Below are 65,325 nucleotides of genomic sequence, written 5' to 3'. Positions count from 1 at the left end.
TTTTGTAAGAAATATGGAAGGTTTCCCAGTTATTTGACCTTTTTTGCTTTTGAGGTCGTCGAAAACTGAGTAAAGCAGCTGACTTGGCCCGGGAACAGCACTGTATATATCTACATTGAAAAATAAAAATTGTAGTTTGGAGGAAGCTATCAATTTTACCCTATTCCCGTAAAATTCACGTCTGCAACCACGAACTCATCTCCTATCAGCACCTATAGCTATAGGCAGGTGGACGTGGGCCTTGGACTCCGACGAAAGTTTTCGTGGCGTTTCAATTTTGCGGAAACTAGCATCCCCATATTAGGCGCAGACTTCCTGCGTCACTAAGGGCTGCTGGTTTACATGCAGAATAAGACCTTGATAGACCCTGCAAGCTCGTTGCGGACGTCAGGGAATAATTTTACCTTCCGAACTTCCGAACTCTCTCAATAATTTTCGAGGGTGTTGCCGATCATCGCATTCGTGCACCTCTCCGAAAGATTCGCAACATCACTACGAAAAGTAGTTTCTCTAAGCCGGTGAAGCACGATGTGTAGCACCATATCACTACCACCGGCTCTCCAATCTCCTCAAAGGTGCGTCCTCTATCACCCAAGAAGCTTGTTTTTGCGAAGAGGAAGTTTGAAAATTTGATGAAACAGGGTATCTGCAGAGCATCAAACAGTTGTTGTTCCTTTCTGCTTCATTTGGTCCCCAAGTAAAACGGCGAATGGCGGCCATGCGGAGATTATAGGCATCTGGACGCTCGGACAGTTCCAGACCGATATCCAATACCACTCATCCATGATTTCGCGCACTCACTAACGAATTGCCGTGTTTTTATCTAGCTTGGATCTAGCGTAGCACCTGTAGCTCCCGGAAACATTCCGAAAACGGCTATTTGCACACCTTTCGGACTCTTCGAGTTCACTAGGATGACTTTCGGCTTATGCAATGCTGCACAGACTTTCCAGAGTTTCATCCACTCTCTGTTAGGAAACTCAGACTTTTGTTTCGTCTATACGGATGATGTTTTTATCGCTCCCGCTTCCGAATCTGAGCATTTTGAGCATCTCGAGTGCGTCTTTCAACGTCTCCTTCAGGCCTAAACGTTGAAAAATGCAGATTCCTTCAAAAGCATGTGAAATTTCTTGGCTACTTGATAACCCCTCACGGTATACAACCTGATCCAGACAAGGTTGAGGCGATTAAGAGTTTTCCGCTACCAACCACGGTGGGGTGCTCAGAGGTGGCGGTGAGGAAGACCGGGCGGCAACCCTGTCGGCCAAACCAAAACCAAGTGGCCGAGGAAAACCTCCATAGTGGTGGCACCGGGAGACGCTGTACTCACTTTGGTTTGTTGGCCGTAATGCAGTAGATGAATGCTTCAAAGGCCTAATCAGAGCGATCAGACCCGAGTCTGCACGGGGACTCATCTGAACTGGCAAATTGGTCACGAAACCTTACCAGGTGTATACTGATACCATATGAACCGGGATAGCTCCTGGACTCTCATACTTCGGGTGAACTCCCGTTGTATGTGAGTACAACTCGATTATTTACGGTGGGCTCCCTAGTGGGAGTTTCATGGGGGTTGTGGTTATGCTCAAGCGAGAAAAGACCTTCGGGCCTCGGCGTGGTGTTGCGTTTCAACACGGGGGCCGTATTTCTTAGTTCGGTAGAGATTTAATTATGTCTTGCATCCACCAGTAAGAATGCTAAGCCATGCACTTGGTATAGACTAGTACCGCTGTTGTTTGTCTCAGCGGGGCTCTGATTGTAGTCACAAAATCAATCCGTGTCTTAAGAAGACCGTGGGATTAAGTCGCAAGACAGGTGCTCATGTTAAACCCTCAAAGACTTAACCAACCACGGTGAAGGATCTGCGAAGGTGCTTGGTCATGTTAACTTTCTATCGTCGTTTCTTGCCCAGGCCCGATCATCATCATGCGATCCTGAACGCCTCCTTGGCTGGACTTAAAACTAAAGACTCCTGCTAGGTTGCGTGGTCTGCTGGAGCCGTCCATGCGTTTGAGACAGTTAAAACACAAATTGTTGAGGCAACATTGCTGGCATTTCCTCAGCCAGATGCTCGTCGATGCTTGACATTCTGTGGTAAGCGCTGTTCTTCACCAACGGGTAAATCAAATCTGGCAAACCATTGAGCTTCTTTTCAAAACAGCTCAACCCAGCTCAATGCAACTACAGCGCATACGATCGTGAACCAATCCCCACATACCTCGCTACAAAATAGTTCTGTTTCTCCCTTGAGGGCAGGCCGTTCACTGTGTTCACTGACCACAAGCTCCTTACTTTCGTGCTTAAACAAAAGCCAGACAAAGCGTGGGGGGTTCACCTGCATTATTGATTGTTTGATTTAAATTATTTATGTCATCCTTTTATTATTTTATTTTATTTATTTATTTATTTGGTACTCGAGTCACAAGTTTTTGAGACTCCGCGCTTGCTCGAGCCGATATTTTTCTGTTTCTCCCATTTCGCGCCGGATTTGTTTTCGTAACTCCTACCAGACCTTCTCATTTGGTGTTGCAGGCATCGGATAAAGGACACTTTGGAAATACCATGCTAGGAACCATTGTGGAAAAAAAAGAAACAGTTTCGCTGATTGTCAGTTTTACCGTAGCGATGAAACTGGCAAATCATAGAGTTTGGATGATCCAGCAGTTCTTTTTGTCCATTCGATTATACTTCAGACTGTGCATTGTCATAAGATTTAACCCTTGCAAATTTCACCTTATCTTACACTTCCGTGAAACATTTCCAAACTCCTTTGAACCTATTTTCGGTCACAAAGATGGTAAGCTTGCAGTAACGGAACCAGCACAATGACGAACTGAGCCGTTTTGTGAATCCCAACATGTTCCAGAAGCTTAGTGAACTAAAAATGGTTATTGTTGACATAAACAGAGGAGTTAAAAACATTTATGGAACTTCAAGAACAGCCTAACTTTGGAAACATTATTCATATCTTTTAAGTAAAGGTAACGACATAAAAAATCAAAGTGTTCATTTATTTTTTCATTCATTCGGTCAAATTAATTAATGGAGGGATATTCACAGTTTATTTGATTTTACTGTATATTTGGCACAATATCCAATGGCATATTATTAAAATTTATATATTTATCATTTATATAACCATCAATCAATATACACAATACTTTTCTGTGAAACCTCAATTAAGTCCCATTCGATTTTCCCAACGAGCAGGACCAAATTAAACTTATTCTGAAGTACCATCGGATGCGGCCGAAGTCGAATATTTGTATTTTCTGTAATATAATATCTTCCAATAATATTGTACAATGTATTTACAATTACCAATAATGTGATACAAAAAGATCATCGAGAAAGGGTCTGGTCATTGCATTTTCATTATTCATGAAATATGGAAAATAAAAGGAATATAAACTATGGAAAATGAAATGTTTATCATGTGGTGAAAATTCTCAAACCGACAAAAAATAGGCTTGAGCATTGTTGAACGAGATACATATTTATAATAATGAATAAAGTAGTCATCCAAAAGTATATTAATTATAGGAGAATATCTATTCTATCTGGGAAATCTCCATCTTTTTCTCTGTGGTTGAATTTTAGAGTTTTTTCAGATTTTAACACTAGCTAACAGTTTGGAATCTGTTATGTTAAGATACATATTAGGAATTATCTAAAAGCATGAAGAATCCGTACGACTTAAAGTCGAGAGATGTCGAACGGCGTCATCAAGCGTGAATACATAGTTGCTACAACAGCAGAAAAGAAAAGATTTTTAGCGTCCTATCGTGTCCAGCAGCCAAAAATGGTATAATCATATCCCAATGAATGCAAAAGAGGGGTGTGCATTTTTGTTCATCGAATATATTGATTTGGAGTGTCAAATTAAAGGTCTCCTTTACTACTTTCCAAATCAAGTTTTAGTTTTAAAGCCTATTGAGAAGAAACGGAATAGTGAGATAGTCCCAAAAGGGTCACTTAAATTCAGGCTCTCAGAAAGTACCAACCAGAAAAATCTGAAAAAAATGAATCATGATGATGGTCCTACATGGCATCTGGGCTCCGAAATACCCTTCATGTCGATTTCTGCTAAAATAAAGTTAATAATAGTATGTTGATATATTTTTTAAATTTACTGCGAACTCCCATTAAGTTAATACTAATATATTAGTATACAGCTTTAGTATCGAGCAGCCCACTAGAAAGTTTGGTGAGGCTACAGTAGGTCAAATTTGCCTCATTTGCGTTAAATTGGTACCCGCTAAAAGATAAAATGTCAGTATTACATCACATGAATATCGGGTATGTTCAACGTATATGCACTACGAGCTATGTATAAATAAAATCATCGTGTACCCAGTTAGTTAGTTTAGTTAACTGGGGGGAGCCGCAGCTCCGAGCACTCAGGCCATTATTAGGCCCATTGTACTATCCCCGTAAGTTGCTTATTCAATGGCTTCCCGCCTACGGTGTTCCCAGGCTTTAGCGAATCTGAGAACATTCTCAAGAGGCAGAGAGTGTGCAGATTCTTCATTGAAGAAAACCTTGCCAAGGTGTCTTCGTCTGAGATCTGAGGATGCCGGGCAGCTGCATAAAAAGTGCAGGCCTGTCTCCTCCTCCTTCTCACATTGGCTGCACACAGCCGAAACCACTACCCCAATCTTTTCCATATGGTAGTTTAAGGGGCAGTGTCCCGTCAAAAGCCCTACTAGGGTTTTCATGTCCGACTTCTTAAGGGACAACAAAAATTCCGCTCTAGTGGCCTTAGGCTCTTCATAAGGATTTTCGCTTGCCGGCAAGAGTCCAAATTTCTCCACTCGGCTGCGTGAATCCTTGCAATTTCACCCTTCAGAGTAGACTTGACAGTAGATAGTCGGATTCCAAGAGCTGGTTCTGGCCCCACCATTGTGAATCCAGACCCTCGGCGAGCCAGTCTATCAGCCTCCTCATTACCGGCGATGTTAGAGTGCCCCGGCACCCACATCAGGAATGTTTCGTTCAGTCGGCCAAGTTTCAGCAGCACCTGATGACAACTCCACACCAACTGGCTTGATATGTTGTTGCCATTTAGTGCCGATAATGCCGCCCAACTGTCGGAACAGATCCGAATGGTGCGACCCCTCCATTTTTGTCGCAAACATTCTTCTGCTGCCAATGAAATGGCATATATCTCCGCCTGGAATATGGTCGTCATTTTTCCGAGTGGTCGGGCCAGTTCTATAATCGGATTCTCCGAGAACACACCTGCACCCGATCCATCCTCCGTGACTGACCCGTCGGTGAAGATTATTAGGTCTGTAATCTGAAAAGACTCATGGCCATTTGTCGACCATTCTTCTCTTTCGGTGATTACGACAGTGTATGTCTTTTCAAAGACGAATCTGGAAACCATATGATCGGTCGGCATCAGGGCTACCGGATGTTTTTCAAGGAATTTCCAGATAGACGCATGCCCGTTGGATTGGCCGCCTTTCCACGCCCCAATGGTATCGAGCCTATATGCGTCGTTGGCCGCTTTCCGTTTCACCCCCAAGTGAATGGGGGGTAAATTTAGGATAGCTTCAAGTGCTGCAGTCGGCGTAGTACTCATTGCTCCAGTAATACTTAGGCAACCAAATCTGTGAATCTGCGTTAGCAGCTTCCTGCTGTTAGCAAAGTTCAGTCTTGGCCACCAGACGATGCATGCATACATCAAAATGGGTTTTATTATGGATGTATACATCCAATATATCCGTTTAGGTGAAAGTCCCCAGGTCTTACGTATCGCATTCCTACAGCACCAGAGCAATCTGCAGGATTTCTGATATTGTTGCTAGATATGATGCTTCCACGTTAACTTGGAGTCGAAATGTACTCCTAAATACTTGACTGTTTGTGCCAGCTGGATTTCCGCCCCTGCTAAAGTGGGTAGCGTATAGCTGCCCCAACTGACCTTCCTAGTGAACATAACTAGTCCAGTCTTCCTAGCGTTCACCGTGAGTCCATTGTGGAGGCACCAGCTGTGGATTACATGCAGAGTTGCATTCAAGCGGTCACATACTGTGTCCGCAAACTTGCCGGTAATTATTACGGCTAGGTCGTCCGAAAATGCTTGCGCGAAGACTTTTTTGTCCTCCAGGAGCCACAGCAGGGTATCCATCACTAAGAGCCATAACAGTGGAGAGAGAACCCCTCCCTGAGGGCAGCCCCTGAGACATCCTGCTTCAATAGACTTCTGGCCGACCGATATGTGGATTTTTCTCCACTCCAGCATGTGAAGGATCCAACTGATTAGCAGCGATTCGATTCCATGCTGTCCCGCCGCATCACAAATTGCCGCAAATGAGGCATAGTTGAACGCACCTTCGATGTCCATGAATGCGCCTAAGGCGTATTCTTTATCGGACATCGCCTTTTCAATTTTTACCGTAAGTTCATGGAGTGCTGTCTCCGTGGATGGCCTTTTAGGAATGTGTGTATCCCTTATGAACCGATCTACTAATCTTTCTAGTCCTTTTAGCAGAAAGGATTTTAGGCTGATCGGTCGAAAGCTTTTGCGTCTGTGTAGGTGGGTTTTCCTGGTTTGGGAATGAACAACACCTTCACATCCCGCCATTTAATTGGAATATAAGCGTGTGCTAGGCATGCACGATATATATTCCTAATGTGCAGACCCAGGGCATCCATTCCTTCTATTACTAGCGCAGCGATGATGCCATCCGGACCTGCAGACTTGTATCTATGGAACGAGTTAAATGCCCATTTAACTCGCTCCAGTGATACTACTTTGCATGCCAGATTCCAGTCTCTCGGTTGAGGGCTGTATGCACCTGTTGGCCACGAGACTAGATTTTCGATGCTGCTTGGGAAGTGCACTTCAAGTAAATGGTTTGCCGTTTCTTCATCGCTTTCTGTGTACTTCCCATTCTGTAAACGTAAATAACTCAGTTTCTGGCTACGTTCTTTGACCAGAATCCGCTTCAGCTTTGAGGTTGCCTCAAGAGAGTTAGTCTCTTCGCAAAAGCGTCTCCAAGATGATCGTTTAACCGATCTTATGCTCTTCTTTAGAGCCTTCTGTTACTCTTTATAGCGATTCCAGCTAGTGCTTGATTCACCCTTCAGAGCACGATTAAGGAGGATCCTTGTCGTTCTCCTCTGTTTTGCCAAATCCGAGTTCCACCATGGTGTTTTACCCTTCTTTGGCATCTTGAGTGGACAGCTTCTTCGAAAGTTTCTCTCATGCTAGTTGTGATCATCTGGGTTGTCTTCTCAATTCCAGCAATGGATTTGATGCGCTTCCCAGGGATCGTGACTCGGGCGCTCAATTCTGTTTGATACATTACCCAATCTGTCTTCCTCGGATTCCGAAATGGAATGGGTGGAGGTAGATCCATGCCCATAACGAAATCAATGCGTCTGTGATCCGAGAGTGTGATATCGTTTGATACTCTCCACTCTCCGATCAGAGCCGCGATGTCAGGAGATGCCACCGTGATGTCGATGACCTCTCGCCTGACCACGTTGAAGAAAGTGGGTTCATTACCCACATTTAGGATCTGCAAATCGGTTTCTACTAAATACTCCAGTAGTCTCGATCCTCTTGCATTGATGTTCGAACTTCCCCAGCATATGTGGTGCGCGTTGACATCACATCCTGCTATTACCCCCATGCCTCTACTTTTGGCATATTGGATAGCTCTGATGAATGTTCCACTGGGAACGTCTTCTGCGTCGTAGGCGAAATATGCAGAGCACCATAGTATCTCTTTATCTCCCTGTTGACTTTTTATGGTTAGCTTAGCCGATGTGGTGTCGCCATCACATAGGTCGTTAACCAGGTTAGCCTGGAATTCTTTGGAGACTACCATGCAGGTGCGGGGTCGCTCGCTTCCATTGGCATACAATAGGTCAGCATGTTGGAAGTTTAGGCCCCTGACTGCCCCACCAACAACCCACGGTTCTTGTATGAGGTATATAAATGTCTTGCAGCTATTGATCCGACGACTGATAAGTGCAGTCGCCGCTTTACAATGCTGCAAATATATATTTGATAAGACTTAAGGAAAAATTTTAAGCCCAAGCAAGTTGTCAAGTAGATTGTTGGAAGCAGGGAAATTGTACGTTTGTTGGCCAGTTGCGGTTGTGACGCGATTGCATGCATGTGGACAAGTCGCAGTTCGCCGACCAGATTGTGGCAGCCGCAATCTCTCTACACACGTGCAATCTCGCGCCAACCTACAACTTGGTTGCTCGTCTGTGGTTAGTGCAACGCACTATTGATACGCAAAATTAAGGTAAATATTTATAGATGATTCTGCGGCTGCGGCAAATAGCAAGTGTCTGTTGTTATCATCACCATTCAAAAGTCGGCGCTAACCGAGGAACAATAGAACATCATACCAAGATTTGTTGGGGATGTTCTTTGCATAAGGAGACGGTGTCTCGATGAAGCGTCACAAAAACTCAATCATTCAAGTCAATTATCATAGATCAGGGATTCGATGAAGAAAATTGTAGTAGAATACTTTAAGAAGGCTTTAGATGATTAAATATATAAATATATATAGGTCTTAAAACAGTGGAACCATTTTGAATTCATCCCGGATTCCGGATTGGAAGAAATTCGATACACTGGCCAGGTGATGACCAGGTAGATGGCATATCAAGTATTTCTCCGACCTCAAAAGTAAACAAGTGGGAAACCGGAAGCTCAGCGCTTCATATATGAAAGGTTTTGTCGATTTGTAATTTGATATGGTACTGACATTTTATTGTTTAGGGAGTAGTAATTTGACGCGCCAGAGACTTCGTTAATAGTACTAGGATTCCCACCAAACTTGCCAGCATGCCGCTTCATATGAAAACATATATTACTGCTATTTATGGAACTACAATGAACTTAAGTTCCCAGTTCCAATTTTCTACCGAATTTCTTGTCAATAGGCGTAACCGTTTCTGAGAAAGGTGTGTGTGATAGCCGAAGAGGCAGACTCGAACATCGGTTTACTATTGTAATAAGGTTTTGTTTTCAACAAAAATAAACAAAAATAAAAATTAAAAACATCCGTACTAGGTTTTTCAAAATCTCCAAAGTAGAGTATAGCAGTTCTTGTTTGTTCACTGGTAACCACAGCTCTCGCAGTATTCCAGTTTTTCTTGCAACCCTTCACCTTCCTATTATCTTTTCTCCCGGATGGTGCACTTTCAAAATAGGCTGTATTGATTAAAATCTGGAGTTTGTGAAAGCACCATCGGATATTCTGAAAGATTCGGTTTTTGCAAACTCATCCGATTCATAGACTCTACATGGCATCTCTTCCAACTTCCATTTCCTCACAATATCTTATTAAACTTTCTCGTTTCGACTTTCTCACGAGCCTCTTATATTCATGCTGAAAGTTCATGGATTTTAACCAGTCTGGAAGTATTTATTGTTTTTATAAGCACGAATCATGAGGAAACCGATGTGCCGCGTTTGCCTCATATAATAGGATAATCCGTTTCAAAGTATTCTAAAAGTGTGCGATTCCCAATTGAACTTTATTCGTCTAAGGAGTCTTTAGCCTTCTAGAAAGCTACACTTTGCTACCAAGAAATTCATTCAAGTTCATTCAATTCTGCTTTTCTTGGATTCGGTCTTTATATTTTACTATGTTAACGTAATTTTCTAACGTATGGTCTGTTCTACCTACGCAGATCCACTGTGCCAAAACACTATTTGGTTTATGTCAAAGATCATAATCATTCTTCAATCTTCAAATAAAAATGACAGACTATAGTTTTCCAATATGGTTGAATTAGATTGAATCTTTCCAAGAAAAAGCTGAGCATCATATGCTGACGGTCTCTAAAAATGTTCAGACTCTCTTGGTCTAGTTCGAACCCCAACCTGAAATCCTTCACATCAGTGAATGTTGTCTGTGTATCCTTCTTGACTTTCATGAATCTTACCCTCCAGGGTTCGAAATGATGTTCCCTGCGAGTATCTAACTTCCGACATCTACTGTCCTGCTGACTTCGGTGGTTGCGATTGTGAACTTGGTCCAGAAGCTAGAAATAGTCGCTGGGATAGCATGCTGGAGCCACTTTAAGGTAACCCAATCAGTGCACCCCAATGGAAGAGCTCATCATGAGAACCATGGTTTTGGTCCATTCTCCAACATTTTTTCCACAAACACTCTCACAGGATGTAAAATTTTCTCTCTGATATTTTACTACGGTAAAAGGAAACTCGATTCAATTCCTCTTCTCCCCTGTTCGTGTCAGTGTTTCTATGGGATCCCTCTCACCGATTGGATCAATTCCAAACAAAAATGTCTTAGCCTCCGCGAAGATCACTGAAGTAAGGTGTACTGTAGTGGACATCAAAGCCTTCTCTGCTTTTCGCGGGCGGAAGATGGGCGTATTGAATCCTCTTGTGGGATGGCAGGATTCGCAGCATTTGAAATTTATTTCGAATGTTGCGAATGCGAACAAATAGATGGCGCGGAACTTTCCACTTTGTAGAGCTCGCCACGGGAGTGGAAGACTAGCGAGGAAAGTGTGCCATGAGTTAGGGGCAGAAAGAAACACATAAAACGAGATCATTCTCTTCTGCCTCTAACGTTTGGATAGTCGGTTATCACGCGGTGCAGTTTTTAATCAATTTAAACTCATTCATTAAAATTAATAAAGTCTAATTATTACATCTATCGAGTATTGATTGTAAAAACCTAGTCCACGCTCGCCGTCTCCAGCATCGACGCCGCCGCCGCCTCCACCATCGACTATGGTGCCATCTAAACATTAAATCCGAAAATATCTCCGAATATGGTTTACCACATGTTTTTGACTGGAGGAATTGAGAAAGATAATTCTGATTGAAAAACTTTCAGTGCTTTCTTATAATGCTCACTGTCCACACATGTGAACGAGGCTTTCCTGTTCGATTAAAATGTCATTAGGATCGAAAGTTCTAATAAAGTATCATCAAGTGTAATACAGCAATTATTTCCATCAACACACATGTTATGAACCCGAACTTCTAATAGAAAGGTCATAGGAAGATGCACAGGATACTAAATGAGCTCATATAATCACTCGAACAGGACATTGCTGGTCAATGCTCATTCGATGTCTTCCAAACACTTGAACTGTTTAACATTTATGGATCAGTTCAATAAAGTACCTACACTACGAATTCCTGCTCTTTACATTGCCCCCAATTAATAGAAGTCATTTGCAAGGACGACTCAAGTATTGTTTCAAGTATTTATGGGAATACCATGTCAATGGTAAATGTAAAAGATAAGAGAGTCTGGGACCTTTCGAAAATCTTGTCGGAGTTATAAACATTCTTTGGACTAGGATGTGTCCATGTGAGCAACATTATATTGCATTGTAGAGTGAACGAATGTCCAGGACCGGGTCCATGATAATGTTGACTTGAAGAATTATAGCTGCTGGGACTTGAATTTGGATGCAGTTGCAGATAACATGCTTCTGGAAAATCAGAGCTCAGTTGAATATGCCTTGAGAGGAAATAATTGCAGACAAGGAAGAATTATGAATCTAGTTTTCGGTAGTGGGTTGATTCCAACAGTTCTATGGAATGAAGAAGTATGTTAGTGGCAATTTATCGGTCTATATCCTTTAACCGAATCGATATTTTCGTTGTGCAGCAACTTCTATTTGCGGGAGCATAATTCTCTTAATTGGTAATCATTTCTGGAACGTAATCGCATTTGCAATGTCGAATGTACTACAAAATGGAGTTATTGCTCTTCTTGGATTTCCGCCAATAAATCGTACTAAGTCCGAATGAAGAAGAGCTTAGGACTGCCATGTTCAATGGAGTTCTTAATATCACATCATCGCCTTATTCCTGACTTATTGATACATATCTGAAAGAAGCCCAATGACCACATACTATACATGCAGCGCAATTAGAGCTCCTTTTCCCTTTGCCCTCATTTTCAAAAACAAATTGGAGTCATGCCAAATATTTCAACAGGATAGAAGATTACTATACCTTGGAGATTAAGAAGGTTTCGTTCGGAGAGCAGCTCAGAACATATAAGATTTTTCTTAACGCATCTAATGTCCATAGCGTTACATATCAGGCGATAAGGATATGAGTGGTATTACGGCGGTGTCGGTACACGGCGATTTGTAAGATTTGTTGAGAGCTTTGATGAGTATGTATTTAGAGAGGTGTATACTTTTGAAGGAGCACAAGCAGTGCTCCAATTTTATAGTAATTGAGGTGACCGACAGTTATACTTATGTACAACTGTTACAACTCCCTCTAGTAAAATGTTTGAAATAGGTCAGCTTTAGGGTAAAGACGTTGTATTTGAATTGGAACTGCTTAGTGCATCAGAAATATACGATTTCATTGTCATTTAAAGTAAGCCACTTCTTAGATAAATGTAATAGATAGGGCGTGGGTTCTTAAGAACAAGTGGCTTACGTTCGCCATCATTCATTGAAATTATATGGTTGTCATTTACCCCTTACTGGAGTAAAGTGCGTCAACCACACCTAAGCGTCATCGTTAGCGGTTTCCTCAAATACCCTTCAACTCCCCTACGATTACCCGAGATGACCGAATTCCTCCTTCGCTGATCCGCGCCAATTGCTCTTTGGGTGACCCACTCGTCGACCATTTTAGGAGAATGGATTCCACTGCATGGCGTAGACAGCAATACAATTGTTGCCTTTCTTTAATGTGTGACCGATCCACTATTATTTCCGCCTTCCAATCACATTGCGTAGGGTGCGTAGTTCTTCGTTTGTAATAGTATAAGGCAAGCATACCCTGATGATACAGACAGATGTTGATGAAGGCTTGGACCCTTCAAGTGACAATAGGGGTCACTTTCTATATGCTATTTCCTTATAGCAATACATGAAAATCATAAGCACGAAGCAGTCTCCCCTTAATCTAGTGTTGAGATAACTGTATTTCTAGATTTCAGGGAAGGCAGCGAAAACGGATCTAGCATTGTTCATTTGTCGGGCAACATCCAGTTCGGTGCCACCGAATAGAAACCAAGCTTCGTATAGATAAGAATTTACCGACACCTTCGATGTTCTGCCACTTAATTCAGATAGGGAGAATGCGATGACCCGTCAGATTGAAAGCCTTGGTTTCGTTGGTTTTAAATTCAATCTCTCAACTTTACTTGCCTCTTCTCCAAATCCAGAGTCATTTGACCAAAGACCATGATCCAGTAAGAAAGCAGATAGATGTCATCAGCGTAGTCGAGTTGTTTGAGGAAAGATGTCATAGTCCATTGAACTACTCCACGTCCTCCGACCACTGATAAAAATAAGAAATAATATTGGTGACAAGATGCAATCCTGACGGACTCCACTTTGGACCCTACAAACTTTACCTCGATGTAGCTCGTGACATTTTGTCAAATATGTCGCACTGAAAATAGTTATTAGTTTCCCAATTCCCAATGATCCGCAGGGTGTTAATATGGTTAATGCAGGAGGGTCCCGAGTGGGAAGCAGCCTCCTCTCTGTCGATCAAACGTTCAGAATGTTCTTTGGTGCGTTCCTGGATTATTTTATCTATTATCTTTCCAAACGCAGAAAGCACGTAGATATCTCTCCAATTGTCACACTCAAAACGGGTGCCCTTCTTTTGACTTTTAACCATCATCTTCTTCTTCCATTTTTTGAAAAAGTTTTGGGATCCGGCGATTTCCGTACAAATGGAAGAAGCAGGTCTCCATAAACCGCAGATGCACCGATAACTAACATGCCGGGAAGGCTTTCAAGGCTGGCGGCTTTACTCCATGGATCAGTTCAAATCCGCATGTTACGGTGACTAGTCATTTCAGGATCAGGATCCCTACTGGATGTGATGCGGTTGTGAACCGTAGTGAAGGGTTCTGTCCACCTTTTGAGTTGCTCGTGATTGTTAACGTCTTTCACAGGACCATTGAAAAATTTGCGACCACATACAAATTCTTTCGTAATGCAGTATACATTTCTCAAATCATATCGTTCTGCTGCATTTTCCGCTTCAGTGACCAGCGCAATAGCAAAGTTCCTTTTGTCGCGGCGTACACTGCGTTAAACTTCCCGGGATTTTGCTCGATATTGGAATTCGAACACGATCAATGGAGCCTTAAACCCCTTCTGTTCATCGATTTCGCTGTCTGTCAAATCTTATGACATCGGGACGTATTCGACTACATGCGAAGCAGCCCAATTCTCATCGATATTCTCAAGCGGGTTACTCAGTAACTCTGCCGTCCGAACAGCAAGAAAGCTCTTCCACAGTCGAATGCCAGCTGGACTAAGTGACTAACGCAATACGCAAGCGATCATGAAATTGTGACTCCTTTCGAGGCCAATGTCAGCGCCTCTCTTGTTACGCACATCCAGCAGACAGCTTCCAAATTTACTGCTGATCGCAAAGTGACCAATGTGGTTGTTCCTACAGTGCCGGTTAGCTGAAATCCAATTGACCTGCCAGCATTATCGTTACAGTAATTTCTATCTTTTTTAGTCATCTCCTACGACAAGCAGGAAGGACTTTGAGTGTATTTTTAAGCCCAAGTTACATCGTCATGGGAAGAGCTACCTCAAAAACCTAAAAAGGTTGCAAAATTGACCGTTTAATACCCCACGTTTCATTTTTAAGGTTTACTGTCTGTCTGTCCGTCCGTCTATCTGTCACACCTTATAGCTCAAAAACTGCTGGGGTCCGAAAAATGTGAGTTACTTCAAGGACCTATTCTCAGAAACTACCCAACCTAAATGTCTGAAAATAAATATAGTAGTCCATGAACATGGTAGGGGGGTTGCAAAAATAAACTCTGCAATCTTCGTCCCAACCTCCACTCTACCTGATTAAAGAATCAATTCTTCCTTTCGCTTATCATTCAACCAAAAACTCAACTTACTTATTTTCGCGATAAGCAAGGAAAGAAATCGCGACTTCAATAGCTGCAACATCTTCCAGCTCCCTAACACAACACAACGCCTCACCAGTACTTTCTGCAAGCCGTCCTACACACACACCCACAATCATTCTCCAAGCAATATTGGCTATCAACGACACACATAAAGTTTCACATTAGCCCGAGACAAACGCCAAAGATGCATTTGCTATTACACAGCAATTCACAGATGAGAATAATAATAAAAATTCACTGATTATCGCACACAAAGGACGTCAGTTCATACATTGCGGCCGAACATTATATTGAGGTAATAACTACAAAAATAATGATCAGTTTTAGAAATTTCTGTGTTATAATTTGAAAATATTCATGGTATTAAAATAGGTTTAAGGGTATTGGGAACCCTTTTAAAATAAGAGGAAAGTAAGGATTTGAAGGAAGGATTGTGGAAAGATTAAAAAAGGCTGGGGATAAACAGAGATTTATATGCTTCGACCTAGGAAAGGTGACATGACCTACCTGTTGCAAAGTACTTCTACCAAGGGGTATTACTGCTATTCAACAATGTCATTTTTAATTTTTCGACATGTTTGCAAACAACTTTTTTTCACCCTTGGGCTTTTCGATATTAAACTTGATAGTAGGGGTGGGCTCAATATTCCCACTATTTGCTACCTGACATATACATCGACTTCACTACCTCAGCGACTACTTTTTGCCCTACTCGAAAAGTGCTCTGAGGGCGCCTCTGCTAAACAGGGATAGTCCGTTCCAGATTCCAAATTTGTTCCCAATTTTTGGGTGGTTATCGTTGTAAACCCGATTCGTTTCGAGGTTTAGCTTGGGATCCCTTCATAATATGAGTTTCCCGGAGTACTAGCAGACTTTACTCGGTTTTCGGGCGCCATTCGTTCCCACTCGTTTGTTATTGCCAAAATGAAATTAATATTTTTCCAAATCAAATTTACAGATCATTATATAATCCAAAAAACTATATACGAAAGATATCATATACGTATATGGCAGTTTCTTTTTTAGATTACGTAACAATTAGATCGTGTAAATTTGATTCGAAAAAATGTTAATTTCATTTGGAAAGTTGTCAATTTGATTTGGAAAAATGTTAATGTAATTTGGTAAGCCGTGCATTCGATTCGGAAAGGCGTCAATTTGTGGTTTGAATTAGGATATGGTTTATTAGTCAAGGTGTAAATAAAATTAAACGGGATGAGAAGATTATTTCCTTGTTTGGTTAAAGATTTGGTTCAAAAAACCATATTTCAGAAACCGACTGTCCCCTTCTTCAGCGTTTTATGATTGTTAATTTGGTTTAGAAAATTCTTAATTTCTTCTGGAATGTCGTTAATTTGAAGTGAGCATGGTATATATGACAAGTCCCGGATCAAATTACCTAAAAATGCACGGCCCCGACATTTGATATATATAAAGGAAACTGGACTACCAATTGGGAACCTCGAAAGTCTTGAACAAATAGCTAAATAACCACGGGGGACAGGAACTTAATAGCAAAGCAAATGCCTCCACTAAAACCGATGTACCATGTATAGCTGAATATATTATTAGTCCCTTTGATATTAATGAACTAGATACAAATTAATTGATTTCCAATTTTCATCCGGAAAAAGTAAACAAATTTCGCCCAACAGCTGTTCAAACTGCAAAATTTCTCTCCATGCTGCCTCCCTCTAAAAATAACAAATTGAATGCCCTTTTGAAACGATAGTGCAATAATTACCATTGCTTTGACCTTTGTATACCTGTATGTAGGTTTTTATCCGTGCGGAATGGACCACCCTCAGGGAGCTTTCCATTTGCACCCAGACTGATTAATTGGTTGCCGAGATGAAAACTTAAAGCTAAGGGAATTGCTTTAATCTACTTTTGAATGTACTTTCTATGGCTCCTGTTTATTTAGAATAAGGTTGACAGTGTGCACTTTGAAAAAAGATTTTCAGTAGATGTTCAATAATTAAGAGGAAATGTGGTTACCGCCTGTGCTGAAGTCAACTGCATGTTACTCTTTTTTGGATCACTGGGCATCCAGTTTTTGGTGAAAAAAATTAACTCACGGGGTATAGGCAAACTCATTAGATGCTGTCTCACCTCTGCCCTGACCCCGTGACTGAAAGTGGTTCCAGATGTGCGGAGGTAGGGGTGAGGTGGCGGTTGATGAGTTGCCTTTACCCTGAACGAAGCCATCATACGTCTTTTCAAGGTTTTGTGTAAAACATAACCTTATTGAAATCGGTTTACTGTCTGTCTGTCTTTGTTTTTTTTCTAAGGCGGCGTAACTCTTCAAAAGACTCTGGCCTGGGCACGCCAGAGTGTGGAATTTTTACCCACAAAACCACCCCCGACTCCCCCCTACCCCGCGGAACCCCCCTTAGATATTACATTACGGGGCGGAGTTCCGCGCCTTTCTCACTTCTTTTGCTTTTCGCAGTTTATTCTGGATTACTGCGATCATGGAATTGATCACATCTCAATCCTCCTGGCAAGCTACCATTCTCCGGACAAACTTGTCCGGTGATTGCACTTCACCTAGAGTTTCCTCTAGGTTCCTCTTTTCTTCCACAAACATAGAACATTGGAAGAATACGTGCGCTGGCTCCCCGTCGCAGTTGGGACAATTAGGTGAGGTGTCCAATTTAAACCTGAACAGGTATTGACGGTATCCTCCATGGCCGGTGAGAAACTGGGTGAGATTATAATTGATCTCCCCACGCTTTCTCTCCAGCCACTCCCCAATCATCATCTTATAAGTCCAACCACCCTTTTCTGACGGGTCCCATCGCTATTGAGTTTTCCGTCTATCACCACCCCCAAGTATGATGGCCGGGTTGGAAGTGGTGATACGATTCCCGATTCTAATGCAGGCGTAATTCCTCTTGCGGCGCTTAGTGATGAGGACCGCGTCCGTCTTTTCATCCGCGAGTGGCAGTCCAGCACTCTCTAATCAACCCTTAACAACATTGATTGCTTCACTCGAGTACAATTCAGCATCCTCGAGATGCTTTGGGACCACAACCTTTATTATATCGTCGGTATAACCCACTACCCTGGCCTCCTCTGGCACCGGAAGGTTAAGTACATCATTGTACATGATGTTTCAAAGTAGTGGGTCCAGTAGAGAGCCCTGTGGGACACCTGCGGGGACAATGTACACCTTGGGTCCATCATCGGTATTATACCAGTATATCCGCTCTTGCAAGCAGCTATCAATAATAGCAGCGAGGTAGGTGGGCACACCAATCGTCGCCCGAGAGTTTCGTATAAGGTTCCAACTGGCCAAGTTGGATGCATTCCTCACATCCAGGGTCACCACCACACAATATTTGCTGACACAACCTCGCCGCGAATTGCATTTTCGGCCAAGCCAGTAACCATTTTAATGGCATCAATGATTGATCAGGTTTTACGGAACCCATATTGCCTATCTTGGCTCCCTTGGCTCTCGACGACTGGGAGTAATCTATTATAAATAACCCGCTCCAACATTTTCCCCATAGTTTCTAGAAGATATATGGTTCTATAGGAGGACGGTTCCCCTGGAGGTTTGCCAGCCTTAGGCAGTAGCACCAGCTTCTGCCGCTTCCATGGTGCAGGAAAGATACCCTCGGACCTACACGTTTCGAACAGCTCCGCGAACATACCCGGTCTACATTTGACGGCAAGTTTGAGTGCCTTATTTGGTATATCGTCCAGAGCTTGGCCTTGCTGGCGCCTATTCGACTGCAGATCTCCAGCAGCTCGTCCCTGGTGACTAGTGGAATCGGCGTTGAATGCAGGGGGCGCCGGAAGGTGTCAGTACCTCCCTCTTGCCGGGAGGAATAATGCCTGGATTATTTTCAACAAAAGCATAGGGCACCTGATCTGCGGAGATGATCGGACTCTGAATCGTCTTTCACGATTTCATAGGTGCTACCTTACGGATTTATGTCCGCTTCCAAACGGAGCTCCTTAGAGCTTTCCCTCTTACCCTGCCGGATGGCAAACTTGAGATTCTTGCGGGCTTTCTTACAGGCATGCTCCTTTTGCCCTTGATCGATCCTACCTATTGCCCTTTGAGCTGTTCGTCTGGCTCTGTGGCAAATCGGTCGAAGGCTGCCAAGTTCACTGTTCCACCAATAATTGGGTTGTCTATTGGGGAATAAGCATCTCCTAGGCATCGACGCGTCACATGCTTTAGAGATGCTTTGTGTAACATGGAGGGCTGTAACTGTAGAGGTGCCTGCTTTGCTAGGCAGGTCTAACCACACCTCCATGAATGTTTGCCCATCCATCGCTTTTTCAGACCATCCTGGTATTCTTTTTGATTTCAGCTTCCGAGGTACGGGTCTCCTGCCTTGTGGCTCCGTCCTTAGTCCAAAGGAGATTGGCTGGTGGTCGCTATTGGTGAAGTCCTTGCTAACTTGCCAGGACATGTCAGATCTATAATACAATTGAACCAGATCCCCCTTTCCGAAAAGTGTTTAGATCATCTTCGTTGACCAGAACTACATCCAACTGTTCGAATGCTTCTAGTAACACTGCTCCCTTGTGTTAGTTTTTTTGCTGTCCTACTCGATAGCCCACACCTTAAAGTCACCAGCTAGCACCTTTGGACCTCGTCCCATTGCATCGTGAAGAAGATCGTCTAACAGGTCTTCAAACTCAGACACTGACTCCCTCGTCTTCAATACGACAATTGGACAATTGGACAATGTGCTGTATCAACGCAGGATTTCACAGAAATTGAAAATTCAAGGGAGAGTCCACCAAGGTTGCATCTTGTTACCGATGTTATTTTTTCTTGATATCGTTGACGCTCTGCATACTGTCTTGCCCGGAGGACGTGGAGGAGGGTAAGGAACTACGGACTTCAACTACGTTGATGACATCTGTTTGCTCTCTGACCAAGCCATGCACCTTGATCCTTGCACCTTGCTTAGGATTTGAAAAGTGAGGTAAGTAAAGTCTGCCTGAATATAAACAATTTGTGAGCTAGGAAAGTTTGCAACTTCATTCCTACCGAAACGTCAACAACGCCTCGAATAGGGATTGACCTTACGCCGAGAACCTCTGGCTATCGAAAAGGGAATGATTGGTTTTTGGAATGTGCGGACGCTCCTCGACAACGGGAGCGAGGGTCCTCAGTGTCGGGTTATTTCTGATGGCTACTCCAAGGCGCGTTCTCTTGAATAGGGAGTCGGTTTCTGACAGGAATTTTACTGCAAGATGCCGGTCTAGGTTAAGGAACATCATAATGGTACAGTGCTATGCACCAACAAAGAGTTCTGATATAGTGGAAGGAGATGGTTTCTATGAGCCATTACACGCAGTTCAGGATAGGCTTCCTAAAGGTGATATTGTGATTGGGATGGGCGAACTGAATGCTGGTTCTGATGGAGAAGCACGGTCTTGGCGTTAACGGTAGAAGTTTGGGGGGGGGGGGGGTTTCTGCAGTTTCCACCGCCTCGGCATTGGTAGCAGATTGTTCAACCGACATCGCACGAGCAATCAGATCGACCACTTCGAAATCAACAGTAGATTTAGGAGTTGTTTCCAGGACGTACGTGACAAGGGAGAGGCAAATCTCTCTCCAAATGGGCCACCATCTGATGGTCGCATACTTTCGCTCGAGTCTTGCGTCCGCCACTTTTTGCAGGGTTGGAGAATTCAATATCGACCGCTTATATGATCGAGCTGTTGCTCGACAGTGGGAGAGCTAACTTGGACGGTACATACATTGTGTAACCCGTCTGAGAATATCGATGAGCATTGGATCAAAATGCTCTTTTCATAAGTGCTACACAGGTGGTCCTGAGGGGGTGTCATGAAATTTGGCTGATTGCGAAATCGTGGAAGCGGATTAATGAACGGAAACGAAACGGAAATTCCAAAAAGTTTAGTGCCACTGTATTCAAGAAGCGGAAAATGACATAGATCGTAATGATTTCAGAAGTGTATATCATCAGTTGCTTTTGGTCGCAACTCTTTCGATGGTCCTGTGAAGGACGTCAACGGTTGACTTTTCATCAATGATGACGAGCAACTGAGGTGGAAAGAATACACACCGTATCACATCCACTGAGATTCCCCGTCTAGTGGATGAAATTACCAGCCACCATTACATGCAGATGCAGACTGTTCCTTCAAGCAGAGGAGAAATCATTTCGGCATCCTTGCACACAAACGGAGTAAAGCCGCTGGAATTGACGGTGTCCCCGCTGAGTTATTTATTGCTGCAAGCGCAGTAACTGCTATTTCCACTCATAAGAAAATCTTGGGAATCTGAGACCTTTCCGAGAGAGTGGATGATCGCTGAAATTCCAAAGAAGGGGACCCGTTCTAAGTGTGACAATTGGTGGAGTTCCTGCGTATACCCTGTCGTTGCAAAGATACTATGATAATTAAGATAATCCTGAAATGCATCAAAGAAAATCTCGAAAGCTAGATTGACAGAAAACACCCTAGTTTCCGCTCCGGATCCGTGTGCGGAGTTTGGATCTTGCTTCGCCTGTTCTTCATCGATTTCTAGAAAGCTTTCGATAGTGTGAATTGGCTCTCTGACGTTCAAAGCGGAGTCGGTCAAAGTTGCATTTTGTCTCCGATATTATTTCTTCTTATTGTCGGTGACGTTCTTTATGCTGCCTTGTCCGCATCAAAGGATAACTGACGATTGGGTTTTTGTCCGAAAGTCGCGTTTAGTCGCCCAGCCATAATAATGGGAGTCCTAAAAATATACGGTGTTCACTTGAACACAATGACAAACCCCACCAGTCTCGTCTAGGCAGCTGGACCCTGTGCGCGCAGGTATCTTCTTTTTGATAATCCTTGTAATTTCTCTGGTATCATTCTCGGCATCTAATAACAGGGAAGAGTTTAGAGGAAGGCGGAAAATGTATTTGGGCGCCTATTTAGAGGCTGACAAATTTCTTTGCAGGCGAATTACAAAATACTGTTGCCCACTCATTAATATTTACATAATCTTGCGTCCGCTAAATGTCCTTTTGTACAAGTCCTCAGCTTTGGTAGTTCGTCTGTGAAAACTCTCAAAGGAAGAGCATGTGATTCCATTTAAGCATGAAACACATTTGATAAAGCTGTAATAAATATGGAGACATGTCCTTCGACTCTGAACTTCTAAGCGTCTGATTATATCAAACACTGTATTCTACGATGAGTGCCTGGGAATGATTTTACTTAGCTTTCTTTAATTCCCCTTTCACTTAAACACTTTACCTTTTTCTGTAGGTTCCTCCTATCTAGTGTGCTTCGCTATGTAGTTAGTTCCCTGCACTTAAACTAGCTGTAATAAATTTTAAAGTAAGTGAAAACAACTAAAAGGAAGTGCACTTGGACTCTTGGGAAAACTTCAGGAAAACCTGAACAAAGTAATGACTTAAACGGGAACCAACTGGAGGATTTAAAAAAAAAATAATTTCGTGCACAACACGACGCAAAAGGTCATGGATTCACAAACAATATAGACTTGGAGTTGATGTTTTTGTATTGTGATATTTTCATTGTACCGTGACTTTCTCTCTGGGAGTTGTAGATTAGTTTTCTCCTTTATATGGCTGCTTTTATGATAACATAGCGTTGTAAAGAGCCAGGAAGCTTATTTATCGAGTCTTCAGATGGGAATACTTGTATATATACAACCAAGAAAATATTTCATAACTTTTCCTCTTCCTTTTCAAAGTAAAATATTTTCATGCAATGAAGAGGAATTTCAATAGGATAAAGTGAATTTGAAAGAGGAATCTCAGTAGGTTAAAGCGATTTGGAACAGCAGATTGTCAGCGCAAAGTCTAGCTAAGCCGGTCAAGAACATAGTTAAGGGATCTGTGCATGAAAGAGGTAAGTATTTCACTGAAAATCCAGGTGTTTTGTTGTAGAAAGTAAAAAGGAGACAAGTAGAAAACTGGAAAGTGAGCACTTCAGGTATGAAATGGTGTCTGAATTCCTTATGCAAGGAAATTTCGATGTACGACTGTTACTTTTGAATGTAGCTGTCGATTTGAGTTTTTGTATTTTTGAAGGCTTTGTCCTATTTTCTCAAAATTGATTCTGTTTTAAATTTACTGAAAGCATCCACAAAAAAAAATTAAATCAAAATATCACAAGCGTTCCAAATGCCAATCACCTCTAGCAACGCTTAACTTTGGCAATCGGGACGAAGGTCGAGTGTTCTTCCAACTAACCTCAGAGGCCAATTGGCTATCTTTTCCAGTACTAGTTCTTGTCAAATCAGTATACTTTTTTTTCTGTTCGTACACGGAGATGGAAAATCTTAAAAAGACACGTCCGCCCCAGCTCCGCCGCACAAACGACTGAACTAGAACCAGCCTGTGTGGGATTCACAACCACTAAAAACAACCCCCGGTCTCTCCCAGCCCCCCGGGACCACCATTTAGGTATTACTTCACGGGGTGGGTTTACTTCTAGGCACTCACGATTCTGATAATTCTGTATTTTTACAATTGCAGAGGAAACCGTAAGCCAGTTCTCCGTTGACCTCAGCATCTCCGCAACTATATTCTCCAGGCTCATGTTCCTTCCCAGTGCTTTTTCCTTCGCAAACCTGGAGCAGTGAAACATGACACAGTCTGCATCCTCCGGTCTGCCACTACATGCAGGAAAATTCGGTGAGTCATGCAGTCCAAAGTGGTATAAACACTGCCGATAGCAACCACCGTGTCCTGAGAAGAACTGGGTAACGTGGTAGTTAATTTCTCCATGTTGTCGCTCAAGACATACTCTAATGTTGGGAAGAAGCCTATGTGCCCACCCTTCGACGACTCGTCCCATCTACGTTGCTCACCAGTAAATTTGATAGATTTGAGGACCAGGAGCGAGCCGGTAGGTAGTCTGCCCCAGACTATGGCCAAGAAGATGCACTGGTGCAAGACACCAGCTGACTCAACAGAAATAAAATAAAATTGCCAGGTAGCTCTAGGTAAAAATCGCAAATCAAGGCCAAATAAAAAGGATTTCGCACGAGCGAAACTTTCATTGGTTGCGGAGTCGACTTCTCTGTACTTTCTATAAACTAAAAACATTCCATCACCTAATAAAATCTGGGTTTACCCAGCTGATTCGTAATGATCAGAATGTGATCGCGGTGATCGGAACACGATACTGAGTGGGTGGGTAAGATCAAGAGGGGAACCGTGAAGGTCCGCCCGCAAATATTGAAGCTCCATCACCACATGTTTGAACGCCTCTGCGATAGTCCGGCTCGGGAATGTGGGAGAGGGAGGTGTCCTTCGAGCACTTGGATCACTCACGTGTCATTATACCTAAAACACACGTGTCTTTTCCGGTGTGTGGGGCCACACCAGATCCTCAAAAATCCAAGGCGGGTAGTGAACCCCAAAGGTCGCACCTCACCATACCTCTGGGGCAGGAGGAACATTGATCGAGGATGCAATCCATTGTAGATTATCCTTTTCGATCAGCTTAGGAGTTTTAGCGCTCCATACGCATGGTCAAGCCGTTTTTATTCATTTTCAGGTTTGGTTTGCGTATTGGATATTTTGATAGGTTACCAGAATTCCCCCGTTTGTTTTTTTCAGAATCTGGTGCAGACCTACGCATCCGAAAGGACACGCGAATTTTTGTAAAATGACACGTATTATTATTATTCTGTTAATGAAAAGTCGCACCGCAGAACTATTGTGCCCCTTTTACTGGTTATAGTGTACCTATTAATCATAATATCTCAAGCAAGCCTATAGCCGTCAAGAACTTTAGTATATTCCCTATTTCCAGATCATTCAACTTTACATTTGGTATTAAGTGTTCTCCCAGATGCCTCGGCCTACTTTGCACTATTGCCGGACACTGTCCCAGTACGTGTATAGAGGTTTCATCACACTCCGCACAAAACCTGCAGGCAGTGCCCGTAGATATCCCTAGCTTCCCTAGGTGTGAAATAATAAAAAAATTGTTTTTTTCTTTTTCGCTGGTGTAGATATTTGTTCTTGAGAATAATGATATTTCGGGAACCACTTGTTCCCTTCATAAGTGCTAACAAGTCCCTCACTCAGATTCTCTGATAGTTTAGCCGACAGTGACCAATGGGCATTCCCATTATGATTCGGAGGTTCTTTTTGGTGAGGTTTAAGCAATCCTTTGTGCGCATGGGTTCGTATCCCCCAATAAGCATCCTGGATTTCTACATTCCCGGTAGGCCCGCCCAATATAGTTCGCTCAACCGTTCCTCTTCATTTCTTAATTTCATAGCCATGAATGACACGTAAGTGATCGAAATGTTTGAAGGTTTCAAAATGAATTTTGAGCACAGATTCTGTTGACTCTACATCAAGTCACCCGAAACAGATCTAGGTCACCTCTGGAAAGAGGTGTTCACGTTAAAGTTGAAGAGGTCTGACTTCATCAATGGGTTTAGACGCTTTTTAGGTATGGTCCCTGAGAGAAAGGGTAGGGATAATAAAGAAAGAGCTTCTTTGCAAACGTAAGGAAAGTAACAATATTCAAGACTTTTATTGGAAATTATGCTTAAAGGGGGGGGGGGGGGGGCATTGTTTATTGTTAATTAGGAAAAAATTGTGACGCACAGGTCGATATTGACGAAAGGTCGATCAGGTCGGATATTGGTGTGAAATTTATCAGTAAGGAACTTATTGGACAGGGAAGGCAAGCGAATCACAACTATCAACATCTCAGAACAGAGTATATCTACAAATCAGAACAGAGCATAGAAGAGGGAAAGGTGCTTCTTCAAAAAAGTAACAGCAAAGTAAGTCACAGGATTGTTGTTGGGAACTGACAGTGGAGTCAGCAAAATTATGTAGAGTTACGGGAATTGCTGAACGTTATATTTAGATGTTCTAAGAAATTTTCAAACAAGGTAAATTTTCTTGGTGCAGGTGGGAGGATCAAGCACAAGAAAGAAACGGAACGGAAGGAGGTGCTTAATTGCAATCAGGAAACCAGTGCATATACGTTGGAGCCAGGACCCTGTCACAATGAAAAATGGAACATTCTTCTGGCAAATCGCAACTTGTGTGTGTGTGTGTGTGTGTTTGAGATGGGGGAGAGGCAGACTCTCTGAGCATCCGTAAGCGGGGCACTCACATAGAAAATATTCCGTGGATTCCGCTTTCTCATTACGAAATTAATACGTATCATCTTGGATAATTCCTATTCTGAACATATGCCCAGCTAGTGAATTATGACCAGTCAGAATGCCTACAATACTTCTGCACGTTTTCCTACTTTTCGACAGGATGAACTTTGCAGTATGTTTGTTTGGTTCTGACAAGAAGAGTTTGGTCTGTCTAACCACATTACGGCTTCGCCACCTGTCATTATGGGAAGCTTATTACCAGTTTTTGATAGCAGCATCAGACAATGCAACAATGACACACCAATTGCTGGTTCCGACCCGGGCATGGGGAAGCTCTTTTGCCTTTTCCTGTACACCACAATGGCCAGGTACCCAGAGTAAATCCACCGTATAGAATTTAGAAACAGAATTCAATCAGTTTCTACATTCCTGAACGATTTTTGAAGTGATCACAATACCACTCAACACCCTCAATGCAGCTTCACTATCGCTACAGATTGCCGCCCTTAGGATCGTTTACACTTCAACCTGGAAGACCGTTGGGTATTGTCCCAAAGGAAAAACCCACTTCTCGTTTTTATTCGAGAGATGGACTCCTCCTCCAGAACCATTTTCTGTTTTTGAGCCATCGGTGTAAAAGACCTCAATATATCCTGACACGCATTCTTCTGGTTCGTCTCTGTTTTCTCTCCGTTCCAAGATAACATCATATCTTCTACCAAACAGATGCATGGGGAACTGAGAATCGCAAGACATTGCGAAAACTAGATTCAGTTCTCCCAATGACCCTTCCAATGCTGTGTACCCCCCATGTCCATTGGTTTCCACTAGATTTAATCGAATTAGCCTATCAGCTGCTTTAATTGCTGTGCTCTGAATAAACAAATCCAAGGGCTGTAAATTGAGTAATGCATTCAGAGCTGCGCCGGATGGGGTGCTCATGGCACCGGTGATACCCAGACACACAGTTCTTTGCAGTGTGACTAGTTTACAGCGTAAACCCTTTTGTTCCACCTTAACCCACCACACTGCGGATGCTTAAGCCAACAACGGCTTAATGATAGCAACATATATCCATATTACTACCTGAGGCGTGAGTCCCCATGTCGAGGCAAAGGTCCGCCTACACAGCCCATAAGCTGTAAGAGCTCGTTTCATCTTTATCTATACATGCTTGTTCCAAAGAAGCTTCTTGTCTAGAATAACTCCCAGATATTTCACTTCTTCGTTCAGTTTCCTCCTTTTTGTAAATGATACCATTGTGGTTTTATTTGGATTTACTGAAAGTTCATGTCTGAAACATCAACTGTCAATCAAATCAACGGCGCGTTGTGTATTTCTACACACCATTCCGAGATCTCGACCAATAGCCAGCACAGTCACGTTACCCGCATAAGTTTGAACGTGTATTGGCAGATTCTGCCGTTTGAATAATAGTTAGTTGATTACCACTTTATTAGAGTTTCGTCAACACCATGCTCTCTGGCGGCATCTTTGGCTTTGGCAGCTTTTGGAAGGGCGAACAGTCAAAAACCCCTTCAATGTCCACGAACACCCCCATCGCGTACTTATCCTTCAGAGTTGAATCCTCAACCTTTCCACATTAGTAAACATGTTGGTTTTCATTTAGAGGTGCGACATTAGCGCCTTCTCGCGAATGTGACACTCGACCAGTCTCTCTAGACATCTCAGCGAAAATTATGTTAAGCTGATTTATCTGAAGCTCTTTGGATTTGAATAGTCATCTCTGAAGTATTCCAATGATAGTATAGCAGCTCTCACCTTTTCATTGTTAACATCTGCTCTTGTTGTGTTCCAATTCCTCTTGCAATACATTCGTGTTGAAGGGTTTGCAGAAACCGCCAATTCACTTCTTCCCACTCCTGGGACCTGTTCTCCCGGGTGATCTACTTCCAAGAGAGTCAGTATAAACTCAACTCTGAAGTTCGTGCAAGTACCATTCAGTTTTCTAAGAGAGTCCAATTTGGGCGCCTCATCGTTATTAATGAGTTTGAGCTGACTCTGGAAGTCTCCTTTTCACCTTCCAGCCCCTCACAGTATGCTCTAAAAGAGTTTCGTTCCGAACGTTTTACGAGCCTCTTATATTTACGCTGTGAGTTCCGGAAGTTTAGCCAGTCTTCATCTTTATTGCTTTTGTAAGCACGATTTAGAAGTCGTCTGGTTGATTTCCTGAGTCTCTGCAGTTCTCGGTTCCACCATGGAACCGTTTTACCACGTTTGCTTCGGGAAATGAACAAGCCTCTTCAAAGCACTCTAAAAGTGTGCGATTCAGAGTTTTCAATTCATCTTCCATCGCCAAAGGAGTCCTTAGTCGCCTAGGGAGCTCAACTTCACACTCACTTTTCTCCAAAACGGCTAATCTATTTTTTACAGACATGCATATTTCGGCAACTACTTGTCGCCTTCTCCCTGCTCATATGCTAGATAAAACAAAGAGACTGAGGAATCCGGCCTCTTGAAATTTTAGCAAGTATTTGAATTCATATTTTGACTTTCATGATTAATGGAAAAGATAAAAATGCCAGTGTCAGAATGCCCAAATCAGCCTGATCGAAGAAGAAGAAGAAGGAGGTTTGACCTCAATACATATCGTCAGGCAAGTCAGTCAAGGCTGGGTTCGAAAGGTCCGAAGCCCGACTTGGAATTTTACATCACTGGGAGATCGGAAACCTTAGGATTTTGCATAACGATAACCAAAGCATCAACGGAAGCCTCGGCATGAATTGTTTATAAATAAGTTAGATTTTTCAACGTAGCTTCGGGAGTCGTAATGGATAGTGTAAAGTATAACTTCTCTAACCACGAGAAGATTGATAAAGTGTTTTTATAAAAGACAACGATATATATAAAATCCCAAGACAACCTCCCGAGGGTTGATATATTTGACTCTTCTTCAAATCAATTGAATCTCAACCTGTCTTTCTGTGTATCCGAATCGATTTTTCTGGAGACATAAGGACAAATATTAAGCACATATAGGAAACGGAAAGCACGAAAAGATAAGCAAACAGGCGGAAAGACGTGAAAAGGGATTATACGCTTCTGACATTTTTTGTAATAAATATTTTCACTAAAAAATCCATTCAAAATCATTAAGATTTCATGGTTAATTTTATATTCTCTGTTAAAAGCATTGCAATGATTAAGTATACCGAAGGATACTTCGAAATCAGCAAGTTCTTAACTTAGTCAATTGGATTGGTCAAGGGAAGGACTTCCAAAATAAATGAAACTCTATCACAGAAAATTTTGCTTTTCAGATAATAAATGGATACAATCAGTGAAATGGAAACAAAGAAACGACTTATCGATTTTCTAAATTAACCTTTTTGCTTGGATGAATGCCATTGACAAGCAATTTTATATTCTTCGGAAACAGAGATACAAAAGGGTGGAGGAATCGATTCAATTACCTTCTATGTCAAGCCTCTGCAGTAGAGAATGTACACTATGTTGCCTAAATGGGTGTATGATGCAGTTTAGGAATAGAGATACACTTCCTTTGTTGGTATAAATTTTAGTAGTGATTTTGGTTTCGTTTTCAGGAATTGATCCGAAAAATTCAATTTTCAGTGGCTTTAGGGGCTAGATTTTAGCACTAGTTCAAACGATGAGGTTATCTAGGTTTGTAATTGTTGCTGCCTTATTGTGAGGAAGGAGGGAATCAATATAGCCTCGAAGACGTGCATACAATGTCCGAATTATCAGATTGTGGATGCTTCTCTTTTTTAAAATAAGGGGGATTTCCGGTACTCTCGGGTTTTTTTTTGGCGTCGGGTAGGTGAATGCGTTTACACATAGTTTTGGACTCCCGCAACAGTACGCTGTCGGACTACCAACTACACACCTCCCTGTCATCCGAGAACTAGCCTGGAACCGTTTGACACATTGCTTCCAGCTAGCCCCCCCCCCCCCACTCTAACAGCTTTGGGAGTCTTCAAATCAGGGAATCCCTTTCGTGAACGGGAGGGGTGGAGAGAAAGCAAGTTGTTAGTTCGGGGAACCCCTTACCATGCAATCCCTCCGCCGGTCGCCCTCCAATAAGAAGAGCCCGAATATAATGTGCAATACGATTCCAGCTGCCAGCGCCCTTCAGCATCTCTCTGACAATGTTGTCTGCAGAGAGTTCCCCTGCGTCTGCCTAAAGCTGCTGACGAAAGCCGTCCCACTACTTGCAAGAGAAAAAGATGTGTTCAGCGTCGTCCGCCACTCCATTGCAGAACACATAATCAGGAGATCGCGCCTTCCCAATTCTGTGCAGGTAAGACTGAAAACCTCCATGCTAGGAGGACAAAAGGGATCACTCCCGCGATCACCATCACAGCCGGTTCGAAAACGGTGCGATAAGCAGACGCCACTCACAAAGCTCCCCGCCTCTGCACTTGAGCAAGGAGCTTACAATGCACCTCCTTGTCAACAGCATCAGCCGATACCTCTGCGCCATAGAGCAGAAACGGCTGCGTTGCTCCCCATAAGGAGACGTCTCCTAGTAGATATAGGGCCCCCTACATTCGCCATTAGCAGACTCAAGGCCGCGACTCCAGCTGCAACCTTGTCCTCTGCCGCGTTGATTTGCTGGTTTTGACTATATAGTCAACTCGCCGGGTCGCAGGGTCGGGATCATCCTTCTGGTCAAGATGACTACTTCGGTTTTTTCCAACGCAAGGCTGAAACTGTGAGTAGTCATCCATCCACTTACCCGTCGCATCAATATGCGTTTGTTTTGCGCCTGTTCAACAGTGCGTCCGGCAAAAAGTGCCGCAACGTCGTGTGCATAACCGACTAGGCGCGACTCTTCGGGCATATCGAGTCTCAGCAGACCATAATAGGAAGCGTTCCAGAGGTCCGGCCCTAGGATGGATCCCTGTGCTACTCCCGTCGTGATTTCCAATCTCTTTTGACCCTCTAGCGTCTGATAGAGCAGGGAGCGGTCTTTCAGATAATCCCTCAATATCCGCAAGACATAGCTTAGCACGTGGAATGAGTTTTCTAATGTGCCTAGCATATCTGTCCATCTTACGGAATTGGAGGCATTTCTGACATCAAGGGTTATGGTAGCACTATTCGCCGAGATCGGCGGCTGAGTGCCTCGGCTCAATGAACCGCATCTACGACCGCCATAATAGCATCCACTATGGATCTCCCTGTTCTGAACCCTAACTACCTTTGGGTTAAGTCAATGGCAACGTGGGTCGCTTCATCGAGTCTACTCCTGGTTAGCTTCTCGGGCACTTTCCCGGCTGTGTGAAGCATACACAGCGGTCGGTATGCAGACGGGAGCTGCGGATCTTCTTTACTCTTACTAATCAGCACGAGTTTGGCCACTTCCCAGCGTGAATGCCTCAAGCAGCAATTATGGCCGTTGGCGAAACACCAGTTTGTAACTTTCCGCCGGGAAGCCATCAGAACCTGGCGCCTTCGTGTTTTTCATAGTGAGAACCGCTTTTTCAAACTTTCTCATTGTGAAAAAAGGCAATCCTCGACGCTTTCCGCGCTATTTCCATCAACCCGTACAGGATGTCTGGGGAACAATGCCAGCATAATGTAGTCCATCTGACGGTGGTCGGTACTTAGTATGCAAGGCCTCCACAGAGCGCCGATTTTTCGGGTGATAAGCTTATAACCAAGTCCTCACGGGTCCTCATTCATCTCGTTAACAAGGTTCTGCCAGCCGCGAGCTTTGCTTTTATTTATAGCGCTGCGGAGTCTCCTTTTTGCTGATCTATACTCCGCCTTTATGTCACATGCCTTCTCATTGGCGTGCAAACGTTGTGCCAAACGGCGGAGCTTATGACACGCCCTCCGTAGGTCGGCAATATCTGCCGTCCACCAATACATAGAAGGCTTGTCGCGGCTGGGGCCCCTCCGAGGCATGGAAGCCTCACACGCCGTCGTTATAAGGTTCATCACTGAATTTATGACGGTGTCAGCTGCGACACTACCACCTCCCGGAGTGCTCTCCAGCGCGGCTCAGCCTGCTCCAAGAGCTTCGACGAATTTCCCGATGTTCACCCTCGCGACATTCCACTGGCAGGGGGAGCGTCACGTTGGTGCACGCCGGCAAGTAGCGTCAACCACTTCGAACGCGATGTGCTGGCGATCGCCGCCATTTCCAGAATCCGTTTCCCTCTGGAGTCTGACTGCGGCATGCCCCATTTAAGGGCCCTGGCATTAAAATCACCGCCTACCAGGGTTCGTCCCTCCGTGCATCAAGCCGGCGCCGAAAGTCCGGCATCGTCTCTCTACCTCTGACAAAACTTTTGACAAACCATAATAATCGATTTGTAGCAGCAAAGCGTTTTCTGAAAGCTGTTGAGACTGAGCGGAAATGGTAGTGGGAGCGGGCTTCTGTTAATATAAACGAGTTAGCCTCACCAGTAGCAAAGAAAACTCAGGCGGCAACAGCCAAGTTTTCCTTCAACGAAGTGTGGGATAGGGCGAGACTCGAGAGGTAGTTTGTTCCGAATTTTAATGCAATGGGGTAAGTGATCAATATATCAAGCGACGATGGAAGGCTAGAAAAGTTTTGGAGTACGTTATGGGAAATTTTTGTAAAGGCTTTTTTCTGGTCTCTTAACTTGGAGTTAAAATAAACAATTGAATGAAAATGAAGGACTCATTGTCACTGAAGACAATGACAATCTGTTTTTGCTTGCGGAGAGCACGGATTTGTCATAGTCTTCAGTAGGGTGTTTTTTTCTCGTTGTATTCTCGCCTTTCCACATTCCTCTCCCCTCTCAACAGGCCTACATCCTTGTCAACTCAAATGGTCACTGGGTTATCCTGCAAGCCAACAGTCAATTCAATTTCCAAAACTGCAACTAACAGAATCTGACTTTCATCGCTCTTAATTTCATATGTAGTTGGCTGAGATATCGGACATGACATATAAATAATAAATAAAATATTATGAAAATATGAATAAATAGTGAATTTTTAGTCATTATTCGAGAAAATTCCCAAAAAAATTGCCCGAAATTGCGAGTATAATTTAATATTAATTTACTGCAAAATGAATCAAAAATTTAAGTCGCTTCTGCATGAAATTATTCTTCGGATTCTCCTCCTTGGGGCCATAAAGTGAGAATTTTTAGCATCATTCAGATACTTTTCCTAAAAAATATATTTTACAGATATTTATCGTATCAGCCAACACCAGATTATAATACAATACAGCCCGAAGAATGGTATCGATATAAACGAACTGAAAAAGAACCTATAGTGGATGAGAAATATTTCATTGCGGGGGGTTGTCTAATTTCAACAGCGGTACTTATTATATCCTATTCACTACACAAGGACAAGCGCGAAATGGTACATTCTATACTTGCAATTTCGATGGGAATTTGCTTGACAGCCCTGGTGACGCATTTGATGAAAGTTTTTGTTGCAAAACCAAGACCCAGTTTCTTCATGTGCTGTTATCCAGATGGGCAGATGCAAAGTGAATGCACTGGTGACCCAAAGTTAGTTGATGCAGGTCGGAAAAGTTTTCCAAGTGGACACACGTCTTGTAAGTAACACTTAGATAAACTAGGCGAGCTCTAAAAAATTTAAATAAGTAAAGTCCCTATGCAGGAATATAGTTGGAAGGGTTTATGGAAAAGCCGTTTTCACAACCTGTCTGTCTGCCACGCACTTTTATCAGAAATTGTTATAACTCATCATCGTCAATGAAGTTACAACTGGCATCCACTCTAGACCTATCTTTGATGGCAACCTCAGACAATCCGGCTTTCTGCAGGGGTCTGCCAACGCGATATGATTTACAGCTGTCTGCCGTCTGGGTATATGCCGTAGTTTCATCTGAGATACGGTCTGCTACGTAATCTTTTTCTATCATACATATTTTCCATCTGGATCATCCTTAGCCATACGGATTTGTTGACCTTCGAACATACGATTATCGTTATTGCCCTTAAGCTTACGGAATTACTTTCTGCGGAAGAAATTTTCATAGTCGATCTGAACCCGCAGACACTTGGATACTAAAGGATTGGGGAGTAGCTGGTACCTTCCTCGGAATTCCACCGCGTATCCGGCTATCACAGCATGGACGTGCAGAGTTTGGGAGAAAACAGAGGATCTGGTTCGGTATTATCTTTCCTTGAGGCATACGCTCTTCATATGGCTGAGTGAGACACCCACCCAGAAGATATGAGTCCGAAAGTGATCAAAGGTCTAATTAACTGTTTGCAGCAGAAAATTTTGACTTTTCGCTGAGTGGGTTTATTGACCTAAGGAATTGGTATCGGTAAAGCTCGTCCAAATATGAATATAGACGGGCTTCCATAGTATACGAACGGCTTAAATTATGAGGTCATCGGAATATTGGACGGTCTAAATGGAATGGTGATTAGGGTTAGGCTGGAAATATCCGCTGTTGAGGGCGAGAAAATGGTTGCAAAGGGAGCGGATACCTCCGGGGTTCCAGCAATAAAATTTCGCCCGTTTAAACTTAGCAAACCACTTTTCAACGGTTGATTTTCCTGGTGCGAGGTTCAAATAACGTTTATCAAACCAAGCCTTGGCTTCAACAGTATTTTCTTTTCACAAAAAAGCAATGCTTCATTAACGCATGAAATTCCTTTTTATTCATTTTCTACAAACTAACAAAAGTTTCTTCACTCAAAAATGCTCTATTGCGTAAACTAATAGCCCGGCAGCTGTCAAATTTGCACAGGTGTCTTTTGAAGGTTATGATTAACTAGAAATCATATGGATTTGATACTAGTAGCGGCATCTCTGTGTCAGTCTACGAACTTCAGCCCAACAGTTGTTTGGTATTGGAGAGCTTTTGCTGAACGTTTATTTTGGACTGCCGATCATCTAGGAAGCTAAAGAATTGCTTGCGGAGGTGCAAGTAGAAGTTAAGGAGGTTATTGAGCTTAAAGACTAATTTGTATTGCTATATGGAACTGCTTCTGTGTACTGGAGGGAATTAGATTTGGGGTACCTTGGATTTAAGGAAATATATAATGAAGTCAGGTGCTGTTAAAGGAGGTGGTCACATGATTTAAAGGGAGGTTTGATATTAAGGATAAAAATATCGTTATCACTGATGCCAGTTATTCTTTCCACTCAAAGTAGGAGCGGCAGCTTTTTATGTTGTAAGAAGCGAGCGACCAGAAAGTATGTCGGGCGTAAGTGCTCACTCAAGCTGAGGGACAACGATTTGCCAGCTGGGCTGTTGGTGAAGAGTTCGTTTGGGTCAATGAGCTGGTTTTGGTACATCATAAGGAGACTATTGTCGACGTCATTTTTATTAACGTGATAATCACCTGGAGTGATTTAAGAGCAGAAAGAATTTCAGCTTATCGAAAACTACTATTGCAAACCCTCTACGTGTGGCTCATTGCTTAGAATTTTGTCCGTCGGTGCAAAAAAGGTTAAAATTAGAAAATTAGGGCCTATGACGGTAAGGCAGCCTAGTTTCATAAAAGAATACTATTCGGGAATTGTATTCACCAAAAAACAGTTCGAGTTCGTGTCTACAAGCTCGACAGGCTACAGAGCTAATGTTGAACTCAATGATCCTAATATCCCTGGTTAGATGATAGAAGGCTCATTATTGTGTTTCGAGGTCAAGGTTAAGGTTGTTTCGCGACCTGACTGAAATTTGAGGTAATTTAGTTTGGCAGTACTTGACTTGTGGACGCGAAGGAATTGCATTGCATAGCGAATCAACAGATGACCTAGTGCAGGAGGGCGTTGACATCACGCAAGGTTTGTTCGGTCGAATTGGTTTGGTCTGAGATGGAGGGGTCCGTTTTCGAACGGTCCTGCTTGGTATAATTCTTAGGGCACTTGCGTTAGACAGCGCTTGTCACGCAGTTAAGCACTTGGGACGTTCGCCCGGCATTTTGATTCATTCACCTGCCCCGTGTGTGCATACATTTGGCGCAGCGATATTGCAGATTGCTCAGCAGCACATGACCGACTTACTGGCAGTTTTACACAACATAATCTGTTTGCTCATTATCCGCTTAAAGCGAATCAAAGTGGGGTTTATCATCTCAATTGGAGTGAGATCATTGACCTCAAATGATGCATCAAAGGGGACTAGCCATAAGCTCATTCTACGGACCTATACCTTTGGATTTTGGGTATACCTTGGTCCATCCGGTTCCCAGCTCTCTAGGCTACAAATGATAAGAGATGTTGTTTTCTCCAAAAGGAGAGTATAAACGAAGAAGTTGTCTATTTCTTCACGAGAAAGTTCATGGTTGCTGTGTATTTCCCTTTTTTCATGGTGGAATATCTGATGATTAAAATTCCTTAATTTCCTAACCAGGAAGTCCTTAGTGTGGGAGCATTTGAAACAAAGCTTTGAGTAGTCCTAAAGATCCCAGGCTGGCAGGTGACAATAACAAATGGAGGAAAATTCGGTTTCACCTTTTTCTCCCGAGGTGCATTTGGTTACATGGCGTTGAGGAATCCTGGCAGATTTGTCTGCAGCAGGAGCACCAGACATTTACTTCTGCGGCGTTATTATCGGGCGTTTGTTCGGTTTGAACCAAGATTCGCCGAACGTTGATTTTCTGGTTGCTTCTAGCGAGGCAATCGCCGCTTGGAAGCTGCGGATTGATGCTTCCAGGGATTTGTTATTGTCAAGAGCCTACTCTAGCTTGTTAAGGAGGGTGCCAGTTTGTTTTCTTAAGGAAAAATTCCGCCCAATTCGCAGGCTCGTCCTTCATGATGCTGTCGTTATGGCTGGGGTAATTCCTTGTCTTTAGAAGCGACTTGTTCCGTGGATGGAGCATCCCCGCATTCCGATTCCATTTATTCAGCAGCCGCATTACTATTATTCTCTCGGCCTGAAAGGTGCCCTCCGTTGAAGGTATGAAAACTACTTTCTCTGTTTTTTTTTCACTAGTTTTACACACTTCCGGGGGGAGACACGTCTTTTCTTCTTTTGCTTTCATAATTTTACAGTCTGGAATGATGTGAAATGGATTCAATCCTTGCCGACTAACCACTGGCTTCAGCCTATTCAGCGGGATTTCATCTTCCACCAGTCGGAAAGCTACAGAATCGTCCATTCTTCTGCAGGGGGGCCAAAAATGTTTTTGATTGTTTTTTCTTGAAGGCGAAAGTTCGAAATTTTCCTTGCTGTCCCTGTCATAGATGTTACAGAGGATATGGAACCCTTCAGAGTTCAAAGTGATTCTGTCTCGAGAGAAACCAGGTACTTCCAACAACCATTTCATGTTATCCTACTAGCTGAATAATCCGCAGTCCGATGTCATTGATGCTTTTATGTAAGCGATGGGAGCCTACTTGGCTGTTCAAATCTCCCAGTATAATTTTGATGTCATACACAGGCAGGCCTCAGCGGTTCATTCCACCGCTTCATAGAAGGTATCCTCCTCCGACGGTATAGTTCCATCTGTAGGGACGTGAACATTAATGAGGCTTATATTTCAAAATTTCAATCGCAGAGTCCATAAGCGTTTACATGTATTTTCAAAGGTACTACTCCGAGCACATGGTTTACTGGGTAGCAGCTCTAATATTTGGTGTAGTGGCTTTTCTTCAAGAAACCGGTCCCCGTCCTGTGCAGAGCTTGTAGCGCTGGGACATCTTCCTTATATTGGTACAAGATATCGACTAGCTGCTAACCTGTTCCTGTTCCGTACATGAAGCGCACATTCTATGAGAAAATGCGCAAATCGTTTGTCCATTTTCCATCCATTGTTGTATAGTCAATTCAATTTTAAGGTCCTTTCATTAGCTCCATAACAAATACTTTTCCGTGGTGGGTTGTCAACCCTACACAACTTCCAACCTGGAGGACCATTTGATAGAATTTGTCCCCAACTCAGCAATGTTCATTCCTTACTCCTGATGAGTGATACACACAGGTCCTGAGATAATTCAGATGGAGGAAATATTGCTCTTGCAAACACTAAAAGAGCTTCACATTATCAACACCAAATTAATCCACACCATCACGATAAAAGATGACTTAACAACCTATGCCAGACTTGGACTAATACTTTCATTCTTCACCCTTTTGGTCAAATTCATAAACTGTAATAATAAAGCAAGGAAGAACAACTTCATTCAATCGGTGGTGCTGACGACAGCGCCTGCAGACAACTCTTTTATGGAAGTATGAGCATGAAAGCAATCTACAACATTCTTCCTTCTTGAATGAGGTGATTCCAGAGTTAAGAGGTAAAGGGGTTTGCACCGAACACTTTATTCTCTTATCGAATAATCCAAATACTGAGTTTAAACGCTTCAAACGGATACACATGCCACCGTGCAGGTCGATAGGACGACACCTATACAAATTATACAAATTCCATCAACGTTTCCATCGACATTCTGCTGGCATCATATTTACACCTTCGATACCGGATGCCAACATTGCACCTGACCGTACCTTTGATATGGCTGCAAGTTCTAATTAATTTGTTGTGATTCATTCTGCAGTGAACTCTGTGGAGTTCAGTCTAAAATTCAAGAAAGTTTATTCATTTTTGACAAGAAAAGAACTCGAAGCGTTTAATGTATACCGTTCACAATCTTCTCGTAAAAATAGGAACTGAGTTCTTCCCTTACAGAGTAAGTTCCCTAACTCCTCAACTCCATGTTTGCTCATGTTCTTGTAACAAAAAAACGGCGACCAGTTTGATTTTATCTACATTGCTAGCCAATAAGAACCGCCATTATCTGTTCCCTAGCATCGCGAAAATTATTCCTGCTGTAACTTGAATCAACTCAGCCCTCCTCAAGAACTCTCGAGGAGCTTCTCCTCTTTCTGCACTGCTTTGCGCCAGAACGCTGGAGGGCGACTAACTTGTCGGGTACCATGGGATAGTAGAATCTATTGCGTGGTAGACCCGGAAATATGTCAATGTAATTTGTCTCAGTTGGGCCAGAATGTTATACTCAAAAGCTTCGATCTGGCAGCTAATTCTTGTTTTTTAAGGATGAACTCTTGGAGTAAAACAGGTATCGACAAATGGGGATACCGCCCAGAGTGATATTTTTTAACGGAGTGGACAGCTGGCCTGCATCACAAAAATTTACTCTCGAGCTCTAGAAACGGAAAAAGGCAACTGACCGTTTCGCCCAGGGCAGAGGCAACCCGTCAGGTATTGACCTACCTCTGTACTGAGAGATTGACATTTGGAATTGCTCCCTGATTTACACTTACAAACAAATCACCCGGTTCAATCTTAAGCTGACCCAAGCAGAATTTGTTTGAAAATTGAAAAGGTCCTGAATCCGCTCAAGACACTCAGCTTACTTGCTCACCTCTGTGCTCTAGGGTGTAAAAGGCAGTGAGAAGGTCCAAAAACAACATTTTTTAACAATTTTTTATTTACTAGAAAAGATGAATATAAACTTAAAACTAACTTAGGGATTACCTTAACAATTAAGCTTAATCTAAGGTATATGATGAAGCTTAACCTAACTTATCACTAAGGAAGTATATGCCGGGAAATATTTAAAAAGTCATTTTGGAGGAAGAGTCGAAAAAACTCCACTCATTGAGTATATTTAAAAACAAGGTGGGACGGGCAGGAAAAAAGGAATGGGGTAGGATGCGTGACGTTGCAGCAGAGGGATGGGAATAAAAACCTAGGAGGGGCACTAATGATGGGTAGGTTTAAAAAATAGGGAGTCGGAGAAATTGCCTGTGTAGAATACTACTCTACCTTGGGGATCGAAAAGACGGTTCTGTGATTGGAGGGATAAGAGGATCTAGGTAAACAGATGAGTCCGAAGAAGGTTATCTTCAACGATCTCGATATGCATGGCTTTGGGAACAAGAGGATCGGGATGGGATTGACATTTGACTAGGAAGTTGAGGGCATGACGAACTAGGAAGGCAGCGATACGTGGGGATCAGGATGGAAATGTACTTGGAGCGGTCTTCGTTTTTAAAAATGTTGGCGCAGTGGCGAAAGATCCTGCGCTCCTTAAGGTGGAGTCGTTCCATTTGGGATGGGGAGCAATCAGACCAGAAAATGAAGCCGGAAATGAGGAGTGGGTGGATAAGCTAGTTATAACAAAACAGCTCAATCCTTTTTGAAGTAGGCAGTGAGAAGATTGTAAAGCATAGTTTTGTTTATAGGCTTCCGGTCCAAGAAAGTGTTTATGACAAGTAAAGTCATGATGGTGGGTGACTCCCAACTCATCAGATTTAGATTATTTTATCATTCTCCCAAATCACAGATTTAATGCACTGATTGGTGCATTGAATAAGAATATGAATGAAGCTATTTTTGCTTTAAAAATATTTGCTCCAATAATCTCTAGACTTTTATTCAATCAATTCCCTTAGCTTGAAGTTACCACATATACATATATGTGAGGTGCCTCGTTTTCATTTCTAGATCCTTCCTTCCTATCTTGACTAGCATTCATTAATTTCTTATTTTCATTTCTTTTCAGTTGCGTTTTCAATTATGGTTTTCCTCTTTCTATATCTTTCGGCCAAGTTGAATCTATTCAATGACCAAGGAAAGGGTGAGTCGTGGCGAACATGTATTTGTTTATCTCCCATCATCCTGGCCGTAATGATTGGAGTTTGCCGGACAACTAAAAATCAGCATCATCCAGAGGATGTGCTTGCTGGTGGGATTATTGGAAGCGTCATTAGTTACATTTGCTACCGACAGCACTTCCCATCCGTGTATGATCCAAATCCTGGCAAGCCGTACGAATTTGCAGATGATCCATTTGCGTCTTGAGGGCGGCTAGTGTATTTTTAATTAAAAGTGATTTTATGAAAAGAATTGATTATACGGCAAATTAATTATGATTTGAATAAAATATGAAATTTCTTGTGATATGCCGTTCTTGAATACGTGTTTGTGTTACGTATGGCGTCGTCTTCTTTGGACGAGGTCCTCAACTCGCTGATATTTTGGTTGTTGGACAATTCAGAAAAGTACTCACCTCATCACTCCAATACGGTCGGAAATCAGATCTCCCTCCTCGTCTCGCCAGGATGAGCATCGAGGTGTAAAGGAGGGAAGACATGAGGAGATCAATAATTATAACCTCACCTAAGTTCTCGGCAGTCATTAGGTATGCCGACAGTATCTGCACAGGTTTAAATGGACACTTCGCCTGATTGTCCAAACTACAACGGGGTCCTGGAGGAGGCAGCGCACATATTCTTGCAATGTCTGATGTTCGTGGTAGAGGAGAAAAGCATAGTGGAAACTCTAGGTGAAATGATACCACCGGAAAATTTGAGAATGCTAGTATGTCAGGAGGATTGGAATACGATCAAATCCATGATCACAGCGATCCAAGATAAACTGCGAAAAGCGAAAGAGATCAGGAAGATCCAGTTACGAACATCGCGAATAGAAGGAAGAAGATCTAGCTAAAGTGAGGTAATTCCGCCCCGTGGGGTAACACATAAAGGTGATCCAACCGAGCAGGTGGAACTCAGGGTGGTTTTAATGGATAACCTAGCTCTGGAAAAAGTGATCTGTGATGGTGATGTAGGTGCTGGCACCATCCTCTCCAAGTCCAGCCAACTATTGACCTATACTCATGATATTGCCATTATGGGAAGATCAACCTGATATGAGCAGTCTACCTACCTCCAGATCAAGCATTCCTCCTCGTATTCCTCTGAGAACTGGAAAGCAGCAAGAAATAGCGCCTTGAAGAGAAAAATCCCTCAAAAAATTTTCGGTCCCCTGCATATGGATGAAAGATTCCGTAGCCTATATCATGAAGAAATTTATGAGCGACACCATGACTGTCTGATTATGGGGAAAATCTTGCGCTGTTAATGATGTTAATAATGTCTTCGCTCCAGCCACTCCCTGTTGACAGGGTCCAAGCTCTGTGTTCGCCCACCTTATTTTTGAGTGATCCCATTGCTGTTGTCATCTACCAATGAAGAGAAAACCCTTTTAGGCTATAAGCAATCTAGAAGTAAACCGTGACCGTCCTACATTCGAAACAATCCTAGGGTGATGGGCGCCTTTTCGCTAGTATACTCTATAAACTGCTTAAAATCGGGCTTTCTATTTACCTGAAATATTTGAAATAATTAAGACTTGCTTTTTCTATTCGCTAGTATTCAGCTTGTCTGTAATATTTCGGGAATCACTTGTTCCCTTCATCAATACTACCAAGTCTGCAAAATCAGCAAGTCTTAATTATTTCAAATAATTTAATAGCTAGGAACACCGCGAGATTATACTTAGATTTCCATTTATCATCACTTCCAAACATTTGATACCTGGCCTAAAGGTGATGATATAATTTCCAATTCTAATGCAAGAAAAACTTCTCTTACGTCATTCGGTAATATGGACCGTTTCGGTCTTTTCTTTCACAAGTGCCATTCCGGCAGCCAGCGAGTCTTTGCGACCACAACCAGTGTTATGTCGTCGGCGAAACCCACCACCGTGGCCTCCTCCAGAACCGAAAGGAGAAATACGTCGTTTTGCATAATGCTCCACTCTAGTGCACACAGTACGAAATTCTATGGGACATCCGCGGAGATAACGTGCTTCTGGAGTCTATCATCGGTGCCATACCAGAGCACAAGTAGATATCGACAATAGCAGCCAAATAGGTGGGGGCATTAATTTTCACCAGGAGCTTCTGTATATTGGTTCAATTGGCCAAATTGAATGCATTTCTCACGTCCAGGGTCACCAGTATGCAAAATTTGCTGGTACCACCCTTTCCGTAAATCACAATCTCGCCAAGCCAGTAACTAACTTGATGGCACCGACGGTTGATCTGGCTTTACCAACCCTGTGTATATGGTTTCAATTGGTCAAATTGAATGCATTACTCACGTCCAGGGTCACCATCACGCAATATTTGTTGGTGCTACCCTCTTCGTGAATCGCATTCTCGCCAAGCCAGTAACCAACTTGAAGGCACCGACCTGGAAGGCCTCCATGGCTCTCAACAACCGGGCGCAATCTATTATAAATTACACTTCCCAGCATTTTCCCTAAAGTGTCTAGAAGACATATGGGCCTATAAGAGGATGGCTCATGTGGAGGTTTACCAGCCTTAGGCACCAATACCAGCTGCCGCTTCCATGTCGCAGGAAATATCCCTTCTGACATGTTCACTTCGAACAACTCAGCGAACATGCCCGTCCTAGATTTCGCAAGGAGCGTAAGGGCCCTATTTGTATTCTGCCCAGGCCTGGATCTTTGTTGTCATTTGTCATTCTGCTGTAGATCTCCAACAGCTCGTCTGTGGTTAATACAGAAATTGCGTCACATTCAGAGATCTCTGAGAGGTTTTAGTGCCAGTCTCTTGCTGGGAGAAAAGTGATAACCCTTGATGATTTTCAACAAGAGGTACGGGGATGACCGGCTTTTGAATCGTCCCATCACAATTATATAGGCGTTCTTCCATGGGTTTACATCCGTTTCCGAACGGAGATTCTTAAAACATTCGCTGTTGCTACGCTAGATGACGAGCCTGATGTTTTTGCGGGCTTCCATATATGTATGCTCTTTTTGCACCTGGTCAATCCTGCTTACCCCCCTTTGGCCCGTTCGACTGGTTCGGTGGCAGGCTGATCGAATTCCACCAGTAGTTGGGTATACTTTTGGAGAATGAGCATCTCCTAGGCATGGACGCGTTACCTGCTTTGGAGATGCACTGTGCGACATGTAGAGCTTCTTCCGTAGGGTCGCTAGCCTTAGTAGGTTAGTCTAGCTACACTTCCACTAAGATTTACCCGTCCAATGCTTTTCTAAACCAACCTGATGCCTTTCTTGGATTTGGATATGCTGTTTCCCTGTCATGTGTTTCTCCCCATATTGCATAAATAATTGCCCAGTGGTTGCTATGGGTTTAGTTCTTGCTAATTCTTCAGATCTTGAGTTTTAGGCAGACACCTCTTTCCGATAGGTGTTTACATCCCCTTCGTTGGTCAGAACTACGTACATCTTAATGGAAAAAGGTCTACCATAGACTTCGGCCCTTTGAATTATTCTCTCTAATCACTGGAAACAATTTTTGGATTTGAGCTCCTTGCGTCGTAGACAAGATTGTCCAATATGAGAAGGTGAGACGGGTAGGGCATAGCGACTTTTGACATACACACCGATCATTTTCGCCCATACTAAGCCGCTGCCAGACTGGCTCATGGCGGATTGTATAGCTTGGCGTACGCTAGACGATATCGCCATATACGACGATATACCAGTCAAATTTGTGACCCATACACCCTCATGACGGTTTCTGTATGGTTCACTTGTGTTGGAAATTTCGTTGTTAGATTCATAGATGGTCTGCTCAAATCAAGCCTAAGAGACCCTAGAATGATTCACGCTTATTTGAATAAACTTCATTTTTTCATTGCAGTCAATGCATTCGTTAATTCCGGACATTTATCCCTTCCGGTGCCAGTTATCTCTCCTCCTTTCCTTTGCACGCTTTAGCAATATGGCCCAACACCTTCTGCATCGATCGGACTGATCGATGCTAAGAAGCACTTTTTTAATAAAATCTGCTCTCTTAAACGACAGACAACCCATCCGATTCGAACTTTGTCGGCCGACAATAATTTCTGCAGTGCCTGCAGTGGTATTCGCATTGCGGCCATTTGAATACTACCATATGCTTCTCTCAAACTCCCAATGGATTCTTTCCCCAGTTCCTCCATCCTCATCGAGATCCTTGCACTGAATAAAGATCTCATGTTTTTGGGCCCGTACTATGACATCTTTGCGAAGTGAATTCTTGATTTAGTTACGAAAGATATAAGTTTTGACCAAGCTGGATTTTTTCAGCTCAAACGTGTGATCCCCTTTCTGGGTCTTTCGGATCGCGCTGACATTCCGGCTAGATCTTTAAGGTCGGGGTGAACTTTGATTTTTTTAATATCTCCATGTATGCCAGATTAGGTTTGAGATTAGAATTGCCATTAACCATAGATTTCGTCGATTCGATTACAGACCCTTGCTCCTGGCCCACACGTTTTGAGACTTCCTCACTTTTAGTTCAGTTCTTAGGAACTGCTAGTGTGCCTTTTTCTTAGAAGATCATCATCATTTCCCTCAACTCTTTTATGTGATGGTAAGTCGATGGCACGACGGATTGGGTTTGCGACACTGTTGGGATGGCCGATTTCAGCTTTTGCTGGGGTCCTTCTCCTTTCTCCTACAACCTCTCAAAGAGGACCCTAATAGCTCTCACTATGTTTTCAGTAGCTTGGTGCACGTTGCGATTACCTCTGATAAACTCGGCAGCTGCTTGAAGGGTAATTCCTCAGTGTCATGGCTCTATCTGCCATTCTTTCGCCCTTAGCATTTAACGATCGTTTCGGACTTTCATGTTTTTGCCGGTTTTGGCATTGGTGGAGACCGTGAATTAGGTGTTTGTCCTTGAATGGATCAATTTCTTGGTCTTGGAGTACCTAATGTGGTCGCCCCCTTGGGCAAACGCGGTGGGTGTTTAAACCGCCTTAATCGGCCAGCAATCTCATTTCAACCCATCATTTTGCGCCTTTGTTATTGGCGATCTTGATAAGGGTTTTCGTCGCTTAAACATCTCCTTCCCTAGCTCTAAAACACTTGTAGTATTAGATGCCTCGGTGGTCAAGTTATCCACCACCAAGGCCCGCTTGCTCCCTCCCAAAAGCCGCCGGCACTCGTCTTCCATTCTGATTTTATGTTCTGGGAATCCTTCCTACAGCCATTTCAGTTCACGCACCAGAGATGAACAAACACGTGCCCATGTACAGTCAGAAAAGAAAATAAATGAACATATATTTACACATCAATGGGTATACCCCTATTTGCCAGCTGGTGTTGCGCCTACTAGGGGATCTAGCAACTCCTCACAGGAGCCGCGTGTGTCACTCCCGTTTTACTCGGAAACGGCCGAAGTTATCGTCACCCAATTTGGTTAGAGAATGTGGTCTGTGGAACTTTTTACATCCAACGAGTGGCATCATTTTGCGTGACATGCAAAAGGGGGGCATAATTTTTTTTCCAGACAATATAGTCATGTGGGGTATCAAATGAAAGGGATCGATCAGTGCTCTTCAAAACTGCCGTTTTTTCTAATACTGGGTAAAACATAGGGGAGTGAGGGTTCAAAATGTGTACCCAAAAAGTGAAACTGTCCCCATCTAACTGAAAATCTGAAGAAAAGCATAATTATGTTTTGGCGTATGGAGTACGGGAAGATAAGGGAGTAAAGGGAAGATATTTAGTTGCGTGTGATCGATTTAGACTTGTATGTATGCTCATATATATGTATGGATGAATCAGTATGCAGTAATGAACAATGTTTGTTTGTTTAGGATGGTCATAATTTTTATAATTCCAATATGTATATATATCTGGAAGTCTGGGAATATATGAAGGAATATTTTGAATTTTTAGCTATGTGCGAAAGAAAAGCGCAATTAAAAGATTCCTCACATTCTGACTTATTATAATACGTTACCGACACTAGGTTTCAAAAGCATCTAATTGTCAGATTCGTCTGCATGGCATAGCTAACAAAAGAATTTTTGCGCTTTTGTATCCGTTTATTACGTCTACATAGTTTTTCTTTAAGATTGTTTTAAGGCAGCACACGGTATCTTTTTCAAGCTTTAGACATTTAGACATTTTTATTCTTCTTCTCTCCACTATTATTTCTGTTGATATTCTCTTCGCAAATATATATATATACGCAAATACCAACCAGAGAGGTGCTCTTCTTATATTCCTTAGGAATGGTCCAATTTACCGGCATTCGAAGTGAGTGGATCAAGTAGGGCAGGGCAGGGGGCCCACCTAATACCTTTGTGAGAAGGTCATTATGTTCGTCGGCTTTACTGCTCTTATAAGCTAATAACCTGATTATGTTTAATTCACAATACGATTCCAGATACATATTACATTCAAAATGTTTACACACAAATCCATTCCATGATAAATCCAACCGGAAAGGTTGTCGGAGAAATGCAGTCAAATCATGTGCTCACTGCGGAATTCGTGTAGTACCCAAATTATCTTCTAATTATGAAGTTCCAAGTGAAATTAAATTTGTTGGTTTGCGGATGCAATCATAACCCCCGCGTTCATCCTCTGCAGTCGAGAGAGCAATGGTGATTAGTATCCACTATTTCAGTTTCTATTCACATCGGGCTTAAATGCAACATACCAGGATAATGTAATTCCACGGGATCTGATTAATTTTTAACTGTTGGGGGGACTGGAAAATTAGAGACTAACCCGGGATGGCATATCAGAATTTCAAAATAGTTGGTCTTTTTATTTGACATTACTACATTCCCCGAATCAATTGTTATATCAAATATGGCTGGAAATAAATGAAAATGTTAAACACATTTAATTGGATTATACGGAATACGAAATTACATTTGAAGTTTGCTCAAATAATAGTTTTGTTAGATACTTAACTTGTCGCAGTTGCAGCGGGGTCAATTTTAATTGACGTGCCATTTTGAACGGTAAACGGCTAGAGTTGCAATTAGGATCAACGCTATAAAATTTTCATTTGAGGGGATAAATCTGTGGGAATATTCATTTAACCTCACCTAATATGAGGGTTAATCTTTCTATCTTTCCTTTTTCCTTACTTATAGTATATAAGGTATCTGCTTTTTCTCAACTTCATAATCAACTTCAATTAGATTAAGCATCAGTTTCATTATCATGTCAATTAATACTGTGAAAGGAATTAATTTTGTAGTGCCGACTGGTCTCACGGCCTACGAGTGACCTCTGCCTCTCCATTGGCCGTTTATTCCGGACTGGCATGGAAAATTAATTAAACTGTTTATAGGCCGCTTCTTTTCTATACCGTCCAGCATTTTCCACAATCCTATACCGTACTCTATTCCTGGAGCTTTGACTCTGAGACAATCCACCTAACAAATCTGAAAAAAATTACGAAAAGTACTATATAAAATCTAAGTCTCAAAACTTTTTTGTTTAGAAATTGGGGAGTCATAAGTTTGCTCCTCACTTATTTGGTCCACGGATCTCCCTTTTCGGTCTAAGCACCCAAGTGTCAAAAGAACGAAAGGGGACGAAGACGGCCGGCTTAGGTTTTTGCACTAGGGTAGAGGCAACCCATCTGCCCTGGGAGCAACGGGACCGAAGCCTTTCGCAGGTGTTAAACGCTCCTTTACGCGAAACATGGTGTGAGTGCGAATGCAATTGAACATACATCTGTCCACAATTCAGACCAAAGCTTGGCGGAAGCACTTGCGAACCGCTTCGGCTAGCTACTCTCAGGTCAAACGTCCGACAGGATCTAATGAATTGCCTCTGTTTTATTACGACATCGTAAGTCGTCTTCGCCGCCTCTTGATTTTTGACACTTGCTAAGCTCGAAAAAAAGGGTCTGTGGAACAAAAAAAGTGGGAGTAAGTTGTTCTCCATTTGGTTGAACATAAGTGGACGTGGATTTAGGGCATACATCGCGTGGCAACTCCTGCTACGCGCCATCACTGCCGGTTTGCTAAAATGTGCTTCAGCTCTCTTCAGTTCTTCCTCAGAAGCTTGCACTCCTACTCTAGTATTCTCTACCATGTGTTTCTGGACCAGCTTACTCGAAAACACCTCCACCCCCTTCCATCTTAATCCTGAGAAATGAAAATCTTCTGAGAAATGGAAAGAAAAGCATGGCAGAAAAAATTTCAGTCGCAAATGAGGGTAGACTACAGGCCAAACATTGCCTAGAACCTTCTCTCCCGCTGCTTTCAAGAAGGAAACAGAAGAAAGGAAAGCTGGCGATGTGCACGCCATTGATCTAATACCAGTATGTGCAAACGGATTCACGTGTACCGGACACCGCGAACCTGGGAAGCTTCCATGTCGATGGCAGAGTGCGGAGAAAGGCGAAGTTCCTTAGAAATAAGGATAAGGTAGTTGTTTCAACACTAGGTTTGGTAAAATGCAACAACAGACGCAGTCGGAGCCTGTTTTATACCATGGACATATAAGACTACACAGACGTAACTACTAACAATGCTGCAGGGCTGCTCGTCTATTTTGCCGGTGCCATTTTGTTATGGGAGACATATGTCCTGTTTAACAAAATCCGTAGTGTTGGGCCATTAACCGGATTAACAAACCCTAGTGCCTGGATCCCAATATTAAATTTGTTAGAAGCAGACATACTGAAACAATTCTATGCCCAAGACCGACCTGCGCTCGTCTTACAGGACCAGATTAATGGTAGGAAAAGTAACATCTCAGTGATCTCTGTGTGCTTCTTCTTCTTTAACCTTTATCCTATTACGTAGGGACTTGTCACAAAGAAATATGTGATTTTCTTCGGCCATTGGCTTGGCCCGGGGAAAAATCGATTAGCTTGAAAGCATTTTAAGAAACTTCGATGTTCAGATCAATCACCAAAGTTCACGTTAGCATGAATTACATGACCATATCGTCGAGGATGCCTCTGTTCACCTACCCTTAGACGTATGTACTTATAAACCACGCGTATAAAGCTCGAAACAAAATTCTTTTAAAACTCCTCTATGAAAAACTGGGAGGCGAAAGAGAAACTTCGAGACTGTGCAGGATGGGATGGATCGCCGATTCTTTTACGAACTCCGGAGTCGAGTCAGTACCGACTCACTAGGAGAACAGTTAATTGAATTGGACAGGAGACAATTAACAGTTTTTCGAAACCTTTCAACATAAAAATCTTGTAAAATAAACTGGAACATTGCAAGACCGGTAGTTACCCGTGATGGCATATATCCATCAATCGTAAAGGGGGTTTAGAGCATTGAGAGCCACTTCCAGGAAATATCTTTCTGACGTCTTCCTCTGGACTACGTGCTTACCTCTTGGGAGAAGGTTAGAGCGGAGTTTATATGGAAACTATGGACTATCCAAACGCATAGAAATCAAAGCAAATAAGGTTAACATCATTCACCCTCAGATATCTAGAGAGACTGGTTGAGTGCCAAACTCGCAAAAAGCGCTAAGGTGATATCCGCTCAATGAAAGTGAACATGTCTACCAGTGTGAAAGGTCGTGTGATTCGGCACCTCACTCCTTACTTTGAAAGGTAGGCGGCGCAACTCTAAAAGGCGAGTATGCAACGATGATGTTCACGAACTTTGAAGGAGCCTTTGACAGTGCGCCCTTCCGAGAATTTTGTGATGTTACCAGTGAGCGTTGTATTGATGAGTTAACCGATAAACAAATGAGCACTCGTTTAATTATACGCATTCAGAAGATAACTTCTGAACTTTCTGCTGATCTGGTCGATCGGATTAGATGTTTGATATCGATCAGTCGAAACCCAACTGACCTAGTGCTGCTCGAGCAGAGTGTTGTTTTTATGAGGAAAAACGGGCCCCGGGGTGAAAAGTATACGGATCTAGAGTTAAAGCTATACGGATTCCCTATTATCGATTTTTTTATTGAAATTGTTATTCCAGGTCCCCGAAAAAAGGTCGTCGCCGGGAGTTCCCTCCTTTCCAACCCCTTTCATGAGGCCTGACTGTTGTTGTTATAATCAGAAAGACTATTGACTCTTATCCCCAAGCAAAAGTAGTGTCAGAGCACACCTTGGCATTCAGATAACCCATCACCACACAATGTCAGATTTAGGAAGCATCTTCTGAACTGCTTACATGAAAAGTATATCGGTGGTGCATGGCACCGCACAATTTGGGTGCTACTTGACTTGGACAATCAAAATCTTCTCAGAACACAGTTCACAGGTCATGAAGGTGCCCCTAGCAGGAGTTGTCAAAAATATTTAGAGACCGGATTCACGTCACTCCTCCTTTCTGAGTGTAAAAGCACAGGCCGGCAAAATGACGTGAAGTACTCCCCGGAGTCCGACCTTTTCATGGCTAGCTTATATCGAGAGAATTCTTCTCAAGTTAGGGGGAGGGGGGATTTCAAAGGCCTTCGATAACGATGCGCGCATTCTAGAACAAAATCAAAATTAATTTTCAATACACAAAAGTGGTAGCCGTAATACCAGTCCCTGTCCGTGAAGCAGTTGTTAACTTTCAAATTTCTATCTTTTCTAGACTGTAGGCGCTTCTTCATGGGTCTATATCCGTCTCTATCGATGCATGATACGGTGAGCTCTTTCCGAAACCGTACCTTGTATAGTGTCCTGGTCCACCCACGCATCTATGAATGTTTACTCGTCAATTGCTTTCGCAGAGCAACCACTTGACTTGCTCTTCACTTCAAAGAGTATTGCTTGGTGAGCACTATGGGTGTACTTTTCGCTGACGTTCCAGGACATATCGCGAGCTAGTGCAGGACTAACAAGCATAGCCCTGCTTGGTCAGTCCATCAGCCCGCTCATTCCCATTTACGTTCCTATGACCATGAACCCAGAGGGCTGACTGACGTTGAATATGCCCGACCCGATTATTTGCGGCTGACCGCCTTAATTTAAACCAGTACCAGTTACGGCAACACTCTGATAGAAATTTCCAAATCAGTCGGCGTCCAAAGAGGACCATAACATAAACCCCCAGGACCTTCATGTAATGCCGCCGCTCAATTCAAAGTCTTAATGACCGCTTAGCTGTCGGTCAGATAATATTGCGCTTCAAATTCAGGTCATGCCCCAGCGATCGACATTCTTTCAGTATCATCAGTACCTCTCCCTAGAATGCACTGGCAAATTCTCAAGAACTGACTCGGTTACACTGTGCGAAATGCACAGTGTAAAAAACAAAAAAAATTCTGCACCGACATCAACTGTGATCCGTCCCGCTCAACTTGAAACAAGTCGCCGGTGTTCAACTCTTTCTTAGTTGGAAAGGCCACAGTAAAGTGCCTCTCAAGCTCGGCCTGCGTGTGAGGTAATTCATTGGTGAAGCCCAGAGTTCCCAAAGTACTTCATGCAGGGTGCAACTATGGCCGTAGGGCTTCGCTTCATCATCCGGATTCACGTAGTCTGACAGCGCTGCGTACTGTAGTCTATTTAATGTAGATGTCCAAGGGGAGAAGGTGCGGTAATACATTGAGGGCATCTGCCAAGGAGGAATTTTTTTCCGGAGGTGGAAATCTTGCAAAGACACTGGTGCACATATTCCAACGTGTGGGATTTTTACCCCCTAAAACCACCTCTAACTTCTGTCCACGTCCCCGCGGAATCAAGACAAAGTATTTCGTCGCAGTGCGAACATGGCCCTAGCCTCTCCCTTTGCCCATAAATTGCGTTCGCAACCGCGCCTTTCTCGCCTCCTGAATTTGCATTCTAGCTCTCCTGGCATACAAAAATTTTTCCAATTATATTTTCCGATGCTACTGTTCCTTCCAATGTCTCCTCTAGACTCTTCCTTTCCTCAGTGAATTTAGGGCAATGGAAACATGCTCCTCGTCTTTCGGAATACCGTCGCAGCTGGGACAGTTGGGTGAGCTGTCCAGTTTAAACCTATAGAGGAATTTACGATAACCGCCATGGCCCGTGAGAAACTGCGTAAGATCATAGTTTATTTCACCATTTGTTCTCTGCGTCCACACCTTGATGGTGGGAATCAGTCTGTGGGTCCATCGACCCTTTTTCGTTCATTCCCACCGATGCCAACGCCTTGGTGCAAACATTTTGTAAATGCTGCTTGAAATTCAGCCTCGCATCTATGTTATCATCACTTCAAGGTATTTAGTTGCTTGCATTGAAATGATGAAATGCTTCCCCATTCTGATACGGGCAGTAGTTTCCTTACGCCGCTTCGTCATAAGCACCGCCTCTGTTTTATCCTCCACATATAGGTCTGTAGGAAGATGATTCGCTACGAAGTTTTCCAGGTTTAGGCAACAATACTAATCTAAATCTCCCCATCATAACCCTGTAGGCGCTTCCCCATAGGTTTATATCCGCCTCTGCGCAGAGTGGGTTGAAGCAGTCCCTCTTGCTTCGCTGTATAGCCAGCTTCAGGTTTCTTCGGGCTTCCTTGTAAGGTCGCTGTTTCACCTCCTGGTCAATCATACCCATTGCTCTCTGAACCGTCTGGTCCGATGACACGCCGACCGAGCTAGTGAAGGACTAACAAAGGCCGAACTGGCCCCCCTTTCCAGTAAGTATTAACCTGACCATCGTTAGCCAATATGATATCTAACTGCGCGAAAGCTTCCTAGAGACGCCCTCGTGTATTGATCTGTGAACTTCCCTATTCTGTGGCCCATGCATTGAAATCACCAGTGTTGACTTTGGTTTCCTTCCTTTTGCATCCAGAACCAATCGGTCCAGCATGTCCTCGAATTCAGCCAACGTCAGGTTTGGAGGAGCATAGCAGCTGTAGATATATATGGACTGCCTCATACATTCCTGAATGGCTTGGTCAACGCACGCCCACAAGGCCACCTCACCTGTTGGATCGGGTACCCATACATTATTGTTAGGGTTTCTATAGGGTTCGCTTATTATAGCCACTGCGAGAGCAGTTCTTGCGCGACCCTACAGTGATTGAAGTTGATTTGGACCAACCTAACTTTCTCGCTGAACTTAGCGCCTTTTTGAATTCGGGACACTTGCCCCCCTGCATCGGCTAGACCGATTAACCCCACTTGTGCACACTATCGTTAGAGACACTTGAAACATCTCTCTAATGAGATTTGCTCTCTAAGGCAACAAACTACCCATCCAATACGAACCTTCCCGACATCCAGCAACCTACGCCTCCGCTAAGGCAGTGCAGATTTCCGCCTTAGAAGTGACCTCATCTAGGTTATGCGATTCTTCTAAAATACGGCAACTTTTATGCAATTTTCCGACCACACATCGTCTATATCAGTTGTCGCAAATTGCGATCCTTTTCCCCATAATGCAACTTATTCGGGCAGGTTTTGGAATTTAGGTAAAGTTTTTTGTGACCTTCCATATTCTCATTCCTCTCAAAATGGGAAATCATCAATTTCGGCCTGTTTTATTGAATTCGGATTTTTAGATAAATTTATACTCCATAACTGATGATGATTTTGCGTTCTTTGATCGAGTTTGCCTTATTGATAAAAACTTTCTTCTCCACGTTTTGAGCTTAACATCAGCTTCCACTCTTTTCCAGTAATTCTACTACTCCTTAGTAACTCTAAAAATGGTGTATACCTGCAATAAATTAAAACGTTCAACAAATAACGAAGCGCCTCGCAAACGTGGCACTAATAATCCAATATCCTTGCAGCATTGCATTCATCCAAAGATAAGACATTAATACGTCGCGAAATATTCATCTACTGAACAATTTTATACCTTTGGAAGAAAATTTAAAGCACTTTAGATAAGAGCACTAGCGAACCTTATCAATTCTACTGGGAGTCGCATTAAGGACATACATTTATAATAACGTTCTTCATAAAGTTCATATATCAACGCTCCTGGATGTTGTTGGTGCTTCTGATGTTATCTGGATACTGCACTGCTTTAGTTCCCAAATGAATATCAGATGAAAGGAAATTTTACAGACTTTTCGTGAGGTGCATCGCGTCGCCCACCAGTTCATCCCTTTCATCTTAAAGGCTCCGTTCGGCACCCAATTTGCGGGGGAAAATCTATGTTTTCTGTGGAGAGTTTTCCCATTTTCACTTTTGCAGGAAAGTTTGTAGGGATTTCGGAAGCTTGTGCAGGTTTGTTTAAACTTTGCTTCGTGGAGCGAAATCTGGAGAAAAATGTCCCCAGGATAATTCGCCGAAGTTTCATGAAACTGCAAAGGATGTGCAGAAATTGTGTACAAATTACAGACATATAACTGCATGTTCAGGGGTAATAAAGGGGATGTAAGCCATGGGTTTCTGCAGTACATCTGCTTGGTATCCTTTTATTTTTTTACATTTTGATATTCAACAAGTAGTGAAAATGCCTGTGAAATGATAAAGCTCAGAGCTTAAATCCTGTTTTCAACTGCAGAAAGTGTGTTAATGAATATGTAGGTTCAGCATTTTAATATGATTATGTGTATTGAAATTGAAAGCCAACACTTTGGTGAGGAAACTGGGGGATGATATTTTATCACTGAGGAATTAAGTGGGATGATATTCTATTACTTATGCTACTATACTGCTTACGCGCAGCTCTTACGTTCTTAATTGTGCAGAGTTGTAGAAAATATCCGTTTCCATAGTATATAAAAACATACCCGATAGTTTTCCTAAATTACTCTGATATCTTTAAAGGTGGCAGTCCCTGAAAGAACCAAATGAGGATCAACAATGGACTCTATGGCAGGAGTTCAATTTTCCCTTCTTGGAAATCATTCTATTTTCGCTCGCAGAAAATCAAATATGTGGCTTAAATCAATACTTTTTAAAAAGCCCATAAACTGATTGACACATCGAGAAGTGGTCTTCCAATGACAATTTATTTAAGATTAGGTATTCCTCTCAAAACTTCTCGATGATGAGCAAGTTGTCATCGTAAAATCTGGTCCTAGATATTATCGTAATGCCATAATGTTATGATGATGTGTGTTATGTGGCACGTTGGATGTCGCTTCATAAATATCTAAATGGGTTATATCGTGTCGGTAGTGCTATAGTTCCTGACACGACTAGCTTGGTTGATGGCAATTTCAACGATGTCGTGAGCACTTGTCAAGGATATATTCCAGGATCTTCATAAATTGAGATAACAGTTGAATTGGACCGTAGTTAAAACCATCCCGCTAGATACGATTGATATCCTGGATGACTGCACTAGAGGAAACAGATCCAGCCCACCGTCACGATTATCCAGTTTATCGTTGACCTCTTTGCTGGTGTTGTTCGGACACTATCTATCTTATTTGCTTCATTTAATGTATTCTGAAGCTAGGATCTATCAATTACAATTTGTAATGGAGGCGACTTCCCACAGATCTTTACATGGACATTGTCATCTCACTACCAAGTATCACGGATTTGGTGTCTTGGGGAAGCTATTTTATGAATCGATTCATTGTGTGCATCCAAGACTATTGCTACTCTACCGGCTCCTTTTTCGCGGACGTAACCATTGAGGCACACGGGTAATACCGGCGCAACCGTTGACGGACACTTCACAGGTATTTATGTTGAACAGTTGACAGAAGAGTCTTTTCAAGGTTTTGTTCAAAACGAAACCCTATTCAAATCGATTTATCGTCCATATCTTTTTTTACTGGGTGAAATCCATCATAGATACGCATCCGGATACGCATATCAGACTCTTACCGACTAAAATCTCCAATATTTTCCCCACACTTTCCTCGCGGAAGCACCGTTCTGATATTATTTCGCGGGCCGTTCAGTCTAAATGAGCTGCTACCGGTTTGTGTGGCGTTAATTGCAGTAGCTTCCCTTCTATACCTCCGCTGTTTGACCGCTGCAACTACCGCGTCCCATGTTGCATTTGATTGAACCATGTACCTTATCAGATTTTCCACTGTTAAACGGGTATTTAGCTCTGTACCCACCGTGTCCGGTTAAGAACTGAGTCAGATCACAACTCATCTCACTACGGTTCCGCATAGTCCCCATACTTATGTTTGAGATAAGCCTGTGTCTGTACCGGTCATTCTCAGTTTGGTCCCATGCTGTTTGCCATGCATCTAATGACCTCTTTCGCTTACTTTGCTTGTTAAGTACGCTTCCTGATTCTCGAATAGGCGGCTTTCTTCATCGGCTATCCACTGGGACCATCCCCGCAATCCCGCATGGCGTCTCAAAAGATGTTGTCCGGTAGGCAAAACATGTTCGGGGCCCTTTTAGCCGATATATAGATTGAAGCTGCCTACGATTTTCTTTGATTTTTACCGCTGATCCTCACAGAGCTGACGATAAAGGCAATCGTCAGCTGTGTTTTGGGCCGCCTACATTTGGAAGCAGCCTTGCCAGTGTTGAGCTGATAGTTGTCGCTTTTTGCCCACTAAGCTTTAACACGTTCACTGCGGCGAACGACACGGTGACGTCAGCCGTCTTTTGTTCTCCACTCCGGCGAACGACACGGTGACGTCCAGGTCATATTTACTTTACCCACGGCCCCTGCCTTGCAGGCCCTCTAAAAGGTTTAGTTCTGTCCTCTCTAGGCTCCGAGAAGGATCAATTGACCACGTTCTTTCTTTGAACTCCTTTTGTCGGCTTCCTAAAAGGATTGACCAGGTTTTCCTTCACATTTCTAAATAATAACTTGGTTCAGTAACTGTACGTTGTGGAATTAGATACTTAGAAAAAAATCAAGTGTTGCGGGTTTGGCCGCATAATACTGTTCTCCGGGGCGGCGGACAACAGGGTGACGTTCATTAATTATTTTAATCCATTCGAACATTTTAAAATTAATAAATGTAAAATAATGTCATTTCAACTCTAAAGAAGGCTTATTCGCAAAAAAATTGGTTAGGCGGATGAAAAAGTTAATTTGCTTCGAACCTGCAGTGAACGTGTTAAGTAGGGTTTAAAGCTCAGCTTGGGGTTGAATGTTACTCCCAGATATTTCAGCGATGACTGATAGCTAACAATATGCGCTTTGATGCAAATTTCAACAGTTTTCTGTTTCCGCCGTTTTGTAAAAAGCACCAATCCCGCCTTGTATTCGACAAGCACGAGCCCGAAGCCTCGTTCGCGTAAATCTCAACTTCGTCGGGGCGATTAGCTGTTATGACCACTCTAACGTCACCTACGAATCCGACGACAACAGTTTATTAAGCTACTCGGGTCCGTAAAATGCCATCATACATTAAGTTCCACAGTAAAGGACCGAGGACAGACCTCTGCAGAACTCCTGCCAATATATAACACATTTTTCACCCTTCATCCGAATCACAAAGTAGTTGTTTCTGCAGTTGGAAGATTACATTTAGTATATATTTTGACTACCGATCCCCTTGAAACAGGCACAATCACTGTCAGCGGCAGTAATCTGCCAGAACTGAGCGATTTTAATACCTTGGGTCAACGCTATCAGCCAATGAAATTGCTTCACGCATTAACGCAACCTGGATGAAGTGGCGTTCCACTACTGGTGTTCTTTGTGATCGATGTATCAACGAACGTCTCATATCTAAACTTTACTGCAATGTTGTCCGTCTTGTCGCTCTCTATGGTTCTGAGTGTTTGCCGACTATAAAAGAGAATGAACGGCGTTTTGTGTTAATGGAAACGAAGATGTTGCGTTGGACTAGTGGCATGACTCGTTTTGATTACATCCGAAATGAGGATATTCGCGATCGATATGGGGTTGCTCCGATCGTGGAAAAATTGTGAGAGAAGCGTTCTTCGAACATCGAAGTCGATGGTAAACGACCAAAAGGCAGGCCGAGAAAAACGGTGGCTTGATACGCTGGATGGGGATTTAAAAGCCTCGAGATTGCACCCAGATCAGGCATTCGATAGAGCGAAATGGCGAAACCGATCACGACGAGCCCACCCCGCTTGTGAACGGGACAAAGGCTGAAGGAGAAAAAGAAGAAAAACCTACATACATTACGAGCTATATATAATGCAAACCAACAAAATATGAACAAAACCTTCCTTATCTGTAGTGTCGAGCTTCAGATTTCCGACTTGTTTGGAGTTGGGTTGGTTTGTCAGTCGAGCATATGGTAAAGAAATGGATGGTACAGTCGATATTGATTTTCATTCATTAATCATTAGAACCAAGGTTCCTCCTGTCAAATCGAATTTTATGGAAACATCACTATCTTTCCGACAGTCATCAATTACCGACATCAATTGTACTATTTTTGCAGTCCCCAGGAACTCATCGGAAACAGCTTTTACTACAAAGCTTCCCCAGAGAATATCTGGTACCATAAGTATTGGGATGGCCCTCGGAGAGCACCTGGTCCTAGTTAGTCAGCCCAGATATTTGTGGTTGGTTCTTTTATGGCAGTTTCAGGGTGGTTTTGTTTCTCATTGAATGCAGAGCTCTTTCTAAGCTTAATGTCCTTTATAACTAAGGGACTATACCCCTTTAAAAAAGAGAATTGGCAAGTAGCTAAAAAAAGTGCCACTATCCCCAACGGTCGGTTCCGTTGATGATGAGCAAAAAGCGTCGCAAAATTACGGGTGGTTTGACTTCCAAGAAAATGATATCAGAGTGAGATGACGCGTTATTCTCTAGAATAAACCTGCTACTGTGAAGGACTATTTTCTTGAAGAAATATGGCGGAAGTTTTTTCCACAGTTTAGAGAGACCTTCATCGAGAATAAGCTCCAGGAACCATTGATCCGAGTTTACAGAAGACGATTATCTCAGTGGAGACGCCACTACACTGAAGCCTTTCAGGGGATACACGCCTCAACTTCTGGGGATACGCGCCTCCACTTCGGGAATACGCGGCTCCACTTACTTCAATATAATAGAACCCACGGAAGGATGCTCCTCCATATCTATTTCTTGACCCTAGCGAAAGATCAACATCCGAGGTAAACCTGGAAAGTAAAATCAAACATTGACGCATGCGTGGAGCCGTAAAATTCGGAACCAAGTAGCGCGCGCGGGGGATTACCGTCCTTTCTTGGCATCCTCAAGTCATTATATTGGAAAATGCTTTTAGTTGAGGTGAGAGTTGTGGGTTATGAAAGGAAGAGGGAAAGAAGAAGTCCTGAAATCAATTGAAATTTAGTTGAAATTCATTGCTTTCGATGCAAAAGTAAAATTATAAAATATGTAAAATAATAAAATAAAATAACAAAGTAAAATAGTAAAATAAAATAATGAAATCAAATAATAAAAAAAAAAGTGAGATAAATTAAAATATATCGAAATCATACGACGAGAAATGAAAAGGTTAAAATATTCCTCGCCTAGAACTCCAGGGTTGGTTCATAGAGATCCAACAAAATGATAACGAAATAACCTTAAGAATATAGCAATGGCAGATAAATCCCCCATGTTTGTGCTTTTTTGGAAACCATTAAGAATAAGGGGCTTCCGAGCCTTCAAAAAGTCAAACGGCCCTCCCCGTATTAAGGAGAAATCCGATTCACTTCAAAACTCCCAAATTCTCACAAATGTTCACCACAAATTGGAATTTGCTCTTGGACCTCTCACTAAAACTCAACAATTCACCAACTGCACTTTAAGAAAAGTTCAGATTGCAATGATGCAACTGTGTCAAGAACATAAACTCATTTTGGAAATGCTGTGCTCGTGAAAAAACTGAGAAGTTACTCCTCGCGTACTGCATGTTTCCGGAACAACAAAAAAAGGAAACATCAATCCTGATTTAAAATAGCAGTATGTGCTAATACCAATCCGTTTCACTTACTGACAAAAGGCAAACGATATTCCCACAGAGTCCAGCTGATCACATCATCCGGGTGCCGGTTATTTTTGTTCCCCCCTACACTGACCTTGAACTTCAAATTCAAAATCGGCGGCAGCAATAGCAAAAATTACATAAAATTTTCCTCGTTACATTCATATTCGCCCCAGCCAGAGACAGAACGTTAGGCTTGCGTACAGTAATATGTAGCCTGGACAAGCAAAAGGTAAACGTTCATTATGTGAAAGCAACTTTCAGCTTGCAATATTAGGAAATTACTATTTTAAACAAAATGAAATTTGTTAATGGGAAGAGGGTGGTAGTTTTATTGTTTTTATAATAAAATAAAATTAATCGTCTTAAATATAGATGAGAATTAGGAAATTGAAAGGAGCATAAAAGGTGCAAAGAAACTTGAGAGAAAGAAGAAATGTTGCGTATTATTAAATGCACTCGCCGGACTGTCGCTGGACAAGGCGAATGAAATGATGCATGTGCCACAAAGCCGCAGACACTACAAGATAAGATAAGTCAGTGTTTCCTGTTCACTCCTTAGTGGAGTAGAGCGCATTAGCTATCATCACACTTAACGCCATGCAAGTGAAAACCTCATAGCAGTGAAACTAACACAAGACGGTCACAAACACTCATAGCGACTGGGATACGAACCCAGAACAGCAAGATTCAGAGAATGATCCTCTACTCCTTCAACCATCGCGCCGTCATATAAATGTATTTTTTATAGTAGAGAAAATATTCACCAAATTTTAAATAAATCGGTTCAAAAACAAAAAAGTTTTGCATCCCAAATAGGTTGAGCTCAAAATTTCTGGACACGGTTTCTGATTCTGGGCCTTTGTCTCTAGCATATAAGAAATAACGATAGTACAGGGACGCATTCAACCAAATTCTATAGAGGGGCTACCGTCTTGGCAAAATTCATGGTAGAGTTTCTCAATAAGTGTCAGTCAGTCATGTCAGAATTTAGTTTCCAAGTATTTGAGGATTAAAATTAGTGAGAAAAGTTTCCTCTGCTTGAAGGATAATTATCCACGAAAATCATCATTCCTTGTAGTAGTCATAATTCTTTGTGGTGTGGAAGTTACAGTAATCCTTTATAGATATCGTCCCTTCAATCTATAATATAATAGATATTTACCTTCACCCAAACAGACATCCTTTCCTAACTTAACTTATCACTCCAATATCAACCTCATTAGATTCAATTTACGTGTTTTTTACTTTCATCAAAACAGGAAAGTACACAGAATTCAAGTTTCTTCTCATCTGTCTGTCATCAAGTACATGGTGGACTCAGGACCATTCTCTCCTCAGACAAAAATAGCAATTCCTTTTTTCGCCAAGCAATTGGAATCATTAAGTCACTGCAATTAGATGAAATTCTGTTCTAGCTTTTGAAATTAAAACAATGTCTTTCCTTCTTAAAGAGCTAAGCTCCCAATATACACACAATTGGCTCTAAATTAATGGCTAACCTCAACTTTCAAGCTGTTTTCTTTTCGAAAATCCTGTTTCAGTTTGTTCATAACATCACCACTAATACGTAGCCTTGCATTCAACCTACATACAATCCGCTAAATGAAATGTTTCAATAGAAGTGGCTGTTTATTAAGCCTGAAACCGTCCAAATATTGTTTTCAAAAGGCACAAAGGAATTCCTAATTATCCTTTAATAAAATATATCCCTCACAGTAGAGCGCCACATAATTCTCTATGTGAAGCTCTCTTCAATTATTGCAAGGTTTTGAATTCATCAACTGAAACGCAAACCTCATCCCAATAACTTCTATTTAATGGCTGCCTTAATTATACTAAATAAATTCAATTGATTTCGAGTGTTATTTGCGTCAACTTCATGTCCTGCTCCTGGCTCCGTAAACGCTCCGAAATCTGTGCACAGTACCTGACCTGTGTGTGTAGCAAGTGCATCGGCAGGATCCTATGCACACATACATATGTATGTTCATCGAACAGTTTTATGATAATACGTGACCGAATTTTAAATTCTTCCATTTCGAAGCAAATGCAAATATTTAATTGAACCCATTTGAAAATCGATTTTGATGTCGCCTTTGAAACAGTTCGTTCCATCTGACATTGATACGACAAATACATGAAATTATAGAACAATGGAGTTCATACAAAGGAGTCCTATCCACTATCCAGGCTGGCGGAAAAGCTATGCATCAACTGAAACGCTTGCCGTTCTGCAAACTGCATTTCTATTAGAACGCGTTTGAGGTAGTACGGAGACAATGACCTTAATAGAGTTGTTCATGGTATAGGCCTGATGACCACAATGAAAAGGGAGAAAAGCATAGCCCGCTGCAGGCCTCGATTTCAATTCATGTCATGGATTTTGCTCTGATACTGACCATGAGCTAGTGCTCCAATCCACGTCAGCGAGATGCAATACTCAAATAACAAACGACCGATTAGAAGACTTCCTTTTCAGGACACCAACAACTGAAATTTGGGATTATGATTTTAGACCATAAGAGACAAGGACTTATTCCAGGGATATCAAATCAGAATCCCTAAAGTAACAACTTTCTTTAATTAAAGCTAGACTTTAAGGAACCTGTGTGGATCCAAGGAAAAGGGAGCACTGAATATTAAAAATAAAATTTTCTGACTAAAATGTTTTTTATTCCGTAGATACAGTACTTTATTTATTTTCTTGTATCGACCTCGTGGAGAAATCCATTTAATTGAATTTTCCCCGAAATTTTTATCCCAATACCCTCTACACTCTCAATATTAAAATCCAAAACCCTAACTTCCATTTCATTATTAAACAATTGTAAACTCTTTGAAAAAAAATGATCACAGACTTTTTTTAGCCTGCAATTAAATGCAATCTGCCTAACTAATCCATGCAGGCAAGGGAGAAATATGGTGCGAGGAAGCTGAAAATCTTCTGGCTATTGTGGAAAGAAAGGAACTGCTCTTTGGATTTTTCTTATCTGGGAGTCTGAGGAGTCGATGGAATTCTAGAAAAGAGAGGGGTGCAATTTGACTTTGTTTCTATGGTTTAAATTATATGCCAAGTTACGCGAATTTAACTATGCAGATTTGTTGAGGTTCGATGTAATTTTGATTACTCGGAAATGTGTAATAAAATATTGTATAATTTATTGAAAAAAATCGATTGAAGTGAGGTTCTCCCAAGTTGTAAAATGATTTCGAGAGAAGGTCTTCGGACAAGTGTGAGGACCATACGCTGCAGAGCAAGGCTGACATGGAAAAAATTTTCTTTGACAGAAGAGAACAAAAAATCAGATAAATTATTCTTTGGAAAAATTGCCCGGTGTTGTTTTAAAACTGCTGCCATTTTCGAATAAAAAGTGAAAAATTGTCAAAATTCAACTGAAGTGGTATCTTGAAAACTTTGATTATAACGATTTCGTGAAATCTCGATTGTGTCGGCATGAATCCTTTTTTATTCTGCGTGTGTATATACCTTTGAGGTTTTTTATGGTGCAAGTTTTGAATACCAACTAGTCAGTTATTCAGCCATCAATATTCTAACTGAAACAACCAAATTCCACTATGGAATTGCCTGTAAGGTTCCAGGCTCACCTTCTCTGCTGACCTGAGCCAAAACACCTGGCCTAAACATTTAAATATCATCATCAACGGCGCAACAACCGGTATCCGGTCTATTCCTGCCTTCATAAGGAATTCCAGACATCCCGGTGTTGGGCTGAGGTCCACCAATTCGATATCCCTAAAAGCTATCTGACGTCCTGGCCTTCGCCATGGTTCCATCTCAGGCAGAGTCCGCCTCGTCTTCTTTTTCTACCATAGATATTGCCCTTATAGACTTAGGACTTAGGATTCAGAGACCCGCACACCGCAATCTATTCAGCCAGATTGAATTCACAACCTGGCGTTCATGATAGAGTATGGTAGTAGAGCTATGCTCCATCGGGGTACCAATCCACGTTTCGCCCTATACTACCCTTTGTCCACCCCACCAGGGGTGGCGGTGAGGAAGAAGTGGCCGAGGAGAACCTCCATAGTGGTGGCACCGGGAGACGCTGTACTTACTTTGGCTTGCCGGCCGTGATGCAGTAGGCGAATGCACCAAAGGCCTAATCAGGGCGATCAGACCCGAGTCTGCACGGGGACTCATCTGAAGTGGCAAATTGGTCACGAAACCTCACCAGGGATATACTGATATTGAGATAGCCCCTGGACTATCATTCTTCGGGTGAACTCCCGTTGTATGTGAGTACAGCTCGGTTATTTGCGATTGGCCTCCTAGTGGGAGCTTCATGGGGGTTGTGGTTATGCTCAAGTGAGAAGAGACCTTGAGGCCTCGGCGTGGTGTTGCGTTTCAACACGGGTACCGTACTCCTTAGTTGGGTAGAGATTTAGGTAGCTCTTGCATCACCAGTATGAATGCTAAACCATGCACTTGGTATAGACTGGCACCGTTGCTGCTTCTCTCAGCGGGGCTCTGATTGTGGTCACAAAATTAATCCGTGTCTTAAGAAGACCGTGAGATTAAGCCGTCCAGACAGGTGCTCAACCCTCAAGCACTCAAGCTCCAAACTCGACTCACCAAAATTTGGTGGGCGAGGCTCCTGCTAATAAAGCAGAAGTCGCGCTCTTGTATGATCTCGTATCCCAGAGAAAAAGTTATCCGGTCTTAGTGGAAAGAATTAAGATTGCAGAAACGTCTCCTCTTAGCATAAACTCACTGCAGTTACATCATGAAATCAAACTGCTTAATATTCGGAACGTGCTCCACTCTGTTCAGTTGGAGGACTGTGAAAGTCCTCTTCAAGGATCCTGTTAGTGCTAATAGGTTGGTCAGGGATGATCGTTTGACTTCCCTGGGCTTCAGACCGTTTATACTTTTCAAATGTGTCTACAGATATGGGGTGATCAGAAACATCTCCCTCTGTTATGACATGCAGACGATAGTAAATGTTGAATCTACAGTAAAAATTGTTAATGCTGAGAGACTAACTCGTAGAAGTCGTGCCTTCCACCACTGTGAGGGTAACCTTCCTGAGGAACGATTTATCTGATCATATCTTTCCCGTCTACACAAGATTCGAGGTTTCAATCATAACTGTTACAGAAGTTGCTCGGGAGTCAAACAACCATTATACCCCAATGTTCGGATAGCTATGATAACGTTT

At 42.5% G+C, this 65,325-nt stretch overlaps 1 protein-coding gene across 1 annotated transcript; it reads left to right on the top strand.

Moving 5' to 3' along the window:
* The first annotated feature begins 32,851 nt into the window (after window positions 1-32,851).
* Window positions 32,852-40,816, top strand: LOC119655146 (phospholipid phosphatase 4-like). The gene is made up of 3 exons (XM_038060885.1): window positions 32,852-33,084; window positions 33,138-33,517; window positions 40,417-40,816. The coding sequence occupies exons 1-3, from the start codon at window positions 33,017-33,019 to the stop codon at window positions 40,713-40,715; spliced, it is 747 nt and encodes a 248-aa protein (XP_037916813.1). The 5' UTR covers window positions 32,852-33,016; the 3' UTR covers window positions 40,716-40,816.
* The last annotated feature ends 24,509 nt before the right edge of the window (window positions 40,817-65,325 follow it).

The sequence above is a fragment of the Hermetia illucens genome, chromosome 4, assembly GCF_905115235.1.
Source record: "Hermetia illucens chromosome 4, iHerIll2.2.curated.20191125, whole genome shotgun sequence".
NCBI classification, from domain to species: domain Eukaryota; kingdom Metazoa; phylum Arthropoda; class Insecta; order Diptera; family Stratiomyidae; genus Hermetia; species Hermetia illucens.
The sequence above is the reverse complement of the archived record's forward strand: the minus strand, read 5'-3'. Positions and strand labels throughout refer to the sequence as shown.

What these genes read in the sequence shown, in the direction of transcription:
- LOC119655146 (XM_038060885.1), top strand. Translation starts at nt 33,017, where the DNA reads ATGAATCAAAAATTTAAGTCGCTTCTGCATGAAATTATTCTTCGGATT. An exon ending in CTCCTCCTTGGGGCCATAAA is followed by an intron (nt 33,085 to 33,137) that starts GTGAGAATTTTT and finishes TATATTTTACAG; the next exon opens with ATATTTATCGTATCAGCCAA. An exon ending in TCCAAGTGGACACACGTCTT is followed by an intron (nt 33,518 to 40,416) that starts GTAAGTAACACT and finishes ATTTCTTTTCAG; the next exon opens with TTGCGTTTTCAATTATGGTT.